General features: G+C 41.7%; 2 protein-coding genes across 2 annotated transcripts; one reads left to right on the top strand and one right to left on the bottom strand.

Moving 5' to 3' along the window:
- Nucleotides 1-29,013: 29,013 nt before the first annotated feature.
- LOC309662872 (cyclin-Y-like protein 1) lies at nt 29,014-63,344 on the bottom strand (the record flags this gene model as incomplete). The annotated part of the gene is made up of 10 exons (XM_082466070.1): nt 29,014-29,933; nt 31,489-31,651; nt 34,933-35,099; nt 38,924-39,043; nt 40,016-40,067; nt 42,269-42,304; nt 45,853-45,953; nt 52,004-52,038; nt 53,924-53,998; nt 63,119-63,344. 10 exons carry the CDS (start codon nt 63,342-63,344, stop codon nt 29,817-29,819), a joined length of 1,092 nt encoding a protein of 363 aa, XP_082322196.1. The 3' UTR covers nt 29,014-29,816.
- Nucleotides 48,336-49,209, top strand: LOC309663050 (10 kDa heat shock protein, mitochondrial). The gene has a single exon (XM_082466359.1). It carries the CDS (start codon nt 48,755-48,757, stop codon nt 49,061-49,063), a length of 309 nt encoding a protein of 102 aa, XP_082322485.1. The 5' UTR covers nt 48,336-48,754; the 3' UTR covers nt 49,064-49,209.
- Nucleotides 63,345-72,089: the final 8,745 nt, after the last annotated feature.

The following is a 72,089-nucleotide window of genomic DNA, read 5'->3' as shown; positions in this document are numbered from 1 at the left end:
GGCCGTCGCCGAGCCCGGGCCGTGCCGCGGCCGAGGAGGGCCCGGCACCCGGAGCAGCCGCGCGCCGCCCCCGGGCCGCCCCCGCCCCGCCGCAGCCGAGTCCCCGAGAGGCGCGGGCGCTGGAAAGTTTCGGATGCCGAATGGCGGCCGAATGGCGGCCGAATGGCGGCCGAATGGCGGCCGAATGGCGGCCGAATGGCGGCCGAATGGCGGCCGAATGGCGGCCGAATGGCGGCCGAATGGCGGCCGAATGGCGGCCGAATGGCGGCCGAGGGGGCGGCGGCGGCGGCGGCGGCGGCGGCGGGGCGGCGGCGGCGGCGGCGGCGGCGGGGCGGCGGCGGCGGCGGCGGCGGCGGCGGGGCGGCGGCGGCGGCGGCGGCGGCGGCGGCGGCGGCGGGGCGGCGGCGGCGGCGGCGGCGGCGGGGCGGCGGCGCTGGCGCCACCTCGCTCCCGAGCGCAGAGAGTGCGGGGGGATGGGGGGGGCTGGGGCGAGAGCGGTGGCGGCGGCAGAGGGCGGGACGGCAGGAGGGACCCGCACGGGCAGTGACCTCCGGGGGGAGCGGCCGCCAGCGCGCCGACCCCGGCCGGGAGGACTGCCAGGGAGGCCGCCTCCGCCGCCGGGCCGGCCCCTCCCCCCACGGCCCCCAGCCCGCACCCTCCCCCACCGCCGGGGAACGGGAGCCCGGGTCCTCCCCCCCCGACACACCCCCCACCCACACGCCCGGGGGGGAGGGGCGCGTCCCAAGCCGGTCCCTCCCCCACGGAGGGTGAGGCCACCAGGCCTGCCCTCCCCCACAACCAAGAGGGGGAGAGTCCGCCCCCAACACAGCCCCTCCCCCAGGGCTCCAGGGAAGACTCGCGTCCTGAGCCGCCCCGTCCCCACGGCGGGGGAACCTGCAACCCTCCCCCGTCCCTCACCCCTGACTCTGCTCTCCCCGCCGCGCCCGGGGTGGCTGAAGGGAACCCGGGTCTCCCTAGTGTATCCGAACCCCGTCCCTTCCTCGTGGCCTCCATGCGGGCGGAAGGAGACGCAGGCCTGTGCCCACCCCGTCCCAGGCCCGGACCCAGCCAGGAGGGGACAGGAGCCCGGTCACCAGCACCGCGGTTTCCAGGGGAGGGGGGAACCGGGCCACCGCTCTGTTACCCTCCCCCACCTCCAAGAAGCAGCCGCCCAGCTGCCCTAGCAGAACCCCTGCAACCTGCCTGAGGACGCCGCTCCCTCAAAATCGGCGGCCGGCAGGGCACCCCAATGGTCTCCTCCCCTCCCCGGAAAAGTGGGGGCCCAGGGGGGAGCCTCGACCTTTGCAAAATGCCTCCAGTGAAGAGCCGGCAGTGCGTGGGGAGAAAGAAACTCGGGCCCAGCGGGGTGGAGGCTCCCGGCGGGGGCAGGGGGAAGAAGCCGGGCGCTCGGGCCTTCTCACCCCCGCCCCCGCCCGGAGGCGTCGGGCCTCGGGCCCCGGCCAAGTGCTAAGGTTGCCGCAGCTCGCTCGGCCCAGCTCTGGTGAACCCGAGGCCCCAGCGCTCCTGCCTCCCCTCCTGCTTGGCGACAACTGCCCCCCACTCGAGGCCTGAGTTCACTTAAACAAACATCTGCACCCACCCGCCGGCACCTTGGGTGTCTGCTTTGCCGAATATTTTAGAATAAGTTTGCCCCTCCCTTTGGCGTATAAGGAGCTTCGCCCCAAGAGCCCAGTACACACTCAGCGTTTTACACTGGCACCTCACTTGCTCCTTGCTGGGACACCGGGCCATTTGCTGTACTGGTTGTGCAGAGAGGGGGCCCGAAGTGAGTGTTTAAGGGGCTGGTCCTCCATCAAAAAGGCAGACTAAAAATTATGCTGCCAAATATTGCTGTGAAACGTCAGTGATGTAAAACGACGGTTGCTGCACATTATTATTAGAGCACATCAATAAAAGATACACTTACACAGTCTCCATAATTGTGAATCAGCAGAATAGATTTTGCCTTATTTTGTATCAGTTGCCATTCAAGGCCCCCCAAAAGGACGTGGTGGGACCTTCCCTTGAGCTTGCCCGTCGTTGCTCCCGGGCTCCCTGGGCTTGTGAGGACTGATGCTGAGGTATTAACAGGCAATCGAAAAACCAGGGGGGCAACAGAAAACCCGAGCGAGCTCCTGATGCAACCCTGCCCGGGTTACACGTGCTTCCCTTCCCCCACCGCCTGCTGATGGGAGCGCTGCGTTTTTTCCGCCTGTAGGGTCACATTGTGGTTGATTGATTCTCCTTTCGCCTTGCTCAGTCATTCAGATTTGGAAAGTAAATAACAAGTTGACAGCATTACAGCTCTCGCCTTTACTGGGACACGGCCCCCGGCTACCGCACACTCTCGAGTAGCCGCGCAGCCAAACTGGCCCTCTGGCTTGCCAGCCGTGCTTGTCCTTAGCCGCTTGGAAATTCCGAACTGAACACCATGAAAAGGTTCCTTGGTATGTTTTGATTACTTGGCAGACGCCAATCATTTAAAGTATGAGAAAGTGGTGGAAATCCTCGCTTCCAAACTAGGACCCGGTGTGACCACTTTTTTTACAGCTGGTCTTCCGTAGCTAACAATGCGAGGGAGCTTGGAATCCATCTTGCCTGTTTGATCGTGTCCCAATAATCCCAACGATCTTCTTGCAAGTAAGGAGTCGAGCACTTTTACCACAGACTCCTAGGAGCCCCCAGGGACTCTGTAAGACCTCAGACAGGAAACGCGACCCCCTACATTTATCCTAATAACACCGAGAAATTCCACCTTCTGAATGCTAGACGGGTGGTAGGAACGTGTTAAATTAGACTATTTTATTTCATCTGTTTTGCAGATTTTTCGAATGGTGTAAGAAAAGAGGAGAAAAAGCACATTAAAGTAGAGCAGGAAAGGAGCTAGTGCGTTCTGACAAAAGTATAAAGGTTAATTTGGAGGCCGTGAGCAGCAACGATCTACACAGGTATCCACTGCACAATATCTATATTCCAAACAAGTATTTTTGGTTGCTGACTGCAGGGGGCTGGAATACAAGAATCCGCTCGCAACAAATGCTATCAGTATTCCCCCTAAACAGTAGCCAAATGTTTAATAAAAAGGCAGCAGGAACCCACACAAATATAGTCAACTAATTTTTGACAAAAGAGCAAAGGTATTTCAATGGAGAAAGAATATCCTTTTTAACAAATGGTGCTGGAACAACAGACATCCATAGACAAAACAAACAAAAAAATTAATCTAGCCCAGACCTCAAGGCTTTTCACGGAAACTAACTTAAAATTGATCATGGGCCTAAAAGTCAAAAGCAAAAACATAAAACTCCTAGAAGATAATGTAGGAGAAAATCTAGACGACCTTGGGTTTAGCAGTGAGTTTTTAGATACAACACCAAAAACATGATCCGTGAACAAAAAAAAACTGCTGAATTGGACTTACTGAAATTAAAAACTTCTGCTCTGCAAAAGACACTGTTAATGAAAAGACAAACCACAGACTGGGAGATATATTTGCAAAATCCATATCTGATAAAGGATTATATCCAAAATATGCAAAGAACTCTCAAAACTCAACAATAAGAAAACAATACAGAATAAAAATGGGCAAAAGATCTGGGAAAAAAAAACTCACCAAAGAGATATACAGATGGCAAACAAGCATATGAAAAGATGCAGAATATCACATATCACAATGAAAACGCACATTAAGACAAAATATGGGGAATTCCCTGGCAATTCAGGGGTTAGGACTTGGCGCTTTCATTGCCAGGGCTGTGTTCTGTCCCTGGTCTTGGGACTAAGATCCCACAAGCCACGCAGCTCGGCAAAAAATCAAATGCTAACAGGGTGCTGAGCAACAGGAACTCTTCCGCGTTGCTGGTGGGAATGCGAAACGTAAGACCACTTTGGAAGACAGTTTGGCAGTCTCTTACAAAGCAAAACATACGATCCAGCAACCATGCTCCTAGGTGTTTACCCAACTAAGTTGAAAACTTATGTCTGCACAAAAACCCGCACAGGAATGTTCAACAGTTTTACTCACCAAACACCGAAAGCAACCAAGATGGTCCTCAGTAGGTGAATGGATAAACAAACTGTGGCACATCCACACAATAGAATATCATTCTGCAATAAAAAGAAATGAGCTATCAAGGCATGGGAAGACAAGGAGGAACTTTAAATGCCTATCACTAAGTGAAAGAGGCCAATCTGAAAAGTCTACATACTGTATGAGTCCAACTCTACGGCATTCTAGAAAAGGCAAAACTGAAAAGATCAGTGGTTGCCAGGGGTTCTGGGGATGGGAAAGAAGGGACGCATATGGGGAACACAAGGGATTTTCAGGGCAGTCAATGGATTCTGCATGATACTGTAGTGGCAGATACATGACATTTTGCATTTGTCCAAACAGGTAGACCTGTACAGAAACGGAAGTGAACTCCAATGTCAGCTGTGGATTTTATCAATATTGATTCATTCATTGTAACAAATGTACTACTGTTACACAAAAGATGTTAACACTGGAAATGGTGTGTGGGAGGAGGAAAATTGGGAACTCTCTGTACTATATGCTAAACCGTTCTGTACATCTAAAACTGCTCTTTAAAAAAAAGTCTATTATTTAAAAAAAAAAAAAAAAGACAGTAGGAAGAGGTGTTAAACTTCTCGTGAGAATTACTGCCCAGTTTTCATGGAATCCAATATGTAATTTCATCGAGGCCCATCTAACGGCTCCTAACACATAGGCCAATATTTGTTTGCATGACTGGCCTACTCAGAAAGGCCTGCGAGTCCAGGAGTCGTGTGCTCCATGCCGCAGTGGCCTCTCGGTGATGTTTGCAGAGCATGTCTCAGCTGTGAGGAAGCATCTGCCACAAGCTTCTCGTATGAAACAAAGAAGAGGGGTGTGCTCGCCAACTTCACTTACAACCCTCTGGCCGAGGTTTGCTTTGGGGCTTGCTTCTACTTTTCCTCAGGGAGACTGGAACCGAAACTACAAAGGGAGATGGTTGTATCAGGTGGTAGCACGTGGTGAACGCACTTGGAGAAGTAAACAGGAGTGAGGACAGAGATTTCCATCACCTGCCTGCCGTGGATGTGAGATGAGGTGGGTGGTCGCCCCTTCTGCTCCCCTTGACCTGGGTAGGCATCCAGTCTTTTTTTCAAGATAGGATGAATTGTGTCTCCCGCCTCAAATTCATATGTTGAAGTCCTAACCCCCAGTACCTTAGCATGTGACTATTTTTGGAAAGACGGCCTTTAAAGTAGTAAATAAATCAAATGCAGTCATTAGGGTGACCCTTTCTTATCCAATCTGACTGGTGTCCTTATAAGAAGAGGAGACTGGGATACAGACATGCACAGAGGGAAGACCGTGTGAAGACACAGCAAGGAGGGAGGACTCGGGAGAAACCCACCCTGCCGACACCTTGACTTGAACTTCCAGCCTCCAAGACTGTGAGAAAATAAGTTTCTGTTTGTTTCTCATTCTTTTTGGCTACGCTGAGTGCAGGATCTTAGCTCCCCGATCAGGGATCGACCCCGTGCCACCTGCATTGGGAGTGCAGAGTCTTAACCGCTGGACCGCCAGGGAAGTCCTAATAAATTTCTGTTATTTAAACCACCCAATCTTCGGTGCTTTGTTATGGCAGCACGAGCAGCAAATGCATGTGAGTTATTGCTGTTTCTTTTCTATTTGGAATGTCACATTCACTTCACATCCTTTGAATACTGAAAACACCTCACATTGGGCATGGGGATGTTCGTGCACAGTGTCGAATTTGATCCTCCCAGTAATACTGGAGGGCAGGGATTTTTATCTCCAATGCTCAGAGTAAAAGACTTGGCCCAGGAGGTTAAAGGATTGAGAGGAGGGGGTTTGTAAGCACTTCTACGCCCCAGACCTTCTTTGGCAAGTTACTGACTATATTGATTACCACTGCATAAATACATAAAATAATATACATAAGATTACAAGGAAACTCGATTCTGTAAAAATATAGTTAAATTAAAAAAAGAAATTCCAATGTCATAATACATGTGCTTCTTTCTCAGTACTTCCAATCATAAGCTCTAGAGGTGGTACTAATAACTTCTGTCATTTCAAAGTAGTGGTGGGTACAAATAAAATCTGCTTCAACTCTAACCTGCTCTGAAAATACATCAGACTTCTCTTGGTGACAAATTGGTAACAAATCAAAGATACAGTTAATGCTACTGTCATCTCCTCTATAGTCATAGTTGTCAGAAATGCTCAATTTGGGTTAACTGCAGAGGTTTTCCCCATCCATGTTCATGGACCCCCTGCAATCTCTCCCTGGGACCTTCCTGCCAAGGGAGGAAGTGCAAGCTGCATCCCATGACTCTCTATGGCCCTTCTGCCTACCTAGACTCATCCATGCCACCACCATGGACCCCCTCCCATGGCTCATGGGCCGGGACCCTAGAGTGAGATGACTTTAAGGGGATGCCAAAAACTTACTCATCCAGATAAGTAATACGTGCTTCCCTGGTGGCGCAGTGGTTGAGAATCTGCCTGCCAATGCAGGGGACACGGGTTCGAGCCCTGGTCTGGGAAGATCCCACATGCCGCGGAGCGACTAGGCCCGTGAGCCACAATTGCTGAGCCTGCGCGTCTGCAGCCTGTGCTCCACAACAAGAGAGGCCGCGATAGTGAGAGGCCCACGCACCTCGATGAAGAGTGTTTATTTTGACAAAATTCAACACCCATTTATGATAAAAACTCTCCAGAAAGTGGGCATAGAGGGAACCTACCTCAACATAATAAAGGCCATATATGACAAACCCACAGCAAACATCATTCTCAATGGTGAAAAACTGAAAGCATTTCCTCTAAGATCAGGAATGAGACAAGGATGTCCACTCTCACCACTATTATTCAACATAGTTCTGGAAGTCCTAGCCACGGCAATCAGAGAAGAAAAAGAAATAAAAGGAATACAAATTGGAAAAGAAGAAGTAAAACTGTCACTGTTTGCGGAAGACATGATGCTATACATAGAGAATCCTAAAACTGCCACCAGAAAACTGCTAGAGCTAATTAATGAATATGGTAACGCTGCAGGATACAAAAGGAATGCACAGAAATCTCTTGCATTCCTATACACTAATGATGAAAAATCTGAAAGAGAAATTATGGAAACACTGCCATTTACCATTGCAACAAAAAGAATAAAATACCTAGGAATAAACCAAAAAAGAAAAACAAACAAAAAAAAAAACTGGTAAATGAAAACAACATTTAAAATTGTGTTGTCATTAGAGTATACACAAAGTAATTGAAGCTGTAGGTATAGAAGTGATTGCCTTGAGAAGACATGTATAATAAGGAAAGGAAGAAAGGAAGGAAGGAAAGAAGGAAGGAAGGAGGGGAAGAAGGAAAGCAAGAAGGAAGGAAGAGAAGGAAGGGAAGGAAAGAAGAGGTCTTCAAAAATAGGGAGATTTAAGTGGCATTTAAGTAAACCTGCCAAAGGGAGCAGTGGCAATCAAGGGACCTGAGTATTAATTAGGAATGACTGATCACGTGAGTCCCATGAGGGTAGGGATCACATCTGCTTCTCATTTCTGGAGCAGAGCACCTAGCACAGTACCTGGCCAGTAGATGCTCCATTCACAATTGTCCAGTGTTGTCCGTGGGGCAGGAAAGCTACAAATACCATTGGCTGCGGCAACTGGGTGACTGGGGATGTGTGCAAGCTGGATGGCAGGCAGTGAGTAAAGAAATGAATAGGGAACAGAAGTGCCCTTGACCGGTGGGGAGGGCCGCGTTGTGCACCCCTCTGCTCTCGCTGCAGGGAGATGGCTTAGCGACTTCTCCTGGGGAGGTTCCTGGCCTCCATAATCTGCAGGAAGCCCTCTCAGAGTCAGTGGGCGCCCCTTGCCTCCAGGGCCCTGCAGACCCCACAGCGCAGTCCTAATAACCTAACAGTAACACCCAGCCAAGCCCAGTCAATATACACCACCAGAGTCTGTACAATGACCTTTAACATCCAGGATGGACCAGACTTTCAAGACTGAGTTGTCAACAGTGAGACACCAGTGGTTGTGGATTTCCATGCACAGTGATGTGGTCCCTGCAAGATCCTGGGGCCAAGGTTAGAGAAGGTGGTGGCCAAGCAGCATGGAAAGGTGGTGATGGCCAAGGCGGATATTGATGACCACACAGACCTCGCCATAGAGTATGAGGTATCAGCTGTGCCCACCGTGCTGGCCATCAAGAATGGGGATGTGGTGGACAAGTTTGTGGGCATCAAGGATGAGGACCAGCTGGAGGCCTTCCTGAAGAAGCTGATTGTCTGACAAGCAGGGAAGCGTCCTGACTGCCCCTGCCCACCTGGGCCCCGTGGTCCCGGGGGACCCAGATAGAACTCATAGCCCTTCTGTGCCGGCCCTTCCTACCTCCTTCCTCTGCCTGGCCCCTGTGGGTCCGTGCTTTGGAGACCAGGCCTCCAAACACAGGAGCCTCAAGTGCTCCCAACCTGGCTGACCGCCAGGGTGGCCGCCCAAGGAGCGGTGCCGCCACCGAGCTGGGACAGCCGTCTCCTCACCCACTCTCTGCTCCTTCTAGGTCTTGTTGCCGTGCTCCCAGGATGCTGGGACAGAGTTCCGGGGCCAGCCTGCAGTAACAGCTTGGTCTCCCTGCTCCCTTCTGATCTGAACCCCGGTGCCTGGCTCATCTGCCTCCTGCATTTTTCTTTCCTGCTGCTGTTTTGTAAAAAAAAAAAACAAAAAAAAAAAACAGAAGAAGCAAAAAAGAAACCCAGGGCTTCCCTGGTGGCGCAGTGGTTGAGAATCTGCCTGCTAATGCAGGGGACACGGGTTTGAGCCCTGGTCTGGGAAGATCCCACATGCCGCGGAGCAACTGGGCCCGTGAGCCACAATTACTGAGCCTGCGCGTCTGGAGCCTGTGCTCCGCAACAAGAGAGGCCGCGATAGTGAGAGGCCCGCGCACCGCGATGAAGAGTGGCCCCCGCTTGCCGCAACTAGAGAAAGCCCTCGCACAGAAACGAAGACCCAACACAGCCATAAATAAATTAATTAATTAATTACAAAACAAAAACAACCCATAGAATACAGTACCAACAGCAGACCCTAATACAATCCACGGTCGTTGGTGATAACGATGTGTCAATGTAGGTCCATTTATTGTAACAAATGTACCACTCTGGTGTGGGATGTTGATGATGGGGAAGGCTGTGCATGTGTGAGGGCAGGGGGAGTATATGAGAAGTCGCTGTACTTTCTACTCATTTTGCTAATGTTTTGTTATTTGTAATTTCTTCTTCTAAAAAAAAGAGGATATTAAAAAAAAAAAAAAGAAATGAGTTATCAAGCCATGAAAAGACACGAAGGAACCTTAAGTGCATATTGCTAAATAAAAGAAGCCAATCTGAAAAGGCTGCATACTGAATGACTCCAACGATATGACATTCTGGGAAAGAAAGTAAAGAGATGTGATAGTCAGGGGTCAAGGGTCAAGGCGGGGTGAGGAAGTGATGATTAGGTGAAACACAGGAGATATTTAAGGCAGTGAAACTATTCTGTAGGATACCGTATTGATGGACACATGACATTATTTGTCAAAACCTACGGAACTGTATAACACAAAGAGCGAATCCTAATGCAAACTATGGACTTTAGTTAGTAATGGTATATGAATATTGGTTCATCAATTGTACTAAATTGTAACTGCACTAAGGCAAGAGAACTAAGAGAGAACTAAGAACCGCACTAAGGAGAAACTGTGAGTGGGAAAAGGAGAGGATATATGGAAACTCTCTGTACTATCTGCTCAATTTTCTTTTTTTAAATTTTATTTTACTTTATTTCTTTATTTTTGGCTGTGTTGGGTCTTCGTTGCTGCACGCGGGCTTTCTCTAGTTGTGGTGAGCGGGGCCACTCTTTGTTATGGTGCACAGGCTTCTCATTGTGGTGGCTTCTCTTGTTGTGGAGCACAGGCTCTAGGCGCACAGGCTTCAGTAGTTGTGGCACGCGGGCTCAGTAGTTGTGGCTCACGGGCTCTAGAGCGCAAGCTCAGTAGTTGTGGCACATGGGCTTAGTTGCTCTGTGGCATGTGGGATCTTCCCAGACCAGGGATCAAACCCGTGTCCCCTGCATTGGCAGGAGGATTGTTAACCACTGCACCACCAGGGAAGCCCTATCTGCTCAATTTTCTGTAAACCTAAAACTGCTTTAAAAAATTGTTTATTAATTTTGTAAAAAGTGCAACCCATGGCTTGACCAGTTCTGTATATACCACTTTCTTAGGCAGTAAATTATCTTTGCAGAGCGCCTTTGGGCAACAAGCAATGATGCAGCATAGCCCACATAGACAGAAGGGTTTTGAAGACAACAAGCCTTCAAACTCATCCCCCCACTAGAGTGTGAGCAGGAATGACAGAAGGGGGAACAGAATGTGGTGTGTGGAACCCTGGGTCCCCCTTTTAGCTACAATCAAGGAGTCACTGAGCACATGAAGGCAGCCTCGCAGGGGTAGCACCGCTCTAAGAAACAAGCGACACTTCTGACTTGTTTTACCCAAATAACTTAAACAAGCAAATAATAACCAAGTGATTCATCCTACATGATCTTCAGTTTTCCCATTGATACAACTGACAGTATTATGCATTATAGATGCTGCTGTGTTGTTTTCAAGCCTTCCTTGAAAGCCTTCACAAAAACGTCAAAACATCCTCGCATATGATACTGATGATAAGGAAGTGGATATGTGTGATCACATATGAGATATCTTATTAAGGGAAGTGTGGGAGGGTTCTTCTTTAGAATATTTTCAAAAAGCTCTTCTAAACACTAGATATATTTTTTATTACTTTTACTGCTGTTCTTCTCCTACTTGTTACCTGAAGTTTTGTCTAAGGACCGCAGGGGTTTTCTTAACCTTACAAGTAAGTTTCTGTTGAGTAGAACCTCGTCATGCTACTTGTTGCTATTGATACAGTTTGTTAAGCCAACAGTGAAAGCAATCTGTCCTCTCAATGCATGGTAGCACTTCAATAGTGGAGATTCTGGAATGAATTTTAAAATCAGAGATGAGAAGCATTTCCCCCACCCACCTGGGATTGGAAAGAGAAAATTCAGTAAGACAAAACAGGATGCAGAGCTTAAGAAGTGGGTTAGAGCCCACGAAGTTCTAAGAATCACAACTGTTGAAGAAATATTAAGCAGACCAGAAAATTAGTGAAATGAGTCCAGGTTGAGTGAGACTGAATGCTTTCCCCAAGTCCCACATGGTAACTGCCTTTTTTCTTCTGTAGGGGGAGAAAGAATTGGGAAGAGATTTCAGATTTCTAGAGATTCCCTTGAATAGTTCCTACTGGACTGCTCACTGGGACAATATTCTTTTTCCTCCCCAAGGTGGCCATATGCAGCAGCAGTTCACCCCATCCATTCACTCTCATCACTTAGAATGGAGTTGTCCCCATGCAAACATCGAGCAATGGCACCGTGAGAATTGATAGGCTCATGAAAGCAAGGCTGATGGGAGCCCTGGGGTGCACCCCCAAACTAAAAGGACTCAGGTTGCAAGACCTGTCACTTAACAGTCACAGCAGGATATATTTTTTGGTAATTGAAGCCTAATTTGGATTGTGTTTTTGGAAAACGATAACATTAGTTTTCTAAAAACTAGAAAATTTGTTAGGGGGGAGTGGTGGCTCTCTCCAACTCCACTTTGAAGCTAAAATGGCAAACTGTTTGGAATACAAACTTTTCCTTCCCGTGGATTTATGTAGTAGATGTTTCAAAATGACTGGCAAATACATAGAATTCATACAAAGTTAGAGGCAAAAGGGTGCTCCAGAACCCTCTGGTTGAATCTCTTCACTCTATAGTTGAGGAGAATGAGGTCCAGAGAGGCTAAGTGTTATGCCCAAGGGCACACAGCTGGCTCACAAGACGAGACTTGAATCCGGATTGCCTATGTACTGGCCAATGCTCTTCCCTCTCTACTGTGCTCTACTTCCCAGCACCACAAGAGGACACCTACTGTGTCTTGCAGAATCTAGACTATTTTTTGAAAGCTTGGAACTAAACTTGTGACTAATTAGAATACAGTGTTCCACCACCTTTAAGTCACCAGCTAAAATCCACTGCTCCCCGTCGCAGCACGCCCGAGGCCTTCTGGGTAACCAAAGAAAGATTATTGTCTCAACTCAGTTCTCTGTGTCTAGGTACCCACAAAATGGAAATCACTTTACTTGGGGAAGAGCAAGAGGACAAGATGAGATGAAAAGGAAGCATGTTTAAAATGGATAAAAGGAGGCACTTTTTCCCCACTACACACAATTGAACTGGGGAACTCACTGCAGCAGGATATTAAGATCAATGGTGAAGATTTGTGTTTTAAAAGATTAGACATTTCACATGCATATCATCAACAGCGACACTCAATGGGATGAAAGTAAGATGGATGAAAGTTCTCAAGCTTCAGTGCATAAGTTGATCACCAACTGGGTCAGATGAAAAGAAAAAAAGTTGTCTACTGGATTAAAATTTCACAGAAAGGCAGATCTGGGGGGTTCCAGTCATTGCTGCTGTGTAACAAACCACTCCAAAGTAGTGGTGTGAACCAACAGGCATTTTATTATGCACATGGATACGGTGGATCAGGAATTTGGAGAGGGCACAGCAGGGATGGCTTGTCTCTGATTCATGATATCTGGGGCCTCAGTTGGGAAGACTTGAACAACTAGGAATGACTTGAGGTTGGGGGCTGGAATCATCTGGAAGCTTCTTTACCTAACCTGGGATGACTTGAAGGCTCACTCAGCTGGGACTGTCAAGTGGAGCATCTATATGTAGGTGTCAAGAGGGAGTGTCCCAAGAAAAAGCACTTCCAAAAAACAAGTGTCCCAAGAGACCCAGGTAGAAACTACACGGCCTTTTATGACCTATCCATGGAAGTTTTAGAGCATCACTTCCAACACAGTCCATGGGTCAAAACCGTCACAAGCCCACTGAGATTCAAGAGGAGGAGACTTAGGACCGCCTACATCCCTCCCCTATGGGGAATGGCAAGATCACATTGCAGAAAAACCTGTGGGATGGGAGAGGTTTTCGCAGCCATCTTTGGAAAATGCAATCCCCCAGGGAAGTGGTGGGTGATGTGAGGTTACAAGAACACACAATCTAGTGGAAAAAACTGACATATGAACAGAGAATCACAGTACAATAAAATAAATTTCAAGGTAGTTATTTCCCCCTCTTTTACAAGAATTCTTTTTTTTTCCCTTTGATAAGAGTCATCACATTAAAATTTTTTCATTCATTGTCTGTCTTCTACTAGATTGGAATCTCCATGCATTTAGTTTCCTACTGTAACCCCTGTGCCTAAAACACTACCAAGCCCCAAATAGGCACTCAATAAATATTTGCTGAAAGAGTACATGAGTAAAGTGCTGTAATAGAGAAGTAGTGGGAGGGCTGTGGGAGTACAGGCAATAACAAAGCACTCAGCTTGACAGAAATGACATTTGAGTGGGTCTTGAATGCTCTTGAAGGATAAACAACAATTTTTCTGGTGGAAAAAAAAGGGAATACATTTTTCTCCTTAAATCTCCTCCAGAGACTTCATTAGCCAAGTTTAAGTGGGCAGATCTCATCCTAAGTGTACAGACTGCAAGTAGTAGTTACAATGTTCTTGGTTGCAAGTGAAAGAAAACAGGGACTCAAATGTATGAAAAAATAAGCAGCGTATCGTATCACATAACAACAAGTCTGGAGGCCAACAGTTCAGGCAGCCTCAATGCCATCCTTCTTCACTGGGTCAACTTAGCTCCTTTGTGGTTGCAAGATGGTGCCCACAGTGGTAGGCATCACAGGCAGACAAAACAATACCCAGCAGGGGAGAGGACTGCTTCTCCTTTGGAGTAAGAGCTTTCCCATAAGCCCCTGACAGACTTACCTCACACTGGCCCCCACACCACGCCTTATTGGCTAGAACTGTGTCCCATGCATGTATGTAACCTAAACGCTGATAAGAAGAAGGGGAGAAACACGAGCAGTTAGACTAATCACGTGTTACTCCTTGGGGCTTGACCTGAAGCTCCTGCCTCTCCTGAAGCACAGGGCTATGCAGAAAAGGGTGGATTCCCCCACAAAACAGAACAAAACAAATAACGGGGGTTTTGTTAGGAAGGAAAAAGGGGAGATGACTCCTCGGCACATAATCAACAGTGTTTGCAACATTAGGCTTGGGGAAGGTTAATGTTCTGTTTTCTTTGTGGATGACTATTACCTAACAATTTTATTTATTCTTTTTCATGCTTTTTGCTCCTTTCCTTTCTCCTCTGCACTAGTAGTCAGTTGAATACATCAAGCGCTGTATCAATAGGAAAGAGTGTCATGTGTACAGTGTACATACGAATCTAATTAATCAAAAATATGTTGATTAGACGTGAGTGCACTTTCAGGTAAAAACCTTGATTCACATGCTTCTGATAGCATAGCCATGCCCAGCTGTTCACCACTTGAATCGTGCTCTTTCATGGCCTTGTGCCCGTTACTTGTGCTGATTCCTCTGTCTAGGAAGTCCTTCTCAGTTTCCTTACCTATAGTGGATACTAGTGATTGCCTCTCCAGCGTCCATTCTATCCTTCTAGTAATTTGCTTGAAGAGATGGCAAACTGCCAAACTACTTTTTTCAGACTCCCTTGCAGCTAGGGTCTTGATCTGAAATAAGTTCAGTCAATCAGGTGCACTTGTGTAAGATTTGGAGGCAGATGCAAGGAGAAGGCATCATTCTGTTGCTGTTGCTGTTGGCCAGCAAGGTTTGAGCAATAATGTTAAGAGGCATTTAATGCTGTTGGACTCCATGTCCTGTTTCAGTGTCTAGTCACCAGTTTCATGGGTGTGAAGCGCCCTTGCTGCAGCACCATCCCAACTTCTGGAACATAGCTACTGTGGTAGGCCCATGAACTCAATAGCCCAGGGGTACCCCCCTGACTTCTGCCCCTCCAGCTCATCAATTTTGTAAGCCTCTGTTTGATTCTCAGTATTAAATATTTCTCTGTTTGAAACACCTAGAGTGGTTTCTTCCTGTACTAAACCCTGACTCATAGATCACCTAATTCATATTCAGCCTTCCAGGCACAGCCTGGGTCTTCCCTGAGCCACCAGGTTGGGCCAGGTGCTTCCTCTGTGCTCCCACCACGTCCTGCCTGGTAAGCCCATGCCTCTTTATCTTTGCACCCCTGGCACCAGTGTTTGGCTCACAGCATGTGCAGCATCAATATTTACCGAACTGAAGCTCCCTCTGCCAAGATACCAGACAGGTCCTGAAATCTAGTCTAAAGGGTGCCCCACCTCATGCCTGGTCGGCAAAGCCCAAAGAACAAGTGGCTCTAGACTTATACTGGATTCTAGATGAATCCAGAGCCCTCAGCTTTTCCGTACTTTAGTCCCCCACACAAGAGGCCACACCAGAATTGAAAATTTGACCTGATCCCCAGGAAAAGGATGATAAGGAACAAGGGAAGTTGCTTATCTCAAGAGTTACCATCTGGTGGTTTTCAGGACCCTCTACTGCTGGGCCTACAACGAGGCCTGCAATCAATGGCAGCATAGCCTTTGGAGCGAGGAAAACCCAAGTTGGAAGGTGTGTGCCGTTGTGTAGCAAGTTACTTTCTGAACCTCAGATTCTTAATCTATAAAATGGGGTTGATAATATCAACCTCACAGGATTCTTGGGAGTAAAAGAGATTATATATGTAAAATGCTTAGCACAGTGCATGCACATTGGAAATGCCCAATACCCATCAGTTACTGTTACGGCCACCATTGTTGTTGACTGTGCCATCACTGTACCACAATTCTGTTACATATTTTTTACTTCATATACATGTACTTTCCTTCAGCCCAAACAGACTCACATGCAGTTAGACTAGAACGTACTTCTCTATACTTTCTTCCGAGGTGTTCCATTTTACATCATGATGTGATTAACCCTTTTCTGCAGAAGATCCAGCTAGGCCCAAGTTTGGGGCTGTGCTGAGGAAATAACAAAACCATCTATGTCAGTGGCTCTCGACCCTAGCTGAAAATCAGGATCACCTGGAGAGCTAAAAACAAAACGGCAACAAAAAGAAACAAATAAAACGAAACCAAGAAACAATGTCTGGGTCCGTCAGCCAGAGATTCTGATTCAGTAGGGCCCAAGCATCAGTAGATCTTAAGGCTCCCCAGGTGATTGTAATGTGCAGCTGAGAGCCATTGCTGAGGGTGGGAAAGATTAGCGCTTCCATCGCCTCTGGGAAAGAAGAAAGAAGCTCTTACTTTTCTATAATCGCCACCACAGTGGAGGAGGGGAGAGGACTAAAGATTACAGTTGAATGATTCCACTTATAATGTGAACAAGGCATTCTTATTATGAACCTGGATAAATGACTCATCATGTTAATCCTCTGATTAGTGTCTGGGTTTCTCATCTAGAGGTGTCTGATCTGACGAGAAGAGGAGTTATCAGAAATGCTCTAGGACATGGAAAAAGCTAGTCTGGAAATACCTGTGAGGGATTTCAAGTTGGCTTGTGGGTGTCTGTCCTGTGCCAGCCCTGTGCACACTCGCACACTTGCGGGCTGGTTGCTGATGTCAGGTGTACGCACTTTGATCCAGGGCAAGTGAAATGATCCCTGCTTTGGCATAAAATCTAGCTAATATCTAAATGCTAGAGATAGCTGGTGACAGCTGGGAGTGTGCTCAGACATAAAGTACAGGCATACCTCATTTGATTGCGCTTTGCAGACTTTGCTTTTTCACAAATTGAAGGTTTGTGACAACCCTGAGTTGTCAGATGATGGTTAGCATTTTTGAGAAATAAAGTATTTTTAAATTAAAATATGTACTTTTTTTAAAGACAGAATGCTCTTGCACACTTAATAGACTGAAGAATAGTGTAAACATAAGTTTTATAGACATTACTGGAAAACCAAAAAATCCATGTGACTCACTTTATTGTGATATTTCCTTTATTGCAGTGGTCTGGAAGCAAACCCACAATATCTCTGAGGTATGCCTGTACATCTAAAAAATGTAACTTCTTCCCCATTATTAAAGTGATACACAAAAGAAAATAGAGTGGGAAAACAGAAAAATAGCATGAACCCAGTAGAAACTAATAACAGACTTAAATAGAGTTATGAGGTGCTAGACATGGTTTTAAGCTCTTCACCATATAAATTCATTTACCCCTCACTACAACTCTATGAGGGGTAACTCCACTTTACAGATGAGGAAAGAGGACCTGGAGCTGTCGTGTGACTTGTCCAAAGTGGCAGCTAGTAAAGGAAGAGCCAAGGTTTGGACTCATGCTGCATTTAACAGGGTAGGGTCAACCTCAGAGATATATATAGCTCATAAGGTAAGCTTTATCCAAGGATTCAGTGCCACTTGCTAAAGTTTAAAAAGTTAATCTCAGTTGCCATTTATTCATCCATTTATTTCACAAATATTTACCAAAGGCATCTATGGGCAGCACACTGTTCCAGGCTTGATTATCAAGATACTGAAGAGTATACAGAGGCTACCTGTCCAGTCATTCCTATAGCATTGAACTCTCAAGTGTCTCAATATGTATAATCAATACAAGTATAGTAAGATTAGAAATGCAATAACTATTCTCTGATTACAAAATCCAAAACCAATACTTCAAAACTTTCAAAATGTCACAGTCTTACTGGATGGAATGTTTGGCATGATCCTCCGTATTTTCATCAATTAATAAGTACACCTTGGACAATAATTTAAGTTGAACCTCATGAATTCCACTTTGTAGCAACACGTTTAATATAACAGTAGTGTCTTCAAGTCAGAAATTTGGTGTTTTTGGATGGATGGATGGATGGCTGGCTAGATGGAAGGATAGATGAGTGAATTAATAGCTAAGAATGCCTGGCAATGTTCTAGTTGCTTAAAAATTGCATCTTTAAAAATAATTCAGTGTTTTCCAGTTTGTTAAACAATAACTATGACTCAGAAGAAAATTGTGATTTCTGTCCTTTCCATGGACTAAACATGCAACTTCAAGGAAGCCATTATGATGCCAGTTCCATCTGATTGTTGTGAGGATCAAATGAGCTAACTGAAATGAATTATGTAGCACCCTGCCTAATACATGTTAAACAGCATATTTTAAACTGCCTTTAAAGTGAAATACTATGTGCAGAAAAGCAAAAATTCAAATGATACAAAAAGCTATACAATGCAAAATACGTTTCTTTTGGCCAAGTTTTCCCGCTATTATTACTACTATTATTAGAGATCTCCAAGCAAAAATAACATCTCCCTGTTGATTAAGAAGGGAGAGGTTTACAGACTAGGAGATAACATCCTTTGAGTCAGAACCAAGTGAAATAACACATGTATTCTGGTTCAATTCCAGCATGAGTGATTAACATTCTCCAACTTCAAATAATTTTTATTATTAGCCAACACTTGTCCATCCCCAATAATACACATGTTGCATACAGGCCACAGAATGAGGCAGCCTCTCTTGGCATGTTCACAATCTGTGCATACTTTCCACTGAGGGTTTCCCTTTCTTTTTGATTGCTATTCCATAGCTTTTCAACTCCCACTACTTTCAACCCTGGGATGTTTGCCGACACTGAGTGCCAAGTAGTTCCCAAAAAACCAAAAAAATATAAGCACCTGTAGAATCCCAGGGAAGGAAAGAGGTAAAGTACATTTTAAACATATTTATTAACGGTTTTAATGTTTGTGAAGAGATTTATATTTATTTCTTTTAACTTTGAGGCTGGGATTAATACACGTATTCCTCATTATTTCTCACAAAGTCTTGTTGATAAGCAGGAGGAAGAGGGCTATTCTGCAATTTTGTCTCCCAGTCTGTGTAAGTGGGATCCAGGACACAAGAACGACTCAGCCCTAAAGTGCAGTCCTGAGTCCCTCAAGAACTCAGGCCCTCCTGCCTTTTTGCCGCCTTCTTCCAGTAGAAGGAAGGGGTGGGGGGAGCGGGAAACAATTCAAACCCTCTTTGTAAGGGGCGGGGCCGGGGCGGAGCCTCCCGGCGGGCATTAGAAGCAGGTGACCCAGGCTGGGCGGGAGAGGCCAGTCAGCCCGAGGCCGTGACTCCACTGCGGCCAGCGCCGCCGCCGCCGCCGCCGCGCGCAGTTCAATACCCGCCGGAGGTGGGCCAAAGGGTGCTAGAGCGCGGGGGAGGAGCGGAGCCCGGCTCGTCCCGGGAGAACCGCCACCGCCCCCAGGAGTCCGCTGGAGCGCGGATACCCCTGCAGGGGAGGAGAAGAGCGGCGGGCGGGACGCGGCGGCGGGCGCGCACCATGCAGTCCTGTGAACACACACTGGCAGCGATGGGGGAAAATAAGTGTCCCTGGACTTTGGACTAGATTACAGCCAGATATTCCAAAAGCATCGAGACACTGCCCTCTGCGGCCTCTGAAAACAAATGAGACCCATAACACCCTTGCATAAGCTTTTAAAACATGGATCAGTGTAGCAAAAGGAAAGCTGTTTCCCCCCCGCCTCACCTCAATATATTTTTCTCTTCCTCCTCTTCTGAGAAAGCCTATATAGTGATGAGCACACACTTTACTGTTAGAGAATTCTGTTTGCTTTTCTAATCTGTTGAACCATTCCCTCATTTATATATTAAAGTCTATGTATTGATGAATACACACGTACACACACCACGCATACATACTTTACTGTTAAAAATTCTGTTTGCTTTCCTAATCTATTTAACCATTCATTCAAGAAGAGTGTGAGGCCATTACTGGGGAAGGGGGTGACAGTGCATTGGCCAGCAGAATACCAGTGACCAGGACTGAGTGGGGACTAAATTTAAGAAGCTAAAATGGCAAAAACAATTAAAATTTGAGGATGTCTCCCTAGAAAAACAGCAAGTGTAGGGATTTGCGCTTCATTTATACCAAAGTTGGAAAAGTCAGATTTAAGCCCAGGTCAGTTTTTACATTATGGATATTAAGTAAACAAGTGTATAGTTTCCATAGTGTATTTAAGCACTTTGCTGGTGGAAAGAAGCCTGGTGTTATAGTTTTCATGGACTTTCAGAAGCTATTCACGTTTATAAAAATGCACTGCTCTTACACACTCATCCTCTGAATCAAAATTTCAGTATATTCGACAAAACCTTGTACACAGAGCTACAGAACTTTTTGCACATCTAATTCCTCTACTTGTTCAGAAGCTTCTTAGAACCTTGAAATAGATCCCCTGCCTGAGGGCCAGTTCCTCTCTTGTTTTTCAAATGAGGAACTTTTCTGATCACCTTGACCTCTTCCCTCAGTTAACATTTCTTCCCAGAAAGTACAAAGATTATTCTGCTGCCTTAGGTCATTGTGACTAATTTGGGTTTTTCCTCTTCCTTTTTTTTTTTTTTTTGTGGAGGAGTGTAAAGATGATGCAGAATGTATCTAAAAGTTGTGGGATGATGTGGTTGAAGTGATTTAATTCTTCCTGTTAAAACAACTATTTTTCATTTTGGCAACATACCAAACCTAAAAAGAACAACCAATTTACTTTAAAAAAAAAAAAAAAAGACAGTTAAGACAAAGGATACTAAGCCAAGGAAAGGCAATACAGGTAATGCATTTGGAGGTCTAGGTCCAGGCCAACTCTCAGAGCTGCCTCTGTTTTCAGCCTCTGTTCTCACCGCTGCTCTCCCCCTCCCTTCCCTCAAAGATGAAGCCCACCTGCTTCCCTCAAGTCTTACCTCAGCCACCCCTCCCGCTACCCAGGGCAGAGAAGCCCATCTATTTATGGTCGCCCCCTATTTCCATCTCATATGCTGTTTTCTTCTGATTTTTATTTTTATTAGGCAAACAATCCACACTCATGAAAACAATTATAAACTGGAAGGTTGTGGGGTGATTTAGCAGCTTCTTCACAGCCAGCTCTGTGATTTTAGTGAGGATTTAAGGCCCAGTTTAGTTTCACATGTACAGCTTTTGGGCTGTCCCTTTCATGGTTCAATTGTAAGCAACGTCTCCCATCACAGATTAGGGGGTAAAGATTTAGAAGGAACTAATATGTGACCTCTCAGTAAATCAGTTGATAAGACTTAGGAAGTCATTTTAATTTATATTATTAACCTCACACTTTGAAGTTGTCTAAATTGGCTGAAAATAAGTATTCTTGGTGCCTTATTGGTTTATCCTTGCAAACCTTTGTCATGTTTTCTCGTAGTCATTTCCAGTGATAAGCCTGTGTGTGTATTGTGTGTAATTGTGAGCAATGTACAAGCTTAAATAACGTGCTGACACCACTGTTTCCAAGTGGGTATTCATTAGGCCGTTTCCTCCTGGGCTAGGGCTGCACTAATCCCGACACCGGCTGCCAGGAGAAAACCTCATGGAGCCCACACCGCACCTTAATAACAGCATCCGCGACCTGCAGTCTCAAGTACAGAATGGGAACCCCAGAGCTAGGAAATGTAGTTGTATATTTTAATGAACTGCTACCCCTGCTAAAGAGGCTTCTTTCACTTTTGTGCTCTACAGAAAGACCAAGGGGGGTAGGAGGGACAAAGCCTTGAATAACTGCTTTCTAACACCGAATGTGGCCAACAGGACAGAGAACATCACAAATCTAGGCAGGTGTGAGGTACAGTGGCTGAGGATTTCCTGCTCCCCCTGCATGCCCTCTCTTGCCTCCAAAGTCCGATCAAGGGATCCTGGGAAAGAAATACGCCTGGGTCGAGGAGGGTGGTTTTGAAAGAAAAAGCTACCAAGACATTAAAGCAGGGTGAATGAAGGGTAGGCAGGATGAAAGTAACTAAGTAACCTGGCTCAGAACTCTCAAAAGCTTCTAGCAGCTTGATGACAATTACAGGATTTATTTCAGTCTGTGGTACATCATTTGAAGACAATATTACTTCATGTTGTTACAAACTGTATGTATAGCGTGTATGTGTTGTGGGTGTGTATATAAATAATATATATTATATATATGAGAGATTTAGTGACTTTTGATACGGGTTTGGTGCAGGTGAATTTATTACTGAGCCAAGTGAGGCACATACTGAGTCAGTAGTTCGAGTCCAGGGCATTCAGTACTTTTCCTGATTTCCATGTGTGTATAGTGCCTGTCCCATGCGGTATTGTTAGTGTCATGTCAAATCCAGAACTCACAAAGCAGAGCCAGCGATATTTTATTTGTAGACAATCAACTAGAATCTATAAAATTATTACTGGCAGATGATTATAATTCCGGATCCCTAACACTAGCAAAAGGAAACCCAGAGCATCTTGATAAGAAGTTTTCTGTTTTTGTTTTGTTCCTGGAAGTCAGTAGAATAGCAGTTGTATGTGGTTATATTAGTGCCAAGATACTTAATTTGCTGACCTTATTATTTCAGAAAAAAAAAATTGTATGTATTATACTTGTGGGAAGTTAAAATAATGCTTTGAGATTTTTATCAAATATGGAGAGTAGTTATTTATGAAAAACAAAGAAATGTCTATTTTTGTTTCTTTGTTCCCAATTAATGTAGCTAAATTTTAAAGTGCATTAAAGCAATGGTAAAGCAAATAAGATGCTGTACAAGTAGTTTTCTCATGCTTTCATGGAGAGACACTGTTTTCTAAGAGTATCTGAAGGAGGTATGTGCATTCTAACTTCATGATCAGATTTCTCGGATGTACTTTGAATATAAGTGGCAACGTTTTTATTGATAATAAAATCAAAGAAATTCCAATCACCAGAAGGAGAACTAATGAAAACATGTTTTACCTGAATGAATATACTTCATAGGTTTCTCCTGCTGATCCTGTGATTGTTTCATGATTCACTTGAAGAAATGAAGGAAAATACACATAAGAACAGAGACATTACCTGAGATTGTGTTCTATTTTATCAACCCTCCATCTATACTCTGTACTGAAGCAATTTGGATAGAAGTGCTGCTGTTGTTGTGTGTGTCTGGTTTGCAGTCAGAAACTCCCAAAACTTCATCATTCAGCAGTTAGATCCACAACTTTGTATTAAGGTCTAAATACAAGTCAGGGAACCCAGCTAAGATAAGAGGATATATGGTTCTCCCTCTGTATTTGTGGGTCATTGGTTCCAGTAGTCTCCCTCCCCCCCGTGCCACCCCATACCAAAATCCATGGATGCTCAAGTCCCTTATAGAAAACGGTGCAGTATTTACATATAACCTACGCACAATCCTCCCATCTTCCCCCGCACCCTCCTTTATACTTTAAGTCATGTCTAGATTACTTATAACACCAAATACAAATCCTAAGTAAGTAGTTGTAAATATAATGCAAATGGTTGGTGGTGTGCAGCAAATTCAAGTTTTGCTTTCTGTAACTTTCTGAAATTTTTTTCCCTAAGTATTTTCAGTCCATGGTTGGTTGAATCCACTGATGCAGAACCTGTGGATACGGAGGGCCAACTGTCAATTGATTTAGAGTTGGCACTTCCCTGACAATCTGGACAGATGCTTAGTAAACCTGAGATAATTAATTTAGCATCAAAGTGAGTACTATGAGCATTATTAGATTGGTACATGTTAGGGCATTTGGGAGAACAGAGAATACAGCAGTTGAGCTGGATCCTGGTGCAAGAGCCACTGTGCCTTACCCGTCCAGGTCTCTAGTTGGCACATCTTCCCAATGCTTTCTCATTGTTCATTCCCCCCAGTGGAAAAGGGGGGCACTGTTGGACTTAGGAAGTTGGAGAAATAGGTAATAATGCTTCTTTTAGTGATTTAGTTACAGAGCTCTTACGTGCAACAGAATGAGAGGAAGTAGAATGGTTCTGTGCATAGATTTGGGAGCTAGACTGATTAGGGATTCAACTCCCAGCTCCATCATTCATGGGCTGTTGATCCTGAACAAATTACTTAAGCTCTTAGTACTTCGTTTGTGTACTGCATCTTATACTTTCTCATCTGTGAAAGGGGGATAATGATAGTACTTATATTTTAGGGTTGAGAGGATCTAAAAGATGAAATCAGGTTAAGGTAAGTAAAACAAGGAGGAAGCAGCCATTCAGGCATGGAATGGAAAGGGAATTGAAAGACTAGTTTTCAAATTTGTGTCTGCATAAGAATCATTTGGGCTTCCTATTAGAAATGTAGATTCCCAGGCTTCAGCTCCAGGAATTGAGATGAATTTGGGATCCAAGAATTAGGTCTTTTTGTTCTGTTTTAGTAAACTTTTAGAATGATTTTAGGTTTACAGAAAAGTTGCAAAGATATATCCGTTTTGCCCTAATATTAACATATTATCATAGCACATTTGTTAAACTAAGAAGTCAACATTAACGCACTACTGTTAACTCCAGACTTCATTTGGATTTCACCAGATTTTCCACTGATGTTCTTTATCTGTTCTAGGATTCCGCGTTGCATTTAGAGAAGCTTCATTTCTTACAGGGACTTTCAGCCCATGAGAGGCAGGTGGTCTGGAGACCACATCTTGAGAAACACTAGGACATGTCAAGGGCTGAGGAAGGTCAAATTGCCCCATCCTCACCACCATCCTGGTGGTGGGGGTGTTGGATATAGAAATTTGATTTGAAGAGTTGGGATGGAATCCTCTCCCTTAGATGAGAGGGGTTACCTTAAGAAGTGAGGCATCTATTCCTAATGCCAGATGAAATGAGTTTTGGAGTTTGGAAGGTGGGGTTGCTGCCTAGCCTGAGGAGATACATCTAGGGATGTGGGCAGATCAGGGGAGTGAGTGCAGCAAATTGGGAACAACTACTTTGTGGGAACACAGGAGGGCTCAAGTAGTTGATTAAAGGGGATTACAAGGGGCCAGTTAGCCCGTGAGCCATAGAAATCCTGTATTTCCTGGAACCTGGTGATAGTGTTTTAGAAATGGCTCATAGTAGTAACCAACATCAAGCACTGCCACATTGGACACGAGCAGAGAGTCAAAGGGTGAAGCTGAGATGACCTTGTTGAGAGAGGGCAGTGGGAGGTGGACAAAACACTGATGCCCTGCGTTTGGAAGAGTCGGTTCCCACAGTGAGGAGATAAAGGGCCACCATCTGGGGAGCTAGAAGTAAAGGTCAGTAGAATTGAGAACGGTAAGATGAAGGAATAGATGTTGTAAGAAAAAGCTAGCAGAGTAATTTGAGGTCTTGAAGTAGAGATCGACATATTCTTGAGGACCTTAGGTTCTGAGGCTGTCACTGACTTTCTCTAATCACATTCAAATTATTTAGCTGCCCTCACAGCAGTTAAGTAATCACCTAACCTGTTCCTTTTTTTTTTTTTTTTTTTCTTTAAAGAACATTCACCTCTTTTCATTTGACTCTGGATTTCTCTTAATTTCTATACTACTTCACTTTCCTGGTTCTTTCTGCATGTTAGCGATCCTAAACCATAAACTGGTATTCATAACATTTCTTTCACATGAAGTACATGTTATCTCATCTGCCAAACCCATTTAAAACGGACTAGTGGAAATTGCCTCAGAAGCCAAACAGATTGCACCTGTGTACAAGGGACCAGGTGTCTCTGAAGGGCTCCTAGATCTTTTGTATTCTTGCTGGCACGGTGTCAGGCTGGCCAGGCTGGTGAGTGGCTAACAGTTAAGATTTTAGGTGATCTAATCCTTAACTTGATAGATGCTGGGTGTAATCTACAGATTCTGCATAGAAATTAGCACTTACCCCTGGGAGAGCCCCTACCAGCTGTCAAGTGCTTTACCAAATAGCTCTATACTCAAGAATGCGGCTTCTGGGTGAGGGAACAGTCGTAGTCATTTTACATGTGGTTAGAGAGAAGTCTTGGGTGATGAAAGATTTTAGCTAACCTACACGCTATAGGTAAACATTTCCAAAAACATTGCATAACCTGAATACAGAGTGAATTGTTTTCCAGTAAATACTGGCTTCAGCACTTTTCAAAAATCAAGGAATGGTATATTTTATAGAATGGGAAAACTAAGAAATGAAATTTGACCTGTTGTAAAACTAGGATTTAGTGCTGTTGAATTTCAAGAATGGGCATACAGGGTACATTAGGAGTAAATGTGAAAGCATAGGGTCATGATGGAATCTGATACAGGGTGGAAAAAATTTCTCTTAACCAGAAACACTGGGCCCTAAGAAGTTGTCTTAGGGTCAACCACATGAATTTAACATACAAAAATGGCAATTTAATTTGGTTCAAACATACATTTCAAACTTTTGTCTTTTCCTTGTAAAGAATAAAGTTCAGTTCACGGTATACCAGAGTTAAAATTGCACAGATGTCAGTATTCCAATAGAGAAAAATAATTTTTCTTAAAAAGCGAAAAAATAAAATTTGAGTTCAGGTAGTCAGATATTCTTTTATAGTCTTACTACTTTAGGGAACAAACCCTTCCTCGGTATAAAAATCTGGAAAAACATGCCATAGTTGCCACCCTATTAATAACTAGTTTCCATGCCCCATATTTGTTGGAGAACCTACTTTGTGATGTTTAAATTTTTACCTTAAGTTGCCTCAATTTCCCATTTATTAAAATGGCTGTATTGCCTCTAGAATTAAAGCTGAAGGGGAAAAGCAATTTTTAGCGATTCCCCTTATTCTACCAACTTGTTCTTGAAGCTACAGTCATGCCCAATGTTCCTACCCCCAATTTTTTTTTTTTCAAACCTTCGACCACTCGAGATATGTCAGCATTTCTGCTTAGTAACTGGCATATTACTACGCGGTGCAAACTATTGATATAAACAGTGACTTGTGATCGATTTTTTTTCCCTTCTGTACTAAATCAGATCATTTCTCCTCATCAGCAACTTAACAAGAACAAAGTTAAAGATGTGACCTTAGGAAGGTAACTAAGGTGGAGGAAATACTACGGCAATACTATCAGGACTGATGGAATATTGCTCAAGTGCAGTGGCTAGGGTCTAAAAGAAACTTGAGAGATCTGGTATATTTCCAACTGAATGTTAAGTGAAATAGCATGTTAAAGTCAAATTACGTGGCTTGTTTAAAAGTCACCCTCTTAACAGCAACCACAATTCTACTGCTTCCTGTTCTTCCATTTTCTTTCCTGTTCAATTGCTTGAAACCCTCAAACAACAAGTTCTGATTCTACAGTATTCCTGTAATTCCTTTCTCTGTGGATTTACCTACTTTTATCTTTCAATGTGCATTTCCATCTTGGCACCATAACAAACAATTCAAAAATGCCATCTAATGCATTATGCCACTGAGCACTGTAGCCAGTGATTTTAAGTGGACTAGATTATCTTCAGGTTGAAAAGAGCGTAAGCTGAAGAAATAAATGTCTACATCTTAACTAAAGGCAGGGGTCAAAACAACTTATGAATGGTTAGTTGGAAAATGCTTTAAGGCCCGACTATCAGAGCTGACTGAAAACATTTGAGTTAGGCAGAGTTGTAATGTTATGTGAACAGTGAGAAGTGTTACAAACACAGTAGCCATATATTTTAATTAAAACAGAGTTTATTAGCTTTTCTTTTAATATAAACATGAGGAAGAAAAACCACATAAGTTGTAGCATTCTTTTCAAAATAAAACTGCAATCAGTACTTGAATTTCCAAGCTCCAAACTCCATAAACAATATTTTTTGAGGTGGTAGATTGTAGTATTTTATATACCATAATTTATCATTTATGTCTCTGTCCCTTAAAAATGATGGAACCTGCAGCACTCAGTATAATGTGAAGCCTTGCTATAAAGAGAGAAAGTACTTCTGGCCCAGAAATGCTTTGTTTACAGGCAAAATTCCTAGGATTACATTTGAGAAGGTAGGAGGAGAAAGATTTCACATAGTTGAGAACACTTTTTTTTTTTTTTTTTTTTTAATATTTCAAGTTTAGGTGACATCGTTACCAATCTCCAAAAAGACTGATTACTGGACCTCCCTGCCTTTTAAAGCCTGAGGTAAGGGTTCCTAAGGTTTATATGTTTCCTCTTACATAGAACTTGAAGTGAGACACCTACAGCCAGGTTAACACACAGGATAGAAAAGCTGTTTCGTATCACTTACTCTCCTGTCACTACTACTAGGGTCCAGTTCTTTTCAATTTATTACATGTGAATTAACACTGTTGTTCATAATTCCTTCACCAAATCTAGAAAAAAGAAACTTAGGTGATCAAGCAGGTAAGCAGCCCAGCCTTGCAAAGGACTATTTTAAAAAGAGGAGGGGAGGTATCCCCTCAAGTCTTAGTGCAATTTTAAGCTTTGATACTTGTAGAAGTATAAATGCCACAAACTTACGAAACATCATTTGAAAGTTTAATCGAATTTCTTCTAAACTCATTTAGTTTTGTAAATTTTAAACGTTAAGCGTTTATTGTTTTATTTTTTATTTTTTAAAATTTATGTATTTATTTATTTATGGCTGTGTTGGGTCTTCGTTTCTGTGCGAGGGCTTTCTCTAGTTGTGGCAAGCGGGGGCCACTCTTCATCGCGGTGCGCGGGCCTCTCATTATCGCGGCCTCTCTTGTTGCGGAGCACAGGCTCCAGACGCGCAGGCTCAGTAATTGTGGCTCACGGGCCTTCCCAAGCCAGGGCTCGAACCTGTGTCCCCAACAAGAGAGCCTGCGACAGTGAGAGGCCCGCGCACCGCGATGAAGAGTGGCCCCCGCTTGCCACAACTAGAGAAAGCCCTCACACAGAAACGACCCAACACGCCATTAAATAAATTAATTCATTTAAAAAAATAAAAAATAAAAAAATAAAAGCTTAATGTTTAAAATGTACAAAAGTAAATGAGTTTAGAAGAAATTCGATTAAAGTTTCAAGTGATGTTTTGCCAGTCTAGCATTTATACTTCTGCGACACTGTTCTGGAGTATCCAAGCACACTATATTAAAGCTTAAAATTGTTCTAAGACTTTTGGGACACCTTCTATTTCATCACCGGCTTGTTAATTACTGGACCACCATGTTGGCTGGAATTATGAAAATATCCTTTAACACAAGTACATAACAAAGAGGAAAATCATCACAAAATCAGAAGCACCATTATAGTTAACAAGAAATGCAGCACGGACCCAATAGAAGGAAATAACCTACTTTCTCTGTTTATGATCGCAAACATGCTAATATGCTAATAAGTACTGCCTGCAAAGAATTTGGATGACATGTGTTATTCAGCAGCTTTTTGGTTTAAATTGATTGCCAATAATGACTAGCAGCTTCAATGATATAGTAGGGAGGAAGAACCCTGCAAAACCTAACGATGCTACAACAGTCTGTTCCGAAGTTTGGCTTTATGAGTTGTTAGGAGTCCCATGTTTTTTTTTTGTTTTTTTTTTTGTGTTTTTTTTCTTTTTTGTTTTTTTTTGTTTTTTTTTCTTTTTTGTTTTTTTTTTGTTTTTTTGTTTTTTTTTCTTTTTTTGTTTTTTTACTTTTTTTTTTTTTTGGAGTCCCATTTTTTGATGGTAATACTGCACTGATTCTAAAGGAATATGCAGCAGTATGGGACAGTGAGGTAAGAAAAACATAGAAGTTATATAGCTAGTGTCTTTAAAGTCTAAAAATTTAAACTCTTAATTAAAAAACCTCACATAGCTCACAGCTATCAGATATCTGTGCGTGGATTGGGAGCAGATATCTGTGTGTGGATTGGGAGCTTTTAGCTTTGGAGTGGTTTTTGTAACTCTGTTTACAATAAAAAGGACAGAAGAGCGTGTTACATTGACGAGGTCCCGTTCTTTCCTATGAGCATAATCTTCGCTTGTCCATGAGTCTCTTGAATTCAATGTCTTTCTTTAAGGTGAAAATACTAACTTTGCTGGTTTCTGAGCAGGAGAGGTGATATTTCTCCAGTCTTTGTTTCGAGGGGTTTATGATGTTACAACCCCTCACTTCTCCCTTAAGAGAGGATGGCATTGGAGCGCCGAATACCAATGAAATGATCAGCGCTGAAAGACCTTCTCATAGCAGCTCTACACACGTCTTTGTATTTGTCGTCACACAATCTGGAAATGGCCTAGGAAAGTCAATCAGGTAGAACATAGGTATAATTAGGGGGGAAAAAAATGTTCGGACCTTAAAAAAACAAAAAAAGCATCATTGATAAGCCACACATCTCCATTCGTTTAGATAAGTTCATAGTTACTGCTACTTTGGATAGCTGATATCTACACTAACTGACAGTTCCCTAAGGTAATAACCTTTAAGGGCTATGATTAGATTGCTGGGGCAAGGGGTAACTTGCCCTAATAACTTAGAGTTACTTAAAAATTGGGTTCCTAATGATAGGCTCCTAATAGCAATATCATCTGTTACCTACACACGTGATCCTTAAACGTAATGGACATACACTTGGGCAAAATCAGTGTTTACTCAGCTATTCAACTTCTCTTCAGTTTTCATTAGTTATTACATACTCTAAGAAAATTTTAATCAGGTAGGTATGTGCTGAAGGTAGGAGAGGTCTACTGACAAGCGCTGAAAGGTGCTATTTCACTTGCACATAAATTATGGTAGAAAAACATCTTATTCTAAAGTACCACCAAGGTACCACAGAAAGTATCAATTTTAAATGTGTTCATTTCAGTTGTGAATTTTGCTGTATACCCACCAAAAATCATAAGCCATAAGTATTACGTTGTTCCATGTACGTTACCATTTATATTAAAAACTCATGTACTTTCTACATCCAGTATCTGAATCCACATTATACCTTCCAAGTATAGGTCTCTCAGGTTAGCCACGGATGCTTTGTCTAATAAACTCATGGGACTGAACTGTGATACACACACACACACACACACACACACATACACACACACACACACACACGAACTGCAAGCTGAGTAAAAAACAGTTAAGAGGGAATTCCCTGCTGGCGCAGTGGTTAAGAATCCGCCTGCCAATGCAGGGGACACGGATTTGGGCCCTGGTCCGGGAAGATCCCACATGCCGAGGAGCAACTAAGCCCGTGCGCCACAACTACTGACCCTGCGCTCTAGAGCCCGTGCTCTGCAACAAGGGCAGCCACTGCAATGAGAAGCCTGCGCACCGCAATGAAGAGCAGCCCCCGCCCGCCGCAGCTAGAGAAAGCCCGCGTGCAGCAGCGAAGACCCAATGCAGCCATAAATAAATAAATACATTTATTTATTTATTAAAAATATCAAGACAGTAGAAATAGTCCAAAACATCAATTATTAAAAAAAAAACAGACAGTTAAGAGTGGTAAGTAGATTCTGTAGGTACATCTGATTAGGGATACAATTTTAAGAAATTATTCATGTATGGTTATATGTAAGTGTAGAGGTTCAAATGGAAAACCATTAAGAACAGATTAAATATGATTGAAAGTATTCTGAATTATGGTTACAGAAGAGACAATTTTTTTTTTTATAATGTGGGATCCCTGTATAAACCATAAAAGACACAGGAAATATGATGCCAACGGGTCAATAAGCTCTTCAAACTGTTAACAGCTTTCCATTTTCCTAATCACTGCTTAATATAATTTAGCTACAGGTGTGGCTTCGGTGGCTGACAGAAAACCCCAGTTAGTGATTTCACAGCCTTACCTCTAAGTTCTGTGCTCTTTCTTTGCTAAGAGGAGTGAATAGAACATTCAGGTTGTTGTCATCTGCTAAGGAGCGAAGGTCAAAGTAGTATTTGGCATACACACTGAAAGGAACATTAATATTAAACTGAAGTAGCTCCACGAAGTGCCTTTCCATCTCATTCCTGGGGGAGGAGGAGAAGACAAAACCAACACAGGACAATTTTAGTCAACTGGGCTATCTTCAAAAATACCATTCTGAGCTACTAGGATGGCTCTAAATACTGTTTTGAAACCAATAATGGCTACCCAGCTGGATTAATACCCTAATGTGCAAACAAGGTACAGCTATTTGTGGTCCTTTCTGCGTCCCAGCACTTTGAGTCTGGGACAAGGGGGAAGAGGTCATGGCCCTCTTATGCACTCATGCTGCTGACTCAGGGGCTCATTCTTCAGAGTTCCATTAGTGCAGCTGTACGATTCATGCTCCACACTCACTCACGAGGCCCCGCTCTAGTGATCAGTTGAAAGGAATGATGTATGCTGTTTATTAGCTCTGAAGAACTTGCAGACATTTTCACCGGGCTGGTGACAGGAAGGGGCTTACTGAAGTAGAGACGAGCCAACAAAAGGAGTGGGCACATCACCACGGCAACAAATGGATCCATCGAGAGCCACTGCTATTATCTCTGAGGGGGGAAAACTCTTGAGGCAACAAGGATTCATCTCAAGTAAATAAATAAATAAGCTACATTCGATGGGAAAGGGAATCCCCCCACCCCCACCCCCACCCCGTGCATGGGGCTGTGTCAAAGGGCATAATGCAAGTTTCTGTTCACCTTAAAACCTTACTAGGGTGAGTTGTCGTCACCATGACAGGACAGGATGCACTTTTTAAGCTTAGGAAGGCAGTAAGATTATGTCTCAGCTAGACTAAACCCACTTTACGATACGACCTCTGATAGAGCAGTTGTTGCCCCCGGTGTTAGGAGAGCAGCCCAGAATGTTCAGACCTACCGCCCCTTGCCAGGACAGACTGCACACGCCCACAGAGGGCGAATTCAATGAAGTGGGAAAGTAGAGTGCTGGGAGCAGGCTTCTGCTATATGACCATATCCAGCCATTTGCTTGCCAAATGTTTAAGTAAATAAATATAAAGTTAGAGTAAATCTTACCACTTTTCACAGCAATCACTTTAGAGAGTTGATTAGATAAAAATGATAAATACCCAAACAAACATGCAAGTGGCTTATTTTACAATACATTTGGTTTCTTGGTTTTCAAGTGTTAATATTTTATCCATTGGATAAATCAACAAATGCTCCATGTTCTCCTGTATGGAGAGCAGAGTATGAGCAGAAATGAGGTTTCTCATTTGTTGAACTTTAAACCTAACTGAACCTACTTCCAAAATTAATTTCCTGTTCATACGGCCAGAAGTCTATAGAAATGTAAATCAGATAATGTTTTGATAATCAGCTAATCAGGACTTAATTTACTACAGGAATAAATGCACTTCACTATCCCTTTTATATTTTCTCCACTAATACATTTTAATTGTGTGGAAATACAGTACTTCATAGGATTAACATGTCTATTAATAGAGCTTTAATCACTGAAGAAAAGCATTATGCCTACAGAATATGCATCTTCTGTGTTTTTTGCTGTTTGTAAATGGCTAGGTGGCTGAAGAGCCTACCACTTACAGGCGCAGCAAACTGTCTGAACAGCAGCTGCTCAGTTTAACTTACTCTTTTGAAGGGAAATATATATTTAACAAGACACAGAGATGTTAGAAAGTTTTAAGGAAAAGCTGATAGACAGCAATTTTTCAATTCAGACTCAAAATGAGACCATTACAAATAGTAGTCAACAGCAGAGGGATGAAACAAATGTGTATTAAACACTTTGTTGTAATGCTTTCCAACTCCCAAAGATCATAAACAAAAGCAGCCTATTATAAACATAACTCCTGGTGATTCTCCGTTCTACACAGAAAAGCGTTGTTTAGAATTAGTTTCTTCATAGCTGGACAGTGCCGCCAATGCTCCTGGGCTCAATGTCTATGAACACCCACACGTTTCCCTGCATGTTCTCGGATGCTGTACCTGGAACCAGAGCCCCAGTCAGCTCAGCTGCAGATTCTGAGAAAATTTCAGCTGCCATCATGGCAGGGATGGTGTTCACGATTACAAATTTTCCTTCCTTCAAGGGACCAGTTCAAAGACTGATGATAGTGTTGGTCAACGTCACTTTAGTTTCTGCAACTTCCAAAAGTACTTCTATTCATTTCAAATTCATTACCTGCTGTTCCACTGTTTGCTAAGATTGCTACCAGCAATATCACCACGACCACCTGGTTTACATGATCACCAAAGTGGGCATTTTCACCAAAAGCCACTTTGACAGCTACTGACAGTCACTGGTCCCTTCTCTTAGTCACAGCTTTCCTCGCTTCAGCTGTAAATATGCACTTTGGTAATTGTGAATTATCTAGGGTAAGGGGCAAAGGTAACAAAAACAAACTCTTGCCCCTGCCTGCCATCTTGATCGGCCGCTGCTGTCCAATATAATCAAGAGGTGTCCTTTCACATTTTCCTGAATGCCACCCACAAAGACAGGTTCACTGTCAAGCGGGCACTTCGAGAGTCTGCTGGAATTACCTCTCTGGCTCATCCTGCTTCCCACCCTTGGGGCCCTTCACCAGAGCCAGATTGGAAGCCTGGCGTTTCATGCCAATGTGAGCGTGCCATCTGTGAGGAGAACCTGCCTAGTTAACTCAAGGCCCCACAAAGTGCCGCTGTGTTTGCTGAGTGCCCTGGGTGAGGCCCCAGGGATGCTTCCCGGACGACCTGAGAGGTAGGTGTTTCCTAGCTCAGCAGACTTTAGGGGAGGAGACAGGAACACAGGGATCTGAAACCTTTATATGTGGCTACCTGTACATCATAGTTTCTGTAACAACAGAACCTCAGATAAAAAGGAGAAAAAGACCAGCAAAAGCAAATACACAATGTGTGACTCAGGTTGAAATTATAACCTGTCAGTAGTCTAGAGGCCCTAAGACCTTAACAGTGGCCACTTGCTTCAAAGACCAGGCATGTGCCCCTTAAAAATGGACTGGACCTGGTAGACAGCTTTAAGAAAGCTGTCAAGTTACTTACTGTACCATGTTGCTCTGGTAGTGAGCTTGTAAAATGTTTGGCAAAAACCACCAGAAAAATAATTTCAATTTCTCAAGCAGAATATTACAACAATAACACATCAAGACCTACCAATGAATGAGGGGAAATACAAATTGTTATACTACAGCTAGATAGAAAGAAGGCTGTAATTTTATGTCTATTTCAGCTCTCTGCACAAGGTAACCTTTCTTAAAATGTAACATTTCTTAAAAATGTAAACTTTATGAGAGCAAATGAGGTATTGGAAAATGGTTAGAAAGTTCACGGTAACCTTACAAACTCACATGTCCTCAACTGTAACGTCCTTGAGGATCTGGCAGTCGTCCACATTCCATACAGCCCGATCGTCCCAAAACTCGGAGGCAAGAAGAATGGCTCCCAAAACAATTCTTTTCCAGTTAGTGGGGCAAATGTCGATCTCAGCATAAGTTAAAAGCCTTTCTAAGTAAACCTGCAAAAGTAGAGCACTGATCTTTGATTTTCGTTCAGTTTAAGTGCTGTGATAAGAATTGTTAGGAATGACAGATTTCATCTCTTTTTGACACCCCTTTTATTCCTAGGTTCTACAAAGACTTTGCTCAGCCAAGCCAAGGCCAGAGGCCAGGTCACAGTTGTAAGTCAGATATTTCTGTGAGTCTGATATTTCTACTCTGCCCGTGTGAATTTCCAACCCAATTTTGGTCACAGGAATGAAAGGACATCTCAGCAAAGGGCATTCTAAAGACACGCATTGTATTATTACCTTCCCACTTGTCAAGGGCAGCACATACAGCCCAGTGTCGACTTCAACTGTTCAGTAAATGCTTGAGTGCCTATCACGTGCAATGTTAACTACAAGACTGGTGGTGGTTGCATGGCGATTTTACATAACGCTTGAGTGTGTAAAATTCTGGTAAGACTGAGCACATCTTTACCTTCTCTTCAGAGTCAGTCACCAGTCCTTTTGTGGCATGAACTTGAAGATAAAAACTGGTGGTCAAGAGAGCCTCCCAGTGGCTGCTGCGTGGCACAGCAGGACAGGCAGTACAAAGGGGCTTTACAACTGTCAAGTATTCCCATATTTTAGTGCCTTTTGAAGGAACACACATGCATACAAAGGGTAGTCCTTTTCATAGCCCCAATTTTTCACATCTCCATTATCATTTCATTATTCATTTCTGTCTTACATAATCTGCAGCTTAGTCAATTCTTTTGGTTTTAAGGTGGGAAGACCTGCCTGTGTCTGTATCCCTGGGGCTCCTCTAAACCTGCCGGTTTGTGAGATGATTTCACGGTTTCTTTTACATGTATCAAATGTCTACCCTACAAAGAACTGGATGGAGTTAACAGCTGAGCAAAGATTAGAGAGGTAAGCTGTGATTTGTTGTTACCTCTGTAGAAGAGTGTATATGCCATTTGACAAAAAGAAAAATGTCCAGTTTGAAAGAGTCTGTTTACTCTCTGAAGGGTTATCAGATTGACAGCTCAGATTCGCCCATGCCCTCCAAACTCTACTGTGTTTTCAAACACGGGTATTGAGATTATATGTTCTTAGTGAAATTCGGCTCCCATTCCCCAAAGAACTCAGCACTCTCTAGTACCCTAAGAACGACTCTCCCCGCAAGGTTCAACTCTCTACTTTATGGGACTCATCAGAGGCACTGAAACGACACTGGCAATCTCTCAACTTCCTCTCACCTTTGTACTGGCAAACTTGGTACACGTGCTGATATTCATTTATCCCACTTGCCCTCCTGTCTCGGAGGAAGCGCGATTTCTTTCTTTTCACTGAAGCTAACTCTCCTATGAATGAAGTTGATCCCACCTCACTTCTGCAGAGCACTGTGCCCACAGTTAGTCTCCTTTTGAACAACTTCTCCCTCTCTGTCAGAGGCTTCCTCCAGTGTGAATGCTTCCATGTCCCCAGCCTGTCCCCCACTGCCCCTAGACGGCGTCCTCAGGCCTGAGGCCAGCTCCTCATCTCCCATCCTCTCCTTAACCCACTTCAGTCAGCCTCCTGCTGCTACCACTCTACAGAGACTACTCTTGCCGTGGTCACCGGTGCCTTCACACAAACAACCCAGAGCTCTTCGTCCCAGAGCTCCACTCCCCAGGCCTTCCCTCATAAATGAAAGAGCACTGCCACACGCCCAGTCGCTGAGACCAAAAACCTGCACTTGAGTGTATCCTGCTCCAATCTGTTAGGACTTCTTGTTATCTCTACCTTCACTGGTACCCTGACCGCTTTTCTGTCTGTCACTTCTGACTTGTATCGCTGCCACTGCCTAACTTCTCTGCCTCCCAACAGACTACAGTCTGTTCTCCCCAAAGCAGCCAGGAGAGCCTCTTAAATTAAGAGTACTTTATGCGCCTGCTCCAGATCTGCCAGAGGCTTCCCATCAAACAAATACCTTCTTCCCGTGGCCTGCAAGTTACGAGGCCCTGTGCGGTACGGCCTTGTCCTTCCGTGACCTCATCACCTATGCTCTTTCCCTCATTCCCCGCTCGGATCACAATGGCCACCTTGCTTTTCCTTGAACACACAGAACAAGTTCCTGTCTCAGAGCCTTGCACTTGTCCCCTCTGCCCGTAATGCCAGCGTACCTGATCTTCCTCAGTTCAGCCAGGTCCTGGGTTCAAACATTACCTCTTTAAAGAGGCTCTTCCTGAGCTTTCTAGTAAGCCCCTCTAATCACTTTATCCCTTTACCTTGCTTTCTCTTCATGGTTTTTACCACCACTTGAAATAGTCATCTTTTAAAAAACACTCATTAAAAAAAAACACTTATACTTTGCTATACACCTGAAACTAACACAACACTGTAAATCAACTGTACTCCGATAAAAAAAAAAAAAAAAAAAAAATTTACGTCTTCCACACTTGCTCCATAAAGGCGAGAACTTTATTTATCCAACTTGTTCTCTCCTCCACCCCCCACATGTAGAAAAGTGACACAGAGTAGGTATTCAGTGACATGGTATTTATGACATGAGCAACTTCTTGGTAGCATTTAGCGTTTGGACCATACTCTCCTTCTTGAACCTCTCCTGGTGTCTCTTAGGGTTCTCTGCTGGGTTTCCTACCACTGTAGCCACTCCTCTGGGGATCTGTCCCTTAAGTGCTGACAGTCTCTAGTAGGATCTATCTTCTACCCACTTTTTATTTTACATACTTTCTCTGCATTTTAACAGCTACACTTAATTCCCTCCCTCTAGCTCAGATTCATGCTCCAATCCCATATATTCAAATGATTACTAGACACTGCCATTCTGCTGTCTCGCAGGTACATCAAGCTTAACTTGGCTACAAAGAAATGCCCCTCTTCCAACCCAAATACTCTCCTTCCTGCATTTCCTAGCTCTCCATATGCAAGCACCATTCCTGCCTCTCTCAAGCATGTGCTAAGCACTCCAAGTGGCCTGTAGCGCCAAGAAAAGGCCTGTGTCTGATCCAGTACCCACTGAGGGGTCTCTTTTCAAAAGGACAAGCCTCCTGTCCTAAATTCTGCCTTGATAGGAGCAGGCAGTGAGTGGCCTAAGTATTCCTTCCCTGCAGACCACGCAGCTGACTTTCCCCCCTACAGGTTTGCTATAGGGAGGAGTAAAACAATCCCAACTACCTCTCACTTGAATATGATTTATTATTCAAATGATAAAATCTTACCATAGGAATTAGGAATGGATGACAAAAAGGTCCTTACACAGCTGTAGCTTAGCAGGCTAACTAGAGTAAAGCCTTCTGAAGTCCTACTGGCACCCTAGTCCTGGGCAACTTCACATGCAGGCAATAAGAGGACAGCAGGGATGGTTAACACCATTATCCATTATCCAAGGAACAGAGAACTGAGGGCAGTAGTTCTCAGTCAGGACACACATCAGAACTGCCTAGGCAGTGCAGTCTGGGACTCAGCTTCAAACTGCCCGGAACCTGTTTCTGCCTGTGGACCAGAGCGCTCAGTGATTGCCCCGCCCCACCACCACCACACGCGTCGTCTGTGTGTGCGTGTGTGCACTGTGCGTGCGTGTGTCCCCTCAGGTGTGGAAGGAGAAACCAGAAATCTCTCCTGCTGCCTTTAATAGCAATTGTTTTGTCATGAGAAAAGCAATGGCAACGTTTTAAATCATAATGATGATTAAAGCTCAAATGTGTATACTTTACTTTCTTTTGATAGGTTTCTCTGAATAAAGTTCTAATGATCGTTTCAGGAACCTACTTTCATTTGGGAAAAACAGGACCATACCATGTGTACAAGACAGAAATTTCTACAGATGCTTTATGAAAGAAAAAATATCTTACCAAAGTTACTACTGCACCTTCAGCAGTTAGCTGTGCGGCACTAGAAAGAGTATGAACAAATCCGTAAATGAATTTGTGTTCAGGATCATGCTCGAAGTATTCCTCTGGAATCTTTTCTCGCTGAAGGGAGAAAAAATGCAATTTAAGTATCCACGGAAGAAAAATACTTAAAAGTACCCTTAAGATAGCAGTCTTCACACTTGGGCCCACGTGCCCCTTAAAATAATTCTGATTGGGTGACATGTCTTGTAGTCTTTTAAATCTAAACAATGGGATCCTAAAATACCACAGTGATCCAGTACTCACCACCATTCATTAAAGAAAAATACAGGCACAACCGCAGAAAATTTATGTATTTCCACGTTCCTCCCCACAGAATTCTAACCAAATGTAAACTATTGGGTTGGCCAAAAAGTTCATTTGGTTTTAAGTAAAAATAAAAGACACAGTTTTCATTTTCACCAAGCATTTTATTGAACAATATATTCACTAACCAAACAAACTTTTTGGCCAACCCAATACTTTTAGGCTCAAAAGTCTTGCTGATCACCATATGTCATACTTTTCTGTAGTCAACTTTGAAAACACATTTCCAGTGTCCTGTAACCATAAGGCTCTAAGAATGTGCTGTCCTGTACAGCAGTCGCCAGCCACGTGTGGCCACAGAGCACCCGGAGAAGTGAATTTTAAAACTTTGTCATTTTAATTCGTTTAAAATGTAAACAGTTTTCTAATTTTCTTCTTAGAGGCCTTATCATATTAGGTTTATTTACAAATATTTATATTGTTTGATGCTATGGAACATCATCCTTTAAAAAGATACATTTTCTGTTACTTGGGTATGTTTACTTACCTGCTCACTATTCACACAAAGTGCAACTCGGTTCATATCCATCAACCCCTTATACAACACGCCTTCGGGAAAATGACTAGACACAACATGGCGTGGGGAAGAAGACTTAAAGGAAGATGAATTTGACTTCGAGCTGGAGGAAGTAATTTTCTTCTAGTAATTAATTTCAAAGCAAATCAGCATGAAATAAACACAACTGTATAAGAGAAAAATACCACTTCAATAAAACTGACACTTACTGTGAGTGGATGTAATCTCTCATCAAAAATATCCAAGGATCTATCTGCAACTCTATAAAATAAGAATGTGCATTTAAAAAATTAATTCAGGACTTACTATCTTAGTAAAATATCGGCTAGGAGTAGAGAGAGGGGTAGAGGAAGCTTAACCTTCAACGAAGCAAACAGTTTTATAAATTCTTCTCCTGGATTCCACCCTTAGAAAGGTTTCCTGACCTATTTTTACTCAGCACATCAAGTTCTGTGAAACCTTTTCTACAACAACCAGCCAGAGTTGCCTCTATAAGCACTGACCCTCCCTAACAGGCAATGCTAGTAAACCAATATATTTTCACCCCTCTAACCTCACACTGGAATATGCAAGAACATTTTATGAAGCAGTGGTGGTGGGCAATAAATTCTTCTCACTTCAATCAATGTGAATATGAGATTCATGGTTTTTTCCCGTTTTTTTCTCTTTAGTTCTTTATATCCTTATTGTGTATTTCTTCTTGTCTCTTTTAAATAGTTTGAGTTAAAAATGTAATTGTCTTTTTATTTTAAAAGAAACCAGGCTTTTTAATTTAAAATTTCACCACACTAATACACTGCGCTCATTTGAACAGCGGTTCTCTAAATGTGGTCTGCAGGCCTCTGGGATTCTCCCCTATCCCCTCCTTCAGGAGGCCCAAGAGGTCAAAACTGCTTTTATAAGAATACTAAGACACTACCTGCCCTTCACATTGTGTGACATTTGCTATGGATGTATAAAAGCAAAAGTGGGTAAAACTGCTGGTTTCTGAGCATGAATCAAGGCAGTGGTACCAAACTGAATTAGAAGTCATTCAATTATTCACTGCCACTTGCAGTTAAAAAATCTGCTTGAAGAACATCCTTGATAAAAGAGTAAAAATTAATAGTGTTCTTAAACCTTGGTCCTTCTTTTTAATATTCTGAATAAGTGGAAAGTATGCATTAAGCACTTTTACATACTGAAATATGGCTGTGTTAAGGAAAAGCACTTGTGACTTGGCGGTAAGTCATTTTTTTCATAGAACACCATCTTTATTTGAAACACTTTTTTCATCGAACACCATCGTTATTTGAATGTACAACTGACACAGTCATTCTTTCAAAAATGAACAAAGTGAGCCTGTCACTTCAAGGAAAATAACTCTAAAGTTATTTGTTGCCAATGATAAAATTCAAGCCATCAAGCTAAAAATATCAGGAGTTTTGGAAAACTTCTACCTTCGATTGTGAACTTGACAACTTCTCAACACTTAAAAGACTTTTCTGGTAAGACTGGTGGTGATACTAACAAAAGTGAGTTTTTGACACTGTCTAAAGAAATGTGAACCAATACTTTCCAAATGACCAATGTATAATATTATAAAGTCAGGTACAGGTAAAAAGATCTACTCAGTATGCATGACAGATCAATGGGTATTAATTTAACATAGTATTTATTACAAGTTCATTGATATGATTTAGAATTCCATTTTAACTAATTTAAGAAACTAGCACATGCAGACTTTTGGTACAGTATCAAAGAATATACCAAATTATCTGAAGGCTTTAAAAATACACCTTTTTCCAACTATATATCTGCAAGCGGCTGGATCTTCTTCATATTGTTTCTTCAAAACAAATGACTGAAGACAGAATAGATATGAGAATCAGCTGTCTTCTATTGAGGAGATACTTTTCTCTCAATATTTTTTGTTGTGGAAAATAGTTATTTTTCATTAAAAAAAATGATTTATGTTGAACACTGGGGTTCCCAATCAGGGGTGATTTCGTCCCCCAGGGGACTTCTGGCCATGGCTGGAGACAGTTTTGGTTGTCGTAATGTGGAGGGAAGAAGGTGCTACTGGCATCTAGTGAGTAGAGGCCAAGGGTGCTGCTATATATCCTATAACACACAGGACGACACCCCACAACAAAGCATTATCTAGCTCAAAATTTCAGTAGTGCTAAGGCACACCCTGTTTTAATATACAATGAATTTAATTTTTTAAATTCTCAATTTCAATTTCTAATACAGTAAATTATCAATATAACCCATATAAACAAATACTCTTTGGGATGCTCAGTAACCTAAGAATTAAGGGTCCTAAGAGAAAAATAAATGATTCACTTCTATATTGTAATAAAAGCACTCTAATAATAAAAGCTTATGCCAGTAACATCTATAGTTATTACCTAACACTAAACTTGATACCTTGTAAATTAATTAGCTGGAATAACAAGATAGGTTTCAAAAGAGCTCACCTGTTCTTGATGTGGTAATATATTGCTAAGGTCATACTGTGGAGGAAAAAAAATACATTGTCATCACTGATTTTTATCATATCAGGCCTGAAGACATTTTTAAAAAGGGGTTAGCAAGGAGGGAAGACCTTCCAGAGGCCCAGTGGCCCCGAAATCCTCGAATTCAGAACAGTACCACATGGGTGCTTTCCCCCTTGTTTTAGGTTCTTCAGCTTTTAGCAAAATTAGGAGACCCAAAATGCTAGATATGCTGTTAGAAGGCATGTTTTGGTTGATTATTATAATATATAAATTATTACATATGTCCCCTGTCATTTGTCCTTCTACCCACAAAACCTTCTGTCCTGTACAAGTTATATCTATCTATACACATGCTTAAATTTAAGCCATATAGTAGTTTGTGTGTGGGGGTGTGTGTGTGTGTGTGTGGTTGTTTTGTTAGCCCCTGCATTTCAGTTGATTTAGTTCGCTATCCACCTACCCATCCGTTTTCCATTATTTCCCTAAAAGTAAATAATAAAAGTGCTCTATACCAAAATGATTTCAAATCACTTTTACATAATTATTAGAAAATTTAATAGCAAAATTTTATAGCCACAAAACTGATGATAGGTCTAGCTATCCTGAAATAAGCAGTGCTAATAAGACAGCATAATACTACACAGTATCCTATTAATGACAGGTATTTCCAAATTATTTTAAATAAAGTATTAACGAACAGATAGATACAAGTCCTTAGGTAGTCTTTTTTAAGTTACTATATTCCTAAGTTATTCACAGATGTTGTATATTAGGCAACAAAGGGGTTCTCTGGTTAAGTTATATGCTCCCCTTTGTTCTCAGTGTCTAAAATGAAACTCAAAATAATTGAGGGAAGGCAAATCTGAATTTTAGAATAGGTCTATAGAATCTTAGCACTTGTATAAAGGCCTGTAACACCGTTAGCATCAAAGATGGATACTTCTATAGTGCTTCCAAGTTTCATCTTCAAATTGATTTTAAAATCACAGCATTAGAAGTTTTATGATGGAAAGGACCACTGAACCGTAGATGACATTTAATTAAACCACCCATTTTACAGATAAGGGAACCAAGGCTTAAAACTGACTTACCTAAGGTCCCACTAATTATCAGAAGCAGTTCTCTTTCTCCTGCCCTCTAACCAAATAGTGGCTCCCAAGCTCAGCTGCACACTGGGATCATCTGAGAAGCTTTAAAAACTGCCTGGCTTCTGCTTCAAGATGTTCTGATTTAACCGGCACTGGGTATGACTTGGGCATCAGGACTGTTTTTAAAGATCCCCAGATGACTGCAGCGTGCAGCAAAGTTTAGGGATGAATGAGTTAGGGTTAAGATCGGAGAATCACTCGGGATGCTTTTGTCCATATAATCATGCTTCACATCATTCCCCATCTTGTCAACAGGTGTGTGTGCGTGGGTGAGAGAGAGACAGACAGACAGACAGACACACAGACACTGTGTCTTGGAGGCGGGGGCAGGCGGGTGGACTTTGTGCATCCAGAAACATATATCTTGAAAAGTTGCATAAGTGATTCTAATAAGGCTCATCTACCCCACTGAGAACAGCTACCCCACTGAAAACTAACCCCATGATAAACATTTTCAAAATCATTCCTAAAAGCCAATTGGCCCTATTAATTTTCTCAGTAAACCTTTATTTCACCAATAATGAATGTGATGAATGATCATTTCTAAAACTTCATGAGAGCAAATTAAAATTTACTGTACTTCCAAAAATTAGACTAGGTCGGGAAAAAAAAGGATGAAACCTTCTTGTCTGAGCAAGGTAAATCTTTTTTTTTTTTTTTAATTTTATTTAATTTTACTTAATTTGGGATGCATGGGGTCTTTGTTACTGCGCGCGGGCTTTCTCTAGTTGCCAAGAGCGGGGGCTGCTCTTTGTCGTGGTGCGCGGCCTTCTCACTGTGGTGGCTTCTCTTGTTGCACGGCACGGGCTCTAGGTGCGTGGGCTTCAGTAGTTGCACACGGGCTCAGTAGTTGTGGCTCGCGGGCTCTACGGCACAGGCTCAGTAGTTGTGGCGCACGGGTTTAATTGCTCTGCGGCATGTGGGATCTTCCCAGACCAGGGCTCGAACCTGTGTCACCTGCGTTGGCAGGCAGATTCTTAAACCACTACACCACCAGGGAAGTCCCTGAGCAAGGTTTACTTTCAAAGTACTTTTGAATTATATACTGGACATCAGACTCTTTTGAATTCAAAAGAAGCTGCGACTCTAGCCAAAGTAGAGTGGTTTTTGTACCCACAGATTCAGTGTCTTGGCTGAAGAAAAACATTGAGTGATTATGTGATAAGTGCCCAAACTCAGGACTTTAGAGATGGGGCTCAGTTTTTGCTGAAACATGACTTGACTGCAACTATTATTGTAAGCAAGAGAGGAAAGTTACATTATTATGACTGTGAACTTGCTGTCTTTAATTAAAGTAGAAGTTACTGAGAATTTAAATAGCTAAAAAAAAAGCTGGCACATTAAAAACCAATTAAAAATACAATTAGCTTATAAAATTAAGACAACAAATAAAATTAAGGATAAGGACATTAATATTTTCAAATAGCATTTCCCAAACTGTGTTCTGGAAAATCAACATTCATATCCTAAGGAGATGTTAATGTTTCGTGGACAACCGCGAGGGAGGAGGCAAGAAGCTCTGCATCCCGTTTGGTTTTTTTCTCTTAAATAAGCTTGAAAGGTTCATCATTAGGGTGTTTTGAAAGTGCATCTCCAATTGTGGACTATGAGGTGCTCCCAGAAATTAAAGAATAGTTTCCATCATCATGACACTGTTCGTGTCTCCTTAAGTATAAGCCTGACCACAGCCATGTTTCCGAAACCTCACCTCTTTTATTGTTCTCTGCTGTGAGTGATACAGTGTGTTGGAGATATATATATATAAACAAAACTTAAATGTGTCTATTAAGTTAAAACCTCAGTTGAACAAATTTCATCTACAAAGAAATTAAGCTTGAGTGTGTATTTCTTAAGACTGGTTTGATATATTCTCCCCCTCTTTGGGGGACAGGAAGGAGAAGTAAAATTTCATACAGAAAGAGTGCAGGAAAAAAAAAAAAGCACAGTGGGATAAATCTGACAAACTCCAATTAAATTTAAATGCAGATTCGCTTTGGTGCCAGCAGGGGACAAGCTGTTCCTTCTTCTAAGAGCAGCTTCCAAAGTAGTGCACGTTGTTTGAGGACTACAACTCATACAGTAATAATTGTCTCTAGAAACAGCCAATCAAAAGCACCTCTCTTTCTCACTGTGTTCAACAATGGCTTAGCAACAGAAACGCGTCAAATAAAGATTTATACTTTTTCTGGGATTTCTTATTTGCTAACTGGCTTTCCCTTCTATCATGCGCTCTAAGATTAAAATGGAAACTGAAAATTCATATTTAGGTCCTTGAAATCAATCTATAGTTGACACCAGTTTTTTAACCTGATCACTGAAAAGGACAATTCAAATGAATGAACTTATGTATGGCTAGGATGCTTTTAGCGATAAGGGGGTCTGTCACTCAGCCCTTGGCAACCTACTTGTACTCACCATTTTACTGTGGTTCTAAGATTAGGCTGGCTGACCGTGCTGTCATCTAGAAATATTGTTGAGCATGAGCTATACTTTTTAGTAAGCTGCCCTGGAGATACCTGAAGGGGAAGGGAAATAGAAGAAAATGTCACAGTAAGTTAAACCTATCAAGTGTGTGTTTTTCCTCGGTTAAAATGTCAAACGATAAAGCATTAAGATTTTTCTTACACTCCATGAACTGCCTGAGTGTGATATCATGTGCAGCTCTATGGGAAACCTCTATACTCTGACTTCCACAGACGAGCTTTGAGAAATGGGTTCTAAAATGCTGCCTTGATATAGTACCTATAATCAAACCTGGCAAGCACCTATTATAAATTACCTTTATAATAATGTAAAAAGTTTAGAATAAGATTTCAGGGTTTTTTCCTTAAGCAATGAAATGCAGCTGAGATTTCCTATTTCTATTCATTTACTACAATAAAACGTAATGCTTTATATAATACCGATGTAGGAGCATTTCACTGCAGTAAATGAACACCAATAATAAATGTTCAGGAGACAGTGTGACGAAACAAACGTTTTCCAATCAGAGGCTGGGCATGCCAGGGCTGCTCTATCACTAAAAAGCTGGGGGCCATAAGTCTCTCTGGGCCTCAATTTCCTTATCTGGAGGACAAAAAGGTACTGCTTAAAGATTCTCTCGCATCCAAAAAAAACGGATAAAACAACTCTGAGAATTTAACTTCTCACTTCATGTTTAAGTAAGACTGCCATTACATTACTCAAGTGAGAACCTCAGAGAATACTTGCCATTCATTTCAAAATTGTACTAGTTCTGTTCTACGTGTTATTTGACACTCCTGCCTCACCCATGCTGCTCTCTGCCTGCAATGCCTTTTTCTTCCTCCTGTCCCAGCAAGCTTGACCCCATCTGCCTCTAGGATCCCTTTGCCAGCAGGCACACCACAAAACTTCTCACTTTCTGCACACTCACACATCTAATTTACCAACTGTTCCATGGTCTCAGCTGCTTGCATAGTACCACCCTCTTAAGTAAACAAGCTTCTCCAGGTTAGGAAGATTCTTCTCCTACCTCCAGCTACTGAGCACAGAATCTGGGACAAATTAGGATTCGACAAGTGTTTGAGAAATTATTTAAGATCAGTTACAACTGGAGGTAAATCTTACTAAAGGTACAAATTCGTGAGAATTTATCTACAGTGGTGTTGGATAGGTGACAAAGAACTTTTTGAGACCCTCTAGAGAATGAACTATCTTTAAAACACTTTAGAAGTATCCATTTATTTGTGAAGAGCCCATGAACACGGCAATAGTCAAATACTAAAATGGCCTAAACTATGTTAGGACAACTCTGTTCCTTAAAGTAAGGCCAATAACCAAATCCCAATCACTGAAAGCCACTGGAAGGAAGAGTAGCATTCTTTAATACCACAGAATACGAACAATTTTAAAGCTGGGTTTTGGTTTTGGTTTTTGTTTGTTTACTAATTCAGATGAGCCTTCCTTCCTCCTATTAATATAAAATAGTTTTCACCATGCTGTCACACTCTCCCATCAATGTCCTCCACAAATACATGAAAGGTGAGGCAGGGAGAAAATCTAGTTGATGCTTTTTAAAATACAGAGCATTTAAATAAAAATTGCCAGTATCCAATAATCAGAAATATCCAAATGGCATATATAAAACACCATTTTGCTTGTTTCAGATGCTTTATGCAAAGCCACTTATTCCTTATTAACAAAAAGTTCTAGATGTAACATATTTGAAACAGTATCACTATTTGGAAGACTAATTTCTCCTTCAAGCTAGAAATGTTTTAAACTAAAACTCTGATATGGTCCTTAAGCTATTTGGTTAATGTGTAATTTTAGAATCTCAAAAAACAGATACAGCATGAAAAATGAAAATTCACTCATTCAAATACTTTGATTCTAAACGAAGCAGGTTATCTTTTAAGGTCACTACTATTAGGGTATAATATGACATACACTACACGTAATAAAAGTCAATTCTGACCAAAAATCTATATATATGAGGGGAATAAAAATAGTAAGGAAATGTACCAAAATATAGACTAGTTGGTAGAGCTTTGGGTGCTATTTATCCTGTTTTCCTCTATTAAAAACTTTTTTTTCTATTATGAATGTATATTGATTTGTCTTTGGAAATATTACTGCTAAAACATTTAAAATTTTTAATTAGATGTGCTCTATAATCCTATGGGGGCTCATTTAAGTTGTATCAGCAACTTACAGTCTACTGGCTCGATCCTACAAAAGAAACACTTCCACAGGCCTACTCCTGAAACTATTCAAACTTTCCAGCATCTAGTGTTCACTAAAGGATGGCAGAATTGAAGCCTCTGAGCAAAGCCTAGATATGTTAGCTGCCAGCAGATTACTTTCCTCTCATCTTGCTTGAAAATTTAAGATAACTGTCCCTTATGATTAAAGCTTTACCATTGCTGGCTCACAACCTCAATAAACTGCACTGACACACATAAGGGTATAAAATGCAAATACAAAAAAAAAAAAAAACAAGTAGCAAAAAACACTACTGACAGTTTAATGTTCATAGGTATTATTTCAATTGGTCACTGAAGAAGAGTATTTATCTTCATTCAGCACTAAGGACAAAATACATGGACTTTTACAATCTTTATAAGGGGAAAGGTTGCTTAGTAGACTGCAGGTTTAATGGTGAAGACTAGAAAATAATCATACCTAGGAGGCTAGTAAGTAACAACCCTCAAAGCTTATCATTAAAGGTCAAGTACCTGTTGAAATCCTGCCCCCACCCAATGACTCTTCCCATTGTGCCTACTGCCTCTGATTTTAACCCATTAAAAGAATAAAGCTGGAGAGAGCGAGAGTACGAAGTGCGGCAACCCGAGTCATGGCAGGACAGGCATTTAGAAAGTTTCTTCCCCTCTTTGACCGAGTATTAGTTGAAAGAAGTGCACCCGAAGTTGTAACCAAAGGAGGCATTATGCTTCCAGAAAAATCGCAAGGAAAAGTATTGCAAGCAATGGTAGTAGCTGTTGGATCAGGCTCTAAAGGAAAGGGTGGAGAGATTCAACCAGTTAGTGTGAAAGTTGGAGATAAAGTTCTTCTCCCAGAATATGGAGGCACCAAAGTAGTTCTAGATGACAAGGATTATTTCTTATTTAGAGATGGTGACATTCTTGGAAAATATGTCGACTAAAATAAGTCACTATTGAAATGGCATCACGTGAAGCTGCCCGTTCCCCCAATGGCATCACGTGAAGCTGCCACTGAAGTTCTGAAATCTTTCATCCTGTAAATAATTTCCGTGTTTCTTTTATAATAAAGTAATGATATCCAAACTAATGATATTCATTGTCTCTGAAATTTCGTTTTCTCTGTATTGATTTAAACATTCCCAAATAAAAGTATATAAATGAAAAAAAAAAAAAAAAGAGAGAGAATAAAGCTGAAGTTCACTTTTTTCTTCCCCCTTTTCACAAGTTTTGGATACGTTTATTAAGAATCAATGACTTTCACTGAAAAGTCTGTAATACTCCATCTATGTTGCACATTAATGGACAATATGGTAGGGTGAGTGGTTTGAATAGAATTCATACTCAAGGCCTTAGTAGAAAAGTATAATATTCTAATTATAGGTATAATCAAAAATATTGTCTGAATTAATATCGTTAATTATATTGCATTAAACTTCAAACTCAGAACCTATATTCAAAGAATAAATCTAAGTTTGAGTAGACTGACCACAAATCTATTTCCTCTCCCCCTTCTTTCAGATATCATCTCATTAGAATTAAAGGCATTTTTTAAAAAAGCTATACATAAGACAGGATAAACAGCAGATGATTTTTAATGTTTGAAAGGTGAAAAGACTAGATAAAGGAGTGGTAACTGACATGGCAGAACAGAGGAAGCACAACCTTGGTACCTACAGAGGCTGACTAGGACAGGAACAAGAAAACCAGTTTGTCTTACAGAACCCAAGGCAGGCTCAGAGTTCAGAGGCGTGGTCCCCAAATCCTTGCAGTGAGGCCCATCAGTTAACGAGTTGTCCAAGTGATGCTTCCAATTAGATCTTAACAGACAGCCAAGGACCATCACACGTTTGAGGGAAGCCCCCAACAAGTAAGAGATCAAAACAGGAAGAAGGAATGGGACTTCCCTGGTGGCGCAGTGGTTAAGAATCCGCCTGCCAATGCTGGGGACACGGGTTCGAGCCCTGGCCCAGAAAGATCCCACATACCACAGAGCAACTGAGCCCATGCGCCACAACTACTGAGCCTGCGCTCTAGAGCCCATGAGCCGCAACTACTGAAGCCCGCACGCCCTAGAGCCTGTGCTCCGCAACAAGAGAAGCCACTGCAATGAGAAGCCCACGCACCCAACAAAGAGTAGGCCCAGCTCACCGCAACCAGAGAAAGCCCACGTGCAGAAACCAAGACCCAATGCAGCCAAAAAATAAATAAATAAAATAAAATATAAGGACGCTTTAAAAAAAAACAAAACAAAACGGGAAGAAGGAATTGATGGGAGTGATAAAAACTCAGGAGCAAATGAAAACTTGAAATTGCATCAGTGAAAAAAAGAATGACAGGATATAAGAGAACTCTATAAATTGAAAATAAGGTAGACAAAACAATATATTCAATAGAAGGATTAGAGCACAGTCAAGGAAATCTCCAGGAAGCAGGACAAAAAGACAAAATGCAAAGCAGGAGGGGAAAAAAGTTAGCGATCTGGTAAGTCTAAGACTTCCAACATCTGAATAATAGGAACCTGGAAGAAAAAAACAGAATATCAAAGAAACACACCAAAAAGGTCTATACCAAACCAAATTATGAAATTTCAAAATCCCAGGGAGAGGGAAGGTACTAAAAGGTTCCCGAGAAGGAAGGGATGGGGGAAAATGACTAAAATCGGTAATGTACAATGTACCATACAATGTCAACAGGTTTAAGAGCAACAGTGTAAATGAGAAGATGAGAGGGAAATGTCTTTAGAACGGCAAAAATTAGTTTCAACTGAGAATTCTATACTTTATCAAATAGAAGGAGTTTCAGAGAGGCTAGATCTCTCTAAACTTTCTGCCCATGTGCCCTTTTCCCAGGAAAATGTGCTCCAGTAAAACAAGGAAGTATAACAAGACAAGAGGGAAACAGAATCTAGGACATAGGGGATCCAACATAAGAGAGCAGAGTTATGTGAGATCCCAGATGACTTCACACAGATATCCCAGGAAAAGAGGCATAGAGCAGGCCTAGGGGAACACTAGTCTATATGGGAGTAGGAAGACAAAAGATTGGGGCAAAGTGTCTCCAAGAAAAAAATGGAACAGATGTGGCTTAGTAGACGGAAAATAGTTTTCATAGGCATGTGACAAATGTTAAAACATTTGGGGAAAAAAATAGCTGTTAGAAAACAGGCAAGTGAATATAGTCAGGAAATTAATTCCACAGAAAAAATGAAGAATGTGAAAGCAGGGAGACCGGGCAGGGAGCTACTTACTGCATTTGGCTGTGTGAGATCACGTTGGCTAGGAAAAGGGGGATTGGGTTATCCTAGAGAAGTGCAGAAGTGCTCCAATTTCATTAATATTTAAGAAAAAGAATGAAGGGTGTACAAGGAGGAGGCACAGTCAGAGAACTATATGGCTCAGCAATGCACAATATTTGCAGAGTCGTAGTAATGTAAACATTGATTCTGATTTAATAAAAACTGATACATGTTGAGGGAACACAGGGAGGGAAATAACGTCATGGTGGAGCGAAGAAGCTCAGCTTTCACCTGCTATGACAAGAAGTCAATGGACAGTGCTAAAAATTAACTTACCTGTTATACTTTTATTACTTTGGTTAAAAAATAAGATCAAAAAAATAAGGCAAAAGAATTTAAGGCAGATCTTTATACTACAACCGTATTAGTGAAATTTAACGTAAATGTCAGAACCCTTAAAAAATGGGCACTACTAAGTCAAAGACTTTCCTGAATCCATTTGATAATTAGGAAAATAGAGATTTAGAAAATCTACAAAAAAGAGGTCCATGCTAACAGTATTGGATCCATCATATTTTTAGGAATCATGGCAGACATATTTTTAATTCAAACTATTAATTTCTTAACTTTTCAACTGTTTACTTACATGGTTGAAATGGTTGCTCCTCCTCTTTTCCCGCACTAAGAATAAAAAAAATTAACTGATGAATTCTGATACAAATGCCATAGAAAAATAAAAGTAGTCACTAATTATCTGATGGATTACCAATAACACAATGAGATAGAATTCCATTCTATTTTTTAAAATAATTTCCAACAAAATATATAATTTAAATCACCCAGCAAGATGAGTCCTATAAATAAAATCTAAAAACTTAGTTTCACTTTTTTGACCTAATAGATATTCTGTATTAGGCACAAATGAAAGACTCCCCATTTACAAAAGAAAAGGACAAAGCAAATCAGGCCAGGTGAGAAACTTAGCTAATAAAAAAATGTACCTGCTGCATAGCTGAACTACTAGCCAGGAGTATTTTCTCAGTCTTCATTTACACACAGCTTACTTTAATTACCACAATCTACAGATGACGACTCTAAGAACCAGTTTCTGGCCAGGCACTCGTCTCCGAACGCACCAGGATCTCTGGAAGCATCCTGAACCACTTAATGGTAACCTACTCAAATACCTTACTGAAAAAATACACAACTGGAAAGTAACCTATGTTAAACGTAAATTTTAAAATGAGTGTGCTGACCTAAATGAACATATCTACAGCACACAAAACGGTTTTGCTCCAACAAAGGCCAGAAGAATAAAAGCCTGAAGAGGGTCTTAGGCCACACTCTTGCTCACATTGCCTCCTTTAACTCCAGACAGGCATCACAGGCACGGATTCCTTAAGGCTGAAGAGAGAGACAGGCATGGGACAGCTTTTCTTTTACTGTCTCCAGAGCCCCTCTACATGTGAGCAGCTCATGGCTCTGGAAGAAACTGAGAAATAGAGCAATCCTAACCAGAAATGAGTGGCTCAAGTACACACACTAGAAAAATGCAAGTTAGAAACCCCAGGAGCTTCCAGGTTGGTGAGCATGTAGTACCCTTGCAGAGGGCATCAAAGCTCTGTGCCCTGTCCCCATGCCTGGCCCTATGCATCTCTTCCATCTGGCTGTTCCTGAGTTATATCCTTTTATAAAAACCAGTGATCTAACGGAAAAAAACCAAAAGCAAAACAACAACAACAAAAAACCAAACCTCCGTTTTTTATTGTGCTGCATCACTTTAAATATTATGGAATGTTCACTTCTTGTATTCCTGCTCTCGTAATCAACTGAAAAACTTGGTCACGTATGGCTTTTTAGCAAATAAACTAGGATTTAACATAACATTCAGGAAGACAAGCAGGCAAGCAGGAGTGCAAAAAATTCTACGGTTCTGATTCTCATCTTAAAACAAGGAGGACACAGGAAATGTATATGAGTTTCACATGCTGAGGATAATCTTCTGGAAAACCCCATATGGCATGTTGCTCTTATTACCCTGGCACAGCACTACATTAGGATGAGAAAGTTTTGAATAGCTTAAAAGTTCTGAGTAGCATAAATCTGGATGTGAGATAGGCTCGTCTGGTTGAACACTGTGTAAAACAGGGCCAAAATCACAAGGCTCAATTCCCACATATAACAACTGATTTTTCTGATTTGACCAAATGAAAACCTAACTGTGACCTAAACCCTATCATTTGTCTTTAACATATGTGCTCTTCGGAGCAAGGGGAAAAGGACAAAGTAGCATGGAGAAATAGACCACATCTAAATCATGTGGCCAGTTGACTATGTTGATAAAGAGGTGGCAAAATGTATAAACAGATAGTCTAAGTGTTCTCCTCCCTAAAACACTGACAACTAAAGGAAACTGTATCATCAACATATTAAAATAAGACAAGTGAATACATAAAAAAGTGAAACATTTAAACCACTGTAAGAGTTTTTCTAAATACCTCCTATAATACACAAAACAAAAACAGTTTTCACTCTTTTTCTCAGGGAAAAAAAAGCATTGCCTTACCATCTGTTTGAGATTTGCTCGGAAAAATGGTGCTTGCCCTTGGGTGGTCAGAAGGGTTTGGTTCCAAAGCTAAGTCTGTATAGGAAGAAGAGAAAAAGGTGTGGTGATTTAGTTGAGTAGAAAAATACATGATTTTAAAGATAGCTACACATTGATTGAAACCACTTATTAATAGTCTTGAGAAGAGCTTTTAGTAATGACAAAAAGGCAATTTTAGTAAAGGCACAATATAAAAATTCTATTGGGAAACAGCAAAATTGTAGAAACTCTCCATACATGTGGAGTAAAACCATGGCTATGTCTTAGACTTCTTTAACTTGCACCTAAATAATCTATGCCATTTTTAGATGAATCATATATGTGACTCCCCTCCTATTTATCAATTAAAAATTCAGTCACCCTCTTTTAAAGCTGATATTACTAGCACATTCCAGGAACAGTCTCAAGAAGCAAGTTATGCTGTGGCCAACTACTGTCAGATACCAGCTCAATATATCAAATATGCCAAAACGAAGTGAGTTGCTTTTGGCAAATGTTCTTCAGACAATCAAATGGCTAATTCTAACTCCATTCAACAAATGAACTCATTTCATTGGCTGTGGTTTATCTGGGGGCTATTCATCATGGCAGATTTAAGAGGACTACATAAAAGTTCAATGTTCTAATCTAGAGGAACACTTCCATGAGAGTGATTTTTAACTTTGCCCTCTATTTCCAAAGCTAAACTCACTTCTTCATTCCACGCTGCATGATTAATTTGGGGCTTCAATAAGAGTACTTTCTGGAGCAGATCATAGGGCTACTAGAAAAAAATTTTGGCCATACCTACACGAAAAGGTGGGTCTGCCTGTAGCCCACCTTGCACCAAGGTGGGATAGCGTCTTCTATTTAGGCAGAAATACAAAACAAGCACAAGCTACCACACAGGATAGTAAGGTTGTTGTTTCAAACAAACAAACAAACATAAAAGCCCTATGACACTTCCTCAGCAAAGTCCATCTCAAACCATTTAACCAATCTTTTAAGAAACTGGACCAAGATTCAGATAAAGAGTAATGGTTAAGGCAATTATTTCCCAAACCACATAATAACTGATCTGTTTTTGAAAGATGGCTTTGATGGTCAAAGTGAAATACAAATATATCCCTGCCTCTTAGAGAATCCAAAGAATACACACATTGATATATTAAAAACTAATTAGTCTAGTAGTGAATTCTGTCTAACCCAGCATTTCACAAATGTATCTACCTAGAATCCCCTTTTCCCACCCAGAAAGAATGTGGCACGAACAGTAATTTTGGACTTCCCGTTTTAACAGGAATCTGAGCCATCCATTTTAATGTCATTGCCAGCACTAGTAATTTACAGAGCTAAACCAACTGCTTTGTTCTTCATGAAAATTCCTTCACTGAATTTGAAGTTTATCAAGCTGCTTTTGGAGAAAATATTCTATTCAACATTTTTATGTAAAAGACCCATACAATTATTTTAAAGTTTTTTTCTCCTACATATTTGAAAAATTAAGACAATGGGAAAATAAATTATTTCAGCTGTACACAAAATGGCAGGCAGAGACTTTCACAGCTGCCTCTAACCTATAGCTTCCGAAAGAATTCATGACTACTTACCTATACCAAAAAGAAAGTAAATAGACTACATTTGAATCTAAAAAATAAGCAGAAATGTTTGCAAAGTAGCTGTCTTATTTATCAGTGTCTATGGCATGGTAAAACTTAACAATTTTCAATGGAAGTCCAGGAAAATTAAGTGCCAGAATCAAAGAGAAGCAAGCTTTAACACACACACACACACACACACACACACACACACACACACAGCCGCCAAACCAAGATGTGCTACTACAGATCTAAATACAAAAGTCAAGAAGGCTGGGATAAAAGAAATGACAACATGCAAAAAAAAAAAAAGTAAACTTAGCCCAAGTGACCAGAAAAAAGCTGGCACTCTCCCTACTCTATCCTAGGGGGTTCAAAGGTAGGCACAGGACCCAGGAACGGCCAATCAATCACAGCTGTCCTGGGGCTTGCCAAGAAAAGAGAAAGGCAGAACTGTACTCTAGGATCCTTAGCTAGTCTTGAGCTGCTGGACACTCCCCTTGCTATCATGAGGGGAAAGGCTTTTCAGGAGACATCAACAGAGGAGAGCAGAACTGAGGAGATCATTTAACTCCTGGGTCAAGTAGTGCTTAACTCTGTGATGTTCTTTTAACTTGCAACTGAAGGAGACCTGGTTAATCAGCAGTACTGATGATCACACTAAAGGTGGGGAAAGGTAAAAGTCACTTGCTCATTCCTTTAACAAATATCATGAACAAAAATCTGCATGAGACAAAACGATGCTCTGTTTAAAAGTTACACACAACCATTCACAATCATTAACACACAATGATTCACAACCGTTACTTTTAGTTGCTTTTCTTATACGTTAAAAAAAGCTCTAATTAGTGTACAATTTATGTCTTCTTGTTACTAAGAAGCGCTCTCCACCCCACTGTTGCATATTTATTGTTTAATGAATACACACTGGCCCATCAAGTGTTATTCCTATACTGGACTTAGCCAATCCCCTATTGCTGGGGATTGGTGCTTACAAAGTTCTATTCTTAAAATATTATGAGGAAAATCTTTATGTACATAGTTTTTTAAAATAATGGTTTTATCTCCTTAGCAAAGATCTTCGGAAGTGGAATGACTAAGCCAAAAGGTTAGATCACTTTCACGGCTCCATGTACAATGCTAAATTGCTTCCTAAAGAAGGTGGGGGGCACATTAGGGTATAATGCTACCAATCATGACATTTTGAGTTCCTACCCTTGCTTTGGATACTTGAAAAAAAAAAAAAAAATTCCTACTGATATGAATGAGGAACCTCACTGTAGATCTAATTTGTATTTCTTTTGATTACACAGTTTGACCATTTTCCCACAGTTATCAGTGTTATTTCCACTTTGGTGAGTTGGCCTATCATTTGAATGTACTGTAAACACCAGGGCCCTACTGCTGTCAGTTTGCATGAGGTTTTCAGAAAATATTAATCTTTTGTTTATAGCCTATATAACTAACAATTTTCTATATAACTTGCACTTTTTGCTAATGAAAAATACCACATCACTATCTTATAGAATGGACATGTGAGCCATTAGACAGTAAACTCATACATACACACAATATTTCTGCACTTCCCATGAACTATCTTCCCAAGAGCCTAAGGAGACTATGATAAAACCTACCACACTCTTCACTATCACAAAGGTAAGACTGCCAACTATTAAGCAAAGCTTTACCACCCACCATCCCTCTCATCCCTCTCCCCACCACATGCACACACAGTAATTTAGAGACTTCAGGGAATTACTGTGCATTCAGGAAATTACATGGATTCTTCCGAAAGTTATTTCTTTAGAAACCTCTAAGAATGTTTTACCCAGGAGAAATATTCTTGAGCTCATGATTAGGGGTTATGATTAAAACTGTATTTTAAGACCCATCATTTTTGTATTATCAATTTAAATTGCAACTTATTTGACAGCATGATAGGTCGATGTAGAAAAAGTATGATTAAAAAAAAATTAAACTCGGTCTTCATGTAAACATTCCTCAGAGGAAACCTGTAAAACACCACCGACACTGAGTACTGTTTTTCCTCCAATCTAAGATTCTACCAGTTGTTAAGATCCATCTCAATTGCAGTTGTTAAAAGTGTGAAAACATAGGCAACTTAGAACAAATGAAATGCATTACTGAAGGCTAAAAGTGTTAAAACTATGCTATCAAACTGTCGATAAATGATTTGTCCTTGTTAAAATATTAGAGGGAGAGGGAAGTGACCAAGAAAGCATCTGACAGAAGCAGCATATTTCAGAAAGCGATTAATATCGACATATTGATTTCAATATATTCCAAATAAACAGGAGATGTCAGCAGTTTCTGGGCCAACTGCTGAGCACCAGTTTACTTAACGGTAACCACTGCATTTACTGAACTGCCCTAGCATCCCTATACTGTGCAGTGTATTAGTTTTATGGCTCATAATACAAACATTACAATCTTTACAATTACCATGTAAACTGATGATTTCATCTCTGAGTCCACACTTTCCACCGCAGTCAGGGAGTTCCTGCCAGCCAGCCCTGAGCTGGGCTGCCTCACCAGCGGGTACACAGCAGGCTCCTGCACCTGCCAGGCTACTGCTCACCCAAGCCTTGATCCTGCTTTCCTAGCTTCGGACAATCCTGGCTTCCAAACTTCCCAGCTCTGGTTTCCAACTGCTTCTGTACCTGCCTCTACCCTGGTTCTCAGTTTTGCCTTATTTTAATCCTCAATCAGTGTTACAGTGATCATGACTGAGAGGTGACACATAGGTAAGTACACCTGGCTTTATATATTTCTAAAGAGCACTTTACTCAGTTTCTTGGACTTTTAAGAACCTTTCTGGGTTGCAAGTTACCTTCATTTCATTTCACAATACGCAGTGTTACTGTTTTAACTCTTAAGTTTTATTACTTTAATACACTAAAACAACAACAACAAAAAAGGCTGAGAAAAAAGGTAGTATTCCAAAGAAGCTCACATAATGTCAACAATAAATTCTGTTCCTATATGCCATGCATTTGGAATTTACAGTCCTACTCTCTATCAATACTCATTTTTAAAACCTTGGACAACTCAATTTATACCTAAGAGAAGAATTCCTACACTACCTAACTCAGAACATGGTGAGAATCAAATGAAATGCAAGAGCAATCTATATACTACAGCCTATTTTAGACCCTTATTAATATCGCTTTTTTGTTCAAGCCACTGTTGGCTCTCACCTGAGCTACCGCACCAGCCTCCTAACTGGTCTCCCTCTCTGCTTCCTTCCACCCTTACAGTCTATTCTCACACAGTAGCTGGTCTGATCTCCCTCCGCCCTCTCTACCCCCCTTCCCTTTTTCTAAGAATTAACATCATTCCCCTGCATATAATCCTTCAATGGTTTCCCATTACAATTAGACTAAAATTCATATTTTTTGGTCAAGGCCCACTAGGCATACAAGGTCTTAATCCCCCATATTCCTCCTGGCATTCATTCACTCAGCTGCAGCCACCCATCTTTCTGTCCTTGGCACGCATCAAGCATATTCCCTTCTTAGGAACTGCACAGAAGCCTCTTCTCCCACAGCCTCACACGGCTCTCTTAGGACTGCTCATGGGTCGCTTAAGGAGAGAAGCTGTCTTTAACCACCCCTTGTAAAACTGTCCTCCTCCCCAGCCCATTACCTTCATTTTCTTTCTTAGTGTTCTCACTACCTGATGTTATTCTTGTGTCGTCAGCCCCCAGGCACCTCTAGAAAGTAAGGACCTGAGTTAGGATACGGGTTTTGTCTTGTCTAACCACTGTTTGTCCTGCCTCTGGAATGGTGCCTAATAATCATGTTTCAGTGTACCCAAAACCAGTTAAGGTTTTCCCAATTTTCCCACATCATCTAAGATTTCTTCTAATGCTGTCTTTTGATGTGTCTGTCACCTAGGACCAGAGTTAATTTCAGATCTCTTAGAGTAGTAGTTTAGTTACTCAGAATCAAAGACACAAGACAGGTTACCAAGAACCACGAAAACCTAAAAGAGGAAATCTAATGTTCAGTGAAAAATCAATGGTAACTTTAATTTGGAAAAAGAACATTTAATGTTAAAATACCTTTACTACAAAATGACTCACCCTATGAATTTAATTAAGTCGTAAGACAAAGTGTACAATCAGAATGCTATAGAGAAGTATCAATACAATGCATCAGTTTTTATCTGTGTCCCCTGAATAAAGCATTATAATGGGATTATAAAAGATGCTCAACCATAAAGGCTGGGTAAATGAATTATGCTCCAAGGTTATTCGATGGCCCAGTAAACAGTTGGTAAAAGGCAGGCTGTAGAGCTATGCGCAGTTGCATGGAAATACATCACCCTGGAGCACTCTCTAGGTGTCAGCACGGTTACAGGAGCTTCATGTCGTTACTTTTCTTTATAACAAAAAGTTACAAAGTGGCACATAAAGAACAATCCCATCTTTGTAAAATAAACACAATGTTATGTGTATATGCATACAAAAGGTTCAGGAAGAATCAACACCAAAATATTAATAAAAATTCTGGATATTCTGAGTGTGAGTGAAGGACTTTTCTGTGTTTTCTCAATCTTTCACATCAAATGTTCATTAATACTGTCACCAAAAAAAGGAAAGATCTGTTGCTCAGAGGTTTTTCCACATCATATTGCCAATTCCTTCCCTACCCACTCTTCAGGGGGATGGGAGGTAGGGGTCACTTGAGAGAGCACCTTTCACCAGAAAATTAGCAAAGCTCCTAAGGTCAGAACATAAAGGCTGTATGAAAAGTTGATGAATAAAAATAAAATCAGATAATAGGACCGTAGCATCTTCTTTTCTATTATGACACTACCATCAGTTATATTAGATATACTGTTAAAGACAAAGTAGTAAAAAATTCTTTTGAGTCTATCTGAAATCTATACTACGTTCTTAGGAGTTACTTTTTTGAGATGGCTTGAAGAAATCATGTTCTTCTCCAATGTTTCTGAAGAACAAGACAGAGCATCATTTATGTACGATTTTCTCTAAGTAACCAAATAATTCTTCACTGTAGAAAAGCCAAAATGTTTTATATCTGAGTAGGTATTTCTCAGTTTCCAGGGAAACTGATACAAAATTGTCTGAAATAAAGACATGAAGAGCAAACTTCCAATGTGCCTGTACTTTATATTTGGTGTTCTGACCTTGTTTCTATGGAAACTTAATTAATAGGCAAATGCTGAAATTGAGGTTTCTCTTATCACTTTATCGAATGCCCCCCCAAAAAAGACAAATTGAAATGAAATTTTAACAATCATGTTAAACATAAAAAGGTAAATTCTGTACTCATGAACTCTATTTTTCCAGTTCCTGATTTAGCACTCCTTCCTTATCATACATAGTCGTATGCTAAATGCTTAGTACCTTACCTGCCCGCTTACCAGCTTCCCCTAATGTCCCTCTGTCCAGGGCATTCTCGGCTTCAATTGGATTTCACCAGAACAAACTCTTTAAATTATATCAACGTGTTTACCTGACTGATAAATTTAGGCTATTTCATGACTTCTACTTTTATTCATATCCATTGCAATGTATGTACAGACAGAGAATGGAGAGGTAAATGTTGCTTCTGAGTTGTGTACAATAAACTGGAATGGCAATAATCAAAACTGGAGTATGCTGAGATAGGCCTAACTTATGGATAAATTATAATAAAATATAAGGTGCACTCTAAACAGTTTCTTAAGCATCCCAAGAACTGAATTTGGCATATCTACCACCTCCCAAGTCTGTCTCTTTTGTTCAGTAGCTGTGTTACACAGTCATTTCAGATCTCTAAGTCTTGGCTTCTTCATCGGCAACAGAGGGAGAATATATACGGGCCTTATTTGTAGATGGAAGGGCCGAGTGAAATACACAAGAAAATGCATTGTAAATCTTAAAAGAATTCTATAAAGGTCCAATTTTCGTCTCTCATCCTACACTAGCCAACTACTAACTGTTTTTAAAAATCATTTAGAGGCTTACCTTATAGCAACAAGCAGAGCAGTTTTCACAAGTACTTACATGCTTTGTGTTTAAAGCTACAATTAATTCACATAATTTGTTCATTCTTTCACAATATCTAACGATTCTGAAAAGGGAGTACTTTCCACTTACAAAGCCACGTCCATCATAAGGGTGAATCCACAGGCTTCATTATTCTAACTTTTAAAGAAATTAAATAAACCCAACTAAAATTTAAATAGAAGAGCTGTAAGACATTTCGTCTATGAAATAATGAAATAATCTCTGGCATTTAAATGAAACAAATGGGCCAGTGGGGCTTTAACATCTTTATGATACAATGTTTTATACTTCAAAGAACAGTCTTTATTAAAGTGCCACTATGCTACCCAGAATTTTTTTTTTTTTTAACCTAGAGCCATCCCTTTCCAAAATTCTAGAGGCAAAAATCAAACATTTCCTCTCTTCTCTCTCTCCTCTCCTCCCCGACAACACCCACCCCCAGCCACTTAGTCTACAGAACTTTTACCTGAACATTCCTAAAGTTAAATAGTATTCTACTGGGGGGGGGGGGGCGGAGGAGGAGGGAGCCATGGAGACATTTTTCTGCAGGATGGATGTGGTATGTTAACTCCCAAACCTTTATATTACAAATTACAATCTGAATTTGTTTTTTCTCCTTTGAAACTTCTGTCCAGCAGTCTCAGGAACCACCTCACCCCTCCCTTAGAACAGGCAACGTGCAAAAGAAGTCGGTTAAGGCTGTGCAACTGAAGACATACTTGTGTCAAAGTGGGAATTTAAAAGTAATCAGAACTCCATGGGGTCTCCTTTGGTAAAGAAAAAAAACCCAACAACTATTCTCTGCAGCCGTGGCAGTAACGTTTCACACCGTTCACAGTTATTTTAAGCCCCTCTCCCACCATTTTCTTTCCTATCGTGTTCAAATTATAGTTAGAAGGGATAAAGTAGCTTCTATCAGGGCGACTGAAAACATTAAAATCCAAAGAATTTTAGTTAAGAACACCACACTGACTCTGTCCATCTCTATTTTGAATTTAAATGACAAATCCTCTAATGTTTGTCTTAATTGTCTCGAGTATCAACTACCTTAAGGAATAGAAATCTGTCATCAGGCCCTTACCTAGTTCCTTCGCTTAGGTACCATCTGGATAGGGAGACGGGATGGATACGCCGAAGTTAGAGTATTTAAGTTTGCATTAAGAAAAGAGAGACTACACCAGAAAGTCTCTGCTAAGTCCCACGAGATGTTAAATAGAACCACGAACAGGAAGGGCCGCGGATTGGAGGGTCTCAGGCCGGGCTGGGAAATGGGAACGGGGGAAAGAATTGGGCATTCGGGTAGGGAAGAGGGAAGGAGACTGGCCGGACGCGACTGGTAAAGAATAAGGGGTGGGGACGCCAAGCAGAGCCAGCCTTCGTCCCCGGTGCCCAGCCCTGGGAGAGCCAACTCCGGGCAAGAAGGAGCCCTAGGCGGCGTCTCCCTCCCGGGGGACCCTGGGGGCGGCGGAGGCCAGAGGTAAGCCCGAGAGCAGACGGCGCCGACCCCGCGAGGGGCGAGGCGCGCCCGCCGCTTCTTACCTTCGGGCATCTCCCGGTCGCTGATGTGCTGCAGGTGGTGGCCTTCGCCACCTGCGAAATCCAACTCGGCGGGTTCCACGGTAGCCGCCGCCGGAGCTACTGCCACCGCATTCCCGGCCGCCGCCTTGTAGACCTCAGACTCGCAGTCCGGCTCCGCTGACCCCCTGCGCCGGCCCGACTTGGGGCTGGCATTGGGGGACAGGCAACAACACAGCGAGTTCCCCATGGGGCGCCTTCACTCCTCGCCGCCGCCGCCTCCGCTCGTCCCCCGACTCTGCCGAGCACAGAAGCCGCCCCCTCCCCCAACAATGGCGCGGCGGGCACTGGCAGCCCCGGGCTATGCCGGGGCTGTGCCGCACATGCAGACGCGACTTCGCCCGCCGCTCTCCTGTCCGCCCAGCCGCCGGGGCCCCGGGCAGGGGTACGGCCCCGGCCGCACCCCTGCCCAGCCGCTGGGCCCCGGGCAGGGGTCCGGCCCCGGCCGCACCCCCGCCGCTGCCTCCCCGGAACCAACTAGTCTGTGAGGGCGGTGACCAGACCCGCTTATTCAAAAGGGCTGGGAACCAGACAAGCGCTGAGACGCGCAGCCACTGAGGGAGAGAGCGCAGCCGGAGCTCCTCCTCCTTCCGCTGCCACCTCCCGACTGAAAGTAGCTAGCCCGGCCGGCCCTTGCCTACCGGAATGTGTCCTTCGGTTACCTGGTTACGACGGACCAATCACGACCAGAGTTCCCTCCACGCGCCCTCCTCAGAGCGCAGGCATGTGACTCACAATGCCCCGCCCCCGCCCGCGGCTGCCCCGCCCCCCGAGCGGCGCACCCCAGACTCTGGTTTCCATTCATCTCTCGCGCTCCGAGCTTTCCGGTCCTGCGGGAAGCGCCGCGGGAGTTTGTTAATCGAAGCCGTCCTGAGTCAGTGGGCTCTGTAGAAAGCCCCTGTTCGTAAAATGCCAGTTCAGTTAGCAACTCGGTTTCACCGGGTCCACAGTTGACTCATTTGATGTATTGCTCAACGAACTTAGTTTCACCCCAATTTTTGACCGTTTTTTATAACTGAATGCTCCTCCTGTCTTGCCTTCCAAAGAGTGTTAGTTTCCGCCTACAGTTTAACCATAGCAACCCCCGGGGCCCTGGTCCTACTCTCAATAAAGAGCTGTGGCTGTGTCTTGAATGAGACTCGAGGACACGTCACCCCTCCACTTCCTCATCAGCAAATTAGGGACCAAACTCCCCCCTCCCACCTCTGAGGCGCTGGGATTCAGCAACTCGCTTTTCTCGCCTGTTGCTCTCTTCCACGGCAGGAGTTTCCAGGTTTCCCTACTTTAGCCAACAACAACGCATAAAGCACGATTTTCTCATACAAACTTGAGAGTCACAAAGTGAAGTACCACGGTCTTGATTTGATGAAGATGATAACGATAGTTAACATTTGGCAAACACTATGCGCCCGCCCCCGTTCCAAGTGAGGTACTCATTTAACCCTCGGGAACAAAATCCTCAGAAACCTTCATTTTACAGATTTTACAGACGCTAAGTCACGTTCCCAAGGTCACATGATTGCTCAGGGGTGTGGCCAGGATTTGATCCCTGATTGTGTGGATCCCCAAAGGCACCTTATTGTGATCATCAGAAAATAAAGGTCGAAGTCAAATTTGGTTGGAAGTGGCATAGTGTATCAGGATTTTCTTTTTTTAAGGAGGAACAATTTTTTGATGTGGATTTTAAAATACTTTCCCTTCATTCAACATTGATTAGTCCCTCCTACATGCCAGGCACCCGTGTGTGAAAAATAGTCCTGCCCTCAGTGACCTCAGGCACGGTGAGAAAACAAAGGCTTAGAAAGCCCAACAGTCTGAGGTCACACTGCTGCAAAGTACTTAAACCTGAAATTCAAACCTAGATCTCTTAACCCCAAGTAGATGCTGGGGTAAAGAGCTTGGTTTTCTTCCCAGAAACATGAGAGCCATTGAATGTTGTGAAGTTAAGGAGTCACTATCAGGTGGTTTGTAGTGAGGTCACGCTTGAGAATAAGTAGGACTGATGGAAGCAACAAAACCCATTAAGAGACTTTATATTCATCTAAGAGAGGAGTGAGGGCTCAAACTAAAGGCAGTGGCAGAGATTGGAGTGGAGGGAAAGGATCTGAGGTCATCTGGGAGGTAGAATAGAAGTGCTCAGTGACTAGATATGGAGCGGGAAGGGGAAAAGAGAAGCAAAAATGGCTGCTAGGGTTCTGGCTTAGGGAACTATGTAGAGTGTGGTTACTTTTTCTTAGATAGTGCAGGAAAAGGAAGAGGTTTGGGAAGGAAGATCATTTTGGGTTCTGTTAAGCGGAACATGGAAATGGAGCTCTCTGGTTGAAAGTAAGCCTCTGCAGGCTAAGTCCATTTTGTGATATCCCAACTTATGTTTTCAAAAATAACACATTAGATTAACCAAGATGGCGGAGTAGAAGGACGTGCTCTCACTCCCTCTTGCGAGAGCACCAGAATCACAACTTGCTGCTGGACAATCATTGACAGGAAGACCCTGGACTTCACCAAGGAGGATACCCCACGTCCAAGGACAGAGGAGAAGCCACAGTGAGACGGTAGGAGGGGTGCAATCAGAGTAAAATCAAATCCCATAACTGCTGGGTGGGTGACTCACAGGCTGGTGAACACTTATACCACAGAAGTCCACCCACTGGAGTGAAGGTTCTGAGCCCCACGTCAGGCTTCCCAACCTGGGGGTCCGGCTACGGGAGGAGGAATTCCTAGAGAATCAGACTTTGAAGCCTAGTGGGAATTGATTGCAGGACTTTGACAGGACTGGGGGAAACAGAGACCCCACTCTTGGAGGGCACATACAAAGTAATGTGTGCATCGGGACCCAGGGGAAGGAGCAGTGACCCTGGGGGAGACTGAACCAGACCTACCTGCTGGTGTTGGGGGGTCTCCTGCAGAGGCGAGTGGTGGCTCTGTTTCACCGTGGGGATAAGGACACTGGCAGCCGAGGTTCTGGGAAGTTCTCCTTGGTGTGAGCCCTCCCAGAGTCTGCCATTAACCCCACCAAACAGCACGGGTAGGCTCCAGTGTTGGGTTGCCTCAGGCAAAACAACCAACAGGGAGGGAACCCAGCCCCACCCATCAACAGTCAAGTGGATTAAGGTTTTACTGAGCTCTGACCGCCACAGCAACAGTCAGCTCTACCCACCACCAGAGCCTCCCATCAAGCCTCTTAGATAGCCTCAACCACCAGAGGGCAGACAACAGAAGCAAGAAAAACTACAATCCTGCAGCCTGTGGACCAAAAACCACAGTTACAGAAAGATAGAGAAGATGAAAAGGCAGAGGGCTATGTACCAGATGAAGGAACAAGAAAAAAACCCAGAAAAACAACTAAATGAAGTGGAGATAGGCAACCTTCCAGAAAAAGAATTCAGAATAATGATAGTGAACATGATCCAGGACCTCGGAATAAGAATGGAGGCAAAGATTGAGAAGATGCAAGAAATGATTAACAAAGACCTAGAAGAATTAAAGAACAAACAAACAGAGATGACCAATACAATAACTGAAATGAAAACTACACTAGAAGGAATCAATAGCAGAATAACTGAGGCAGAAGAAAGGATAAGTGACCTGGAAGACAGAATGGTGGAATTCACTGCTGCGGAACAGACTAAAGAAAAAAGAATGAAAAGAAATGAAGACAGCCTAAGAGACCTCTGGGACAACATTAAACGCAACAACATTCGCATTATAAGGGTCCCAGAAGGAGAAGAGAGAGAGAAAGGACCAGAGAAAATATTTGAAGAGATTATAGTCGAAAACTTCCCTAACATGAGAAAGGAAATAGCCACCCAAGTCCAGGAAGCGCAGAGAGTCCCATACAGAATAAACCCAAGGAGAAACACGCCGAGACACATAGTAATCAAAGTGGCAAAAATTAAAGACAAAGAAAAATTATTGAAAGCAGCAAGGGAAAAACGACAAATAACATACAAGGGAACTCCCATAAGGTTAACAGCTGACTTCTCAGCAGAAACTCTGCAAGCCAGAAGGGAGTGGCATGATATACTTAATGTGATGAAAGGGAAGAACCTACAACCAAGATTACTCTACCCGGCAAGGATCACATTTAGATTTGATGGAGAAATCAAAAGCTTTACAGACAAGCAAAAGCTAAGAGAATTCAGCACCACCAAACCAGCTCTACAACAAATGCTAAAGGAACTTCTCTAAGTGGGAAACACAAGAGAAGAAAAGGACCTACAAAAACAAACCCAAAACAATTAAGAAAATGGTCATAGGAACATACATATCGATAATTACCTTAAACGTGAATGGATTAAACGCCCCAACCAAAAGACATAGACTGGCTGAATGGATACAAAAACAAGACCCATATATATGCTGTCTACAAGAGACCCACTTTAGACCTAGGGACACATACAGACTGAAAGTGAGGGGATGGAAAAAGATATTCCATGCAAATGGAAATCAAAAGAAAGCTGGAGTAGCTATACTCATATCAGATAAAATAGACTTTAAAATAAAGAATGTTACAAGAGACAAGGAAGGACACTACATAATGATCCAGGGATCAATCCAAGAAGAAGATATAACAATTATAAATATATATGCACCCAACATAGGAGCACCTCAATACATAAGGCAACTACTAACAGCTCTAAAAGAGGAAATCGACAGTAACACAATAATAGTGGGGGACTTTAACACTTCACTTACACCAATGGACAGATCATCCAAAATGAAAATAAATAAGGAAACAGAAGCTTTAAATGACACAATAGACCAGATAGATTTAATTGATATATATAGGACATTCCATCCAAAAACAGCAGATTACACGTTCTTCTCAAGTGCGCACGGAACATTCTCCAGGATAGATCACATCTTGGGTCACAAATCAAGCCTCAGTAAATTTAAGAAAATTGAAATCATACCAAGCATCTTTTCTGACCACAACGCTATGAGATTAGAAATGAATTACAGGGAAAAAAACGTAAAAAAGACAAACACATGGAGGCTAAACAATACGTTACTAAATAACCAAGAGATCACTGAAGAAATCAAAGAGGAAATAAAAAAATACCTAGAGACAAATGACAATGAAAACACGACGACCCAAAACCTATGGGATGCAGCAAAAGCGGTTCTAAGAGGGAAGTTTATAGCTATACAAGCCTACCTAAAGAAACAAGAAAAATCTCAAGTAAACAATCTAACCTTACACCTAAAGAAACTAGAGAAAGAAGAACAAACAAAACCCAAAGTTAGCAGAAGGAAAGAAATCATAAAGATCAGAGCAGAAATAAATGAAATAGAAACAAAGAAAACAATAGCAAAGATCAATAAAACTAAAAGCTGGTTCTTTGAGAAGATAAACAAAATTGATAAGCCATTAGCCAGACTCATCAAGAAAAAGAGGGAGAGGACTCAAATCAATAAAATCAGAAATGAAAAAGGAGAAGTTACAACAGACACCGCAGAAATACAAAACATCCTAAGAGACTACTATAAGCAACTTTATGCCAATAAAATGGACAACCTGGAGGAAATGGACAAATTCTTAGAAAGGTATAACCTTCCAAGACTGAATCAGGAAGAAACAGAAAATATGAACAGACCAATCACAAGTAATGAAATTGAAACTGTGATTAAAAATCTTCCAACAAACAAAAGTCCAGGACCAGATGGCTTCACAGGTGAATTCTATCAAACATTTAGAGAAGAGCTAACACCCATCCTTCTCAAACTCTTCCAAAAAATTGCAGAGGAAGGAACACTCCCAAACTCATTCTATGAGGCCACCATCACCCTGATACCAAAACCAGACAAAGACACTACAAAAAAAGAAAATTACAGACCAATATCACTGATGAATATAGATGCAAAAATCCTCAACAAAATACTAGCAAACAGAATCCAACAACACATTAAAAGGATCATACACCACGATCAAGTGGGATTTATCCCGGGGATGCAAGGATTCTTCAATATACGCAAATCAATCAATGTGATACACCATATTAACAAATTGAAGAATAAAAACCATATGATCATCTCAATAGATGCAGAAAAAGCTTTTGACAAAATTCAACACCCATTTCTGATAAAAACTCTCCAGAAAGTGGGCATAGAGGGAACCTACCTCAACATAATAAAGGCCATATATGACAAACCCACAGCAAACATCATTCTCAATGGTGAAAAACTGAAAGCATTTCCTCTAAGATCAGGAACGAGACAAGGATGTCCACTCTCACCACTATTATTCAACATAGTTCTGGAAGTCCTAGCCACGGCAATCAGAGAAGAAAAAGAAATAAAAGGAATACAAATTGGAAAAGAGGAAGTAAAACTGTCACTGTTTGCGGATGACATGATACTATACATAGAGAATCCTAAAACTGCCACCAGAAAACTGCTAGAACTAATTAATGAATATGGTAAAGTTGCAGGATACAAAATTAATGCACAGAAATCTCTTGCATTCCTATACACTAATGATGAAAAATCTGAAAGAGAAATTATGGAAGCACTCCCATTTACCATTGCAACAAAAAGAATAAAATACCTAGGAATAAACCTACCTAGGGAGACAAAAGACCTGTATGCAGAAAACTATAAGACACTGATGAAAGAAATTAAAGATGATACCAACAGATGGAGAGATATACCATGTTCTTGGATTGGAAGAATCAACATTGTGAAAATGAGTATACTACCCAAAGCAATCTACAGATTCAATGCAATCCCTATCAAATTACCAATGGCCTTTTTTACGGAGCTAGAACAAATCATCTTAAAATTTGTATGGAGACACAAAAGACCCCGAATAGCCAAAGCAGTCTTGAGGGGAAAAAAATGGAGCTGGAGGAATCAGACTCCCTGACTTCAGACTATACTACAAAGCTACAGTAATCAAGACAATATGGTACTGGCACAAAAACAGAAACATAGATCAATGGAACAAGATAGAAAGCCCAGAGATTAACCCACGCACCTATGGTCAACTAATCTATGACAAAGGAGGCAAAGATATACAATGGAGAAAAGACAGTCTCTTCAATAAGTGGTGTTGGGAAAACTGGACAGCTACATGTAAAAGAATGAAATTAGAATACTCCCTAACACCATACACAAAAATAAACTCAAAATGGATTAGAGACCTAAATATAAGACTGGACACTATAAAACTCTTAGAGGAAAACATAGGAAGAACACTCTTTGACATAAATCACAGCAAGATCTTTTTTGATCCACCTCCTAGAGTAATGGAATTAAAAACAAAAATAAACAAGTGGGACCTAATGAAACTTCAAAGCTTTTGCACAGCAAAGGAAACCATAAACAAGACGAAAAGACAACCCTCAGAATGGGAGAAAATATTTGCAAATGAATCAACGGACAAAGGATTAATCTCCAAAATATATAAACAGCTCATTCAGCTCAATATCAAAGAAACAATCACCCCAATCCAAAAATGGGCAGAAGACCTAAATAGACATTTCTCCAAAGAAGACATACAGACGGCCACGAAGCACATGAAAAGATGCTCAACATCACTAATTATTAGAGAAATGCAAATCAAAACTACAATGAGGTATCACCTCACTCCTGTTAGAATGGGCATCATCAGAAAATCTACAAACAACAAATGCTGGAGAGGGTGTGGAGAAAAGGGAACCCTCTTGCACTGTTGGTGGGAATGTAAATTGATACAGCCACTATGGAGAACAATATGGAGGTTCCTTAAAGAACTAAAAATAGAATTACCATATGACCCAGCAATCCCACTACTGGGCATATACCCAGAGAAAACCATAATTGAAAAAGACACATGCACCCGAATGTTCATTGCAGCACTATTTACAATAGCCAGGTCATGGAAGCAACCTAAATGCCCATCAACAGACGAATGGATAAAGTTGTGGTACATATATACAATGGAATATTACTCAGCCATAAAAAGGAACGAAATTGAGTCATTTGTTGAGACGTGGATGGAGCTAGAGACTGTCATACAGAGTGAAGTAAGTCAGAAAGAGAAAAACAAATATCATATATTAATGCATGTATGTGGAACCTAGAAAAATGGTACAGATGAGCCAGTTTGCAGGGCAGAAGTTGAGACACAGATGTAGAGAATGGACATATGGACACCAAGGGGGGAAAACTGTGGTGAGGTGGGGATGGTGGTGTGCTGAATTGGGCGATTGGGATTGACATGTATACACTGATGTGTATAAAATTGATGCCTAATAAGAACCTGCAGTATAAAAAAGCAAACAAAACAACTAATACTAAACTTTCATTGGGTTATTTGTATGGAAATATGTTAATATAAATGTTTCAGACATTATATGAAATTTCTAAAAATCTTATATTTGTATCTGTATGGAAATATGTATGGAAATATGTTAATATAAATGTTTCAGACATTACATGAAATTTCTAAAAATCTTATATTTGTATGGAAATATGTATGGAAATATGTTAATATAAATGTTTCAGACATTACATGAAATTTCTAAAAATCTTATATGTTCTGGTATAATGTTATATGTAATAATCCTAGTTATTACTTTAAAATGTATATCTCAGAAATAACTAATTTTCTTGTCAACTGCATTATTATGAACTTTCATCAAATCTTTTACCGTGGTCATTTTTAAGGCTTTTGTCATTTACAGACAGTTCTGGGTGTACTCTGATGATTTTGCAAATATGTTCCTATAAAAGGGTTTCATCTTCAAGAAATTCATGGAAAAGACTCTGACATGTACAGGTTTCTGGTAACTGACTGTACTGCTGAACTGAATGAATAAGCATTTTCAGAACTCTGATGAAAAACTTATGAACTCATAAAAGTGCTAACAAAAGATCAAGATGAAAAAAAACAATTAATTACATGGGACTGAGTGAACTGATGAGGATGAGTATAATTTTTGTGACTTTCTGT

This window comes from Balaenoptera physalus (genome assembly GCF_965194825.1).
Source record: "Balaenoptera physalus genome assembly, chromosome: 6".
NCBI lineage: Eukaryota > Metazoa > Chordata > Mammalia > Artiodactyla > Balaenopteridae > Balaenoptera > Balaenoptera physalus.
The sequence above is the reverse complement of the archived record's forward strand: the minus strand, read 5'-3'. Positions and strand labels throughout refer to the sequence as shown.

What these genes read in the sequence shown, in the direction of transcription:
- LOC309663050 (XM_082466359.1), top strand. Translation starts at nt 48,755, where the DNA reads ATGGCAGGACAGGCATTTAGAAAGTTTCTTCCCCTCTTTGACCGAGTA.